The following is a 71,193-nucleotide window of genomic DNA, read 5'->3' on the forward strand; positions in this document are numbered from 1 at the left end:
GGGGCCGTGACCTGCTACAGCAATGGAATACCCAGATTAACATTCCTGTATTTCCAGGAATTCATAATTCTGGGAAGGATATGATGAGGTATTATGGAAAAAGGTCACCAGCCATTCAGGCTGTACAAGAACATACAGCAAATACCAAACCTTTAGAGGTACCAACAGCCCTACCTTTAAAATGGCTAACTGAGAAGCCAATATGGATCAAACAGTGGCCTCTAGCTGAAGATAAACTACAGGCATTGGAACAGCTGGTGCAAGAGCAACTAGATGCTCACCATATTGAAGAATCAACCAGCCCTTGGAATTCTCCTGTGTTTGTTGTAAAAAAAGAAATCTGGTAAATGGAGAATGGTGACAGATCTAAGAGCTGTCAACAAAGTAATTCAACCTATGGGCCCACTACAGTCTGGAATTCCTTTGCCTTCTCTGTTACCAAAAGGATGGCCTCTTATAGTTATTGATTTGAAAGATTGTTTTTTCACTATACCGTTACAAGAAAAGGATAGAGAAAAATTTGCCTTCACAGTGCCTACTTATAATAATTCTCAGCCTAATAAGAGATATCAGTGGACTGTCCTCCCACAGGGTATGCTCAATAGTCCTACACTGTGCCAATATTTTGTAAGCCATTGGAAATAATTCGTAAACAATTCCCCAAGTCCATCATTTATCATTACATGGATGACATCTTGTTATCTGATTCAAATAAAGATACTTTAGAAAGGATGTTTGAAGAAGTAAAGAAAGTCTTGCCTAGGTGGGGATTACAAATTGCCCCTGAAAAGATTCAAAGAGGAAACTCTATTAATTACCTAGGTTACAGAATAGGGTTAGAGAAAATTAAAACGCAAAAGGCACAAATTAGGAGAGACCGCTTAAAGACTCTTAATGACTTCCAAAGATTGTTAGGAGACATTTCCAGTCTACGACCAGCTGTTGGGATAACACCTGATCTAGTAGTTCATTTAAACAAAACCTTAGATGGTGATAAAGATTTGAATAGTCCAAGAGAACTGACAGCTGAAGCAGAAAAGGAACTGACAATGATTGAGGAAAAATTACAGGAGGCACATGTGGATAGGGTGAACCCAAATCTTAGCTGCATCCTAGTCATATTGCCTTCCAGAATTTCTCCTACAGGGATTCTAATGCAGAGGGAAGATATTATTTTAGAGTGGATATTTATACCTAATAAACCAAGTAAAAAATTAAAAACTTATGTGGAAAAAGTCTCTGAATTAATTATAAAAGGTAAGCTGAGACTTCGTCAACTAGCGGGTATAGACCCAGCAGAAATTATAGTGCCTTTTACTACAGAAGAAATTAAAAAGTTATGGGAAGACAATGAACCATGGCAAAGAGCTTGTGCTAATTTTTTGGGAGAAATTAATAGCAACTATCCCAAAAGTGGTAGACTTAACCTCATAAAAAGAACTTCTTGGATTCTTCCTAGAATTGTACGTGATGCTCCAATAACTGGAGCCCGTACTTTCTATACTGATGCAAATAAATCAGGGAAAGCAGGTTACAAGTCAGATGAATTGAGTAAAGTGGAACAAAACCCTTATAATTCTGTCCAGAAGGCAGAATTATATGCCATTCTTATGGTGCTAAGGGATTTTAAAGAACCTCTTAATATAGTTACAGATTCACAATATGCAGAAAGAGTTATCTTGCATATTGAGACAGCTGAATTTATACCAGATGACACAGAGTTGACTTCATTGTTTATCCAGGTACAAGATATAATCAGGAACAGGCTTTGTCCGATGTACATAACACACATCCGGTCCCATACAGGTCTGCCTGGTCCTCTAGCCCAAGGCAATGCTGAGATTGATCAATTATTGATTGGAAGTGTGTTGCAGGCCTCAGAATTTCATAAGAAGCATCATGTCAATAGTAAAGGCCTAAAGAAAGAATTTTCCATTACTTGGCAACAAGCTAAGGACATTATAAAGAGATGTCCTACTTGTTCTTTCTATAATCAAACACCGTTGCCTGCAGGGAGTAACCCAAAGGGTACTAAGAGAAATGAAATCTGGCAGATGGATGTGTTCCACTTTATGGAATTTGGTAAATTAAAATATGTACACCATACCATAGACACATATTCAGGTTTTCAATGGGCTACTGCCCTGAGCTCAGAAAAGGCTGATTCAGTAATCACACATTTATTGGAAGTTATGGCCATCATGGGTATACCTGCACAAATAAAGACAGATAATGGTCCAGCATATGTATCTAAGAAAATGAAATGCTTTTTTGATTATTATAATATAAAACACATTACAGGTATACCAAACAATCCTACAGGTCAGGCAGTAATAGAAAGATCAAATCGTACTATAAAGGATATGCTGAACAAACAGAAAGGGACTGAAAATACCCCCAGAAGTAGATTACATAATGCTTTATTAACCTTGAATTTTCTTAACGCTAATGAGAAAGGAACGACAGCAGCAGAGAGACATTGGATAATGGAAAAGTCTGCTGAACTAAATCAACCGATTTATTTCAAAGATGTGCTGACCTCTCAATGGAAGCCAGGAGATGTGCTACGTTGGGGAAGGGGTTTTGCTCTTGTTTCCACAGGAGAAGAAAAATTGTGGATACCATCAAAATTAATAAAGTTTCGATTTGAAGAGGAGAAACCTCTTGGAAAGGAGAAATGACAACTTATCTACAATGATGATATTCATACAGATGGTAAGAAAAACATATAGAATGGGGGCAGGGTTCTGTTCTTATCTCCACAGGAAAACACTCATCTTTGAAAAATTCAAGGGACCCTGGATATTTGGATACTGACAGATGGAAAAATACCTGCCCAATAGGAAATATCAAGAAAACTGAAAGGGTTGTGTAAGTAATATTAAACCATATTTCTAAATTTATAAAGCTGGTTTTGAAGTTGGACTCTGGCTCAGTCCCTCTCCAATTCCAAGCCTGTTGGTAAGAGAAAAACCCAGAGTTTCTGGAGTTTCTGTCTCATGTCAAGAGCCATGATATGGGACAGAAAGAAATATGAGTTTAGAAAACATCTTTGCTTTTCTTCATATCTATCATACTTTTCATTGAACATATCTATCATGCCTTTCAGTGAATATGTATATATATGTCTATATATGTCTATATGATTAATGTTTAAGTTTTTCACAATGAACAATGAGTTTTTCCTGAAGTGACATTTGAAGTTTCCAGGAAGAAGATGGGGCCCCATAACAACAACTCCACCTGGTTGATATGACGTCATGATACTGATAGCGCTATAACAAGACCTGCTTTGGGTACCAGCTGCACAAGACAGTTCCAACTTGGTTAGCTGAAATAGTGCACATCTTATACAACATTTTGGCCAGACCTGCACAAAATACTCAGAGACTATTGGCAATTTTAAAAGACATTGATCTTGAAATTTAACCATCATTTTACTTTCACAGGATCCCCCAGAAAGAACGTCGCCCCTATGACAGCTGGAAGTAATTTTAGAGGACGACGTCCCCTCTCCCAGTAAAGTTTGCCCTTGGGTTTAGGGACATCATTTAGGGGTTGATTATAATTAGTATACGATTGAGGGTTGGGGGAGGAATTTTATAAGCTCAGGGATCATTTTGAAAAAAAAAAAAAAAGAGGGATGATGGGATAATAGATTTGTAATTGTGAGTTACTGTTGTTAGACAAATATATTGATATAGATTCTTGTATATTGATACAAAGTTAAATTGTATTGACTATTGTATGCATTCATGTTTCTACCTCTGTTTAAAACATTTTTTATGTATTGACATATATTGTATTGATATATATATATTGTATATATTTACCATATTGCAGTGTACATTTTTACCTCTGATTAAGATACTTATATAATGTTTGTGTATTGATATATATTTACCTACTGCAATGTATATTTGTACATTGTTTATATTTGGAGGTCATCGTCCTCATTTGTTTCACAGTCGTTTATTGTCTTAGCCTTTAAGTTAGATAGATATTGAGAATTATATAGACTAATAGTCATCTAAGTTTGTCAGTTATAATTAGACTAATCAGGTTCTTTAGATATATAGAGATTATACTCAGTATAGATAGATAATCTTCAACTTCTTCAAAGAGCTGTAGAAAATGGCCTTTAATCTAACTCAGAGTTTTGTGGTAGTGAGACACAATTGCTCCTGGCAACACCACTCTATTCCCGAGAGAATGTTGAGCACCAAAGACACTCCACCTGGAGCATTTCTTTTTGGCAGAACTGGCCTTGGGGCAAAGAAATGCCCATACCTCAACCACTGACAAAGATACAGAGCATGCATCAATGGATAAAACAGGGCTGTCTTATCCTGCCAAGACAGGGTAAGATAGTTTTGAAAGTTGCTTGCCTTTGAAAATGGTGTGTCAGTTATGTTAGGCCTTAGCCAAAGTTGGTTGCTTCAACGCTGCTAATGTGACTTTGGGTGATTGCCTAGGTAGCTAGTTGTCTCTGTGATTTGATGCATGTTTTGGAAGTTGTTTTACTGAACTTCCTAATTACCCAGGTAACATTATTTCCCTTCTCAGATCTTTGATGGGGTTGAAGACTATATAAATGTAGTTACTTTCTCTCATGACTTGGCCAAGTTATTTATTATACAAGACCTAAGCTAGTTAGAATAGGATATTTGTACTTATTGTATATAATTTTATAGTAGGTTTAGAACTCTCTTATTTAAACAGAAGGGGGAGGTGTTGCGGAAGGTCCTCCCACTCCTCCAACCTATCGCCGCTGAGATACCAGCCCCTTGGGGCGTGGTCTCTCTCCCTTTAAAAAAACGGCCACTTCCCTCTCCTCTCTCTCTTCACTTCCTGCTCCGCTGGCGACTAGACTCCTGGTCGCGTAGAGGGCTGTTGCCTGGGACAGTGATCTGTAAGTTTTTCCCCTTTAAATAAATATCACCCTATTAATCATACTCCCAAATTGGTGTGGCATTGTTTGTGACTTACGCCTTCAGATACTGTAATTTAAATAAGGCTTAAAGGAATGTGGGAACTGCCAGGCTGGGGGTGGGGAAAGCAACAGCCACTTCCTGGTCAAGCAGTCTGTGGAACAATCCACAGGAGCAGCCCTCACCCCAAAGATACCCTAGCCAAGCCAGGCATGGCAACACAGGCAAGATCTTGTCTCAAAAAATGAAAGACAGACAGACATATCAAGACAGGCCTGCCCACAGACAAACACCGTTTCCTCCTGCCTGACAAGTTTTACCACGTGCCTCTTCGACTAACAAAGAGAGAAGTCATGCAGGGCCAACCCTGGTGGCCAGTCTGGATCCACCAGTGCTGAGGTTCAAATGTGGATCATGGGTCCCTCACCCAGCAGCTCAGGTGCCTGTCTGACCCCAGCATGACCTGGTACTCCCAAAGTCGGAAGCTACTGCAGGCAGCACCTTTAGCACCTACCAGTACCAGGAGGTTCCTGGGAAGCCCAGATCTGCCACCAGGGACACAGACAAGGAGCCTACGCCGGGAAACCCTGCACTTACCTGCACCTGCAAGCCTTTTTCGCCATCCCAGTTTGCTGGTGTTAGCACCCAGTGACAACCTGGGCCTAAGGAAGCATTCAGAATGTAAGTGGATCCTAGAGGCAGTTCCTTGGCTGAACAGGCCTCGCAACAACTGGCTGGGGCTCACTTCCTCCCAGCACAGGCCTGCTGTAACCACCAAAGTCAGTACTGTAATAAACACACTGATAAAAGCACAGATTTATATCTTTGCCATTTATTTCTTAAAATCTTATTCAAAATATTAAATAATACAATTTCAAATATGAAAAAAACTACTGCAATAAAACAGTCCAGGTACATTTCACTACGCTGCCCATTCTTCGGACAGTCACCTGTCCTGAAGGGGAGGACAGCGCTGCTGCTTCTGTGCTCACACAGGGAGCGTGGCTGCTGGCTCGCCTGGGCTCTGCAGAGCATACAGTGAAGGCTATGCTTTCTGGAGAGTTGCAGTGAAGCTCGGTAGTCAACCATGGTTCAAATCACACATTTACATTCTGACCAACTCTAAAAGACAGGCTAACATGAAATACATAAAGAATTCCAGTTTGGGGGGGGGGGCAACATAATAAAACACGGCAGGGAGTCTGAATGTCACTGCTATATTCAGATTATCACATTAACTGCAGGATCGAGACAAGGCACCATTTAAGTGATAATGGTCTCTAAAGTCTCTTCAGGTTTACTGTGCAGCAAGAAATAAACTGAAAAAACCCTGACTGGAGTTTTAAACTCTGCTCCTCGCCTGAACCCTTGGAACCTGGGCTGAAATCAAATGCTTGACTGACGTAAATGCTGTTCTCCCAGCTTCCACTGAAGCGCATCCAGCAGCCCTAGCCAATGGCTGATATCACCTATCACCTGGCTGCCTTCACTGGGAACTGCAGGCCATTTTGCAGGGATTCCTAACCAGCTTAATGTGTGGTGAGTGAAGCAGCGGCCACGTCATCTTACACTGTCTCAAGTGCCAAAAAACATTCAAAGTAGGTTTCTTCTTAATAATTACATTTATTTACTGTGTGTGTATAAGCATGTGTGTAGGTGCACGAATGCCATGCACACATGTAGAGGTCAGAGAACAATCTGCAAGAATTCACTCTGTCCTTCTACCATGCAGGTCCTGGGGACTGAACCCGGGCTGTCAGGCTTGGCGGCAGGCGCCCTCACTGACTGAGCCCGCCTTGCCATCCATCTTTCAAAGCAGTTTGGAAAGAGTGGCAAACATGTTGCTGTAAAACAAAGCAATATATCATGATATCCTTGTATAATAAAGTTTGTACCACACACAAACAGAAATATGTTTGAAAATAGGCTATCTGTGGTGGGGCAGCCACACCTGCAGTACCAGCATCTGAGAATCCAACGACCAACTGTTCGAGGCCAGCCTAGGCTGTTCAGTAAGACCCCATCTCAAAATTAGAAATAGAATAATAGAAAGAGGAAAACCAGCATTTGGACAGCAGCGAGTGATGAAAAACAGCAGTGCTGGGCCCCATGAGACTTTAGTTCTGGTTTGGGGTCTTTCAAAGGGAACAGTGCTGCCAGAGGCGCAATAAATGGAAAATAATAACTACTACAAAAAATATACAATAAGGTTTAACTCACACTTCAGATACCTGATTGAATCTAGCTCTAAAGAACCGATTAAAAAATTATATATTCCTCGGGCGGTGGTGGCGCACGCCTTTAATCCCAGCACTCGGGAGGCAGAGGCAGGCGGATCTCTGTGAGTTCGAGACCAGCCTGGTCTACAAGAGCTAGTTCCAGGACAGGCTCCAAAACCACAGAGAAACCCTGTCTCGACAAAAAACCAAAAAAAAAAAAAAAAAGAAATTATATATTCCTTGTTTGTGACATTTAGTTCCCAAAGCACCAAGGCAAAAGAGAGGGCCCCCTCTTGGTTAAGCGCCACCTGCTTGTGGCAGAATTTGCACGACATCATATAAAAGTCAAGCAAATAAAATGACAGAAGAAGCAGACTCTAATCACAGTGCTTTAGAAAATATAATCATTGGTGATCTTCAGAGAAGGCATGGCCTCATTCACATTCTGGTCTAAACGACGGTACTCCACCGTTTTAGAACACAAGCCATCACGCCACTTCCTGCTTTGAACCAGAAGGAAGATCTGAAATAAAACAAAGCAATTAGACATGCCAAAGAGAAAACTTATCTGGTAGTGGTTTTGTAACAAGAGCAGGATCTTGCTTAGGCTTTGGGACACAAAACTAATTATCACAATAATAAAATGACACCTGTTTCCAGCCTGTGAACAAGGCTGCATGATGCTTCTCGGTGGGCATGGGGTGGAGACCAGGAGACTACCTGCCCCCCAAGTGTCAGCACACAGCTCAGGTCAGTTAAGAAGGGACTCCAGGGGTTTGTCTGCTGCTTTCTGTCACTGGGTCACCAACACTCAGAGCTGAAAGACATTCTGAAATTAACTGGTCCATGTTGTAATTTTTCAGGTAAGAAAATTAATGCCTCAACGAGGAAGACAGACAGCTTGAGTCACAAGGCAAGTCACAAGAACCACGCTCTCGAGAGGATCATATATTGAGAAAGCTGTGCCTGAACTCCTCTAGCATTCTGAAAGGCGCATCGCCCCCATTAGCTTATGCCTAGTTTATTAGGTTACTCCTTAACCCAGGAAAGCAATTCTAGCACAGACATGGTCATCATGAACCAAAACTTGGAATCATCTAACTGTCCAATAGGATCAGAGCATAATCAATTATGCAAATATAAAACTATATTTTTAAATAGTATGTTATGGTGCCTAAGTGGACAGGGAAACCTAATGAGACCTCAACCCTACACAAAGAAATACAGGCAACTAAGAAATGTTGAGAAGTGGTAAGAGCACACTAATTGCTTATTCAATACTAAACAGTCAGCTCTGAAAAAATATACAAGTCAGGCAGTGGCATGACTTCAATCCCAGCACTCGGGAGGCAGAGGCAGGCGGACCTCTGTGAGTTCAAGGCCAACCTGCTCTACACAGTGAGTTCCAAGACAGCCAGGGCTACACAGAGAAACCCTGTCTTGAGAAAGAAAAAAAAAAATTACAGCATGCATGTATATGTATATTTGTGGACCAGAAATACACTAAAATGTATTTTAATGCTCTGAGTAGCAGCTTAAATTTTTTTTTCCCCCTAAAGTCTTCAGATTTCTGAATTTTCTACATTAAACATATTGTTCTGGGCATCTGGGGTTTTTTTTTATGGCCAGATCCATTTATTTATTTATCTTACTTAATTACTTATTGCCAGAACCTCTGGAACTGGAGTACAGGTTATGAACCTGTGGGTGGTGGGAATAGAAACCTAGTCCTCTGACCAATGCTCTTAATCACCGAGCCATCTCGCCATCCCTGGTTGTGTGTTTAGTTTGGAGACACACAGTTTTTTTTATTATTATTAATTTATTTATTTATTAAAGATTTCTGTCTCTTCCCCGCCACCGCCTCCCATTTCCCTCCCCCTCCCCCAATTAAGTCTCCCCCAGCCCCAGCCCGAAAAGCAATCCGGGTTCCCTGTCCTGTGGGAAGTCCAAGGAACCCCCACCTCCATCCAGGTCTAGTAAGTTGAGCATCCAAACTGCCTAGGCTCCCACAAAGCCAGTACGTGCAGTAGCACACAGTTTTGCATACTCTAGTTTGACCTTGAACAACAGTGGTCCACCTGCCTCTACCTCTACCTCCCAAGTGTCAAGATGCCAAAATTACAAGCATGTACCTACCACTACACCTGGCTATACATAAAGACCTTTTATTTCCTCCTTTTTTGGTGGAGGGGGGAGCATGAGGGGCATGATCTTAAATATATATCCCAAGCTAGCCTGACCCTCAACATGCAGTCAGAGATGACAATGAATAGCCTTGAATCTCTGATCCTCCTGATTCTCCTGTTACTACAGAAGTGTGCTGTCATCACAGGTTTATGTAGTGCTAGGAAGTGAGCCCAGGGCTTCATGGATGCTAAGAAAGCACTCCTATCAATGGAGCCACATCCTCAGCCCAATCCTCGTACAACCAGAAAATAACATTACTGTCAAATCATTGTCAATACATAATAAATTAAAAGGAGTATTCAATTAGTATTCACGCCCCACAAGTATTCCCATCAAACTATCATTACTAAATTAAGAAATGCAAGACAGATGAGGAGCGCATGCCTTTGACCCCAGGACTTAGAAGGGAGACAGAGACAGGTGGACCTTTGAGTTCAAAGGTCAGCTTGATCAACACAGTGAATACCATATAGCCAGGGCTATATAGTAAGACCCTGTCTGAAAAATAAGTAACTTGCTAGACTTTGGCTTCATTCATTATGGGGGAAAAACAAGTAATTTCCTAGAAGCACATGGAGCATATCCCCATTGTCTAATGTACCAGAGTCGCAGCTTCAATAGAAACGCTACCATTTTATCACCACGGTCAACCCAACTGAAAGGATTTACATAGTATGGCTGAGAAAATGGAGCACCACAGAAGGGGCTAAAATCCCAACTTACCTTCCTTTTGTTGTGGTACGTTACATAAACAACAGCTGCACAGAAGGCAAAAATAAGGAGATGGAAAAAGAAATGGCTATCTTCTCTGTTTGGGGGCGGGAGCTTCACCACCTTCACTGAGTCCTCAAAGCCCCTGAAGTGCCTGTCCTCTCTGCTTATCTCTATGTTTATATTATCATCAGGCTCCTCGTCCCTGGGGTTGGTGGTCCAGTCGTAGTCTGGCTCTCCGTAGTCCCCATTGTCCAGAGTGTCTTTGGCTGTGGACGGGGAACTGTTGAGTGCCAGAAGATCCTCCTCCTCCATGCTGGGATCTTCATTGCTATCAGCCTCGTCCTGGGACACAGAAGGAGCAGTGGAGAGGGTGGGTGCCACAGAGGTGCCTCCATTTTTCTGTGTACTGGCTGGCGAAGAAGTGGTGCTGATCTGGGAAACAGAAGGTTCGGTGCTGTTTCCAGCTGTCAGTGCAGCTGGAGGAGAAGCAGTGGGGCTGTGTGGCATGTTCTCTGCAGTATCTGAAAAACAAAAGCACCCCAACATTGCCAACTTTTTCTCTCTAGTAAGAGAAAACAGCATTTATCAATTTTTTTACTAAGCATTTCTCTTCAGTATAATAAATTCCTGCAGCTTTCTCTTAAGATCCAGTGAAGTCTCAATGACCAGCATTCAATTACATTTTTTCTTGGTCAATTAATCTTAGGTAATAATTGTTTTGCTCAGTAACAAATTGAACAAAGTAAAAAACTCACTGAGGCACAGTCTGCTACTCAAAGAGCAAGCAAACATTTGATTTCAGGTGGGGCAAAGTCAGCACAGACAACCTACTGTTTCCCTTTACCAAAGAATGGATTTCAGCCAGTCTTATCCAGACTCCACTTCACCCCCACAGCAGAAAGAGAGGAGGCTAATCCTAGGTCAAGTGAGTCACAGAAATCACCTACTACACACACACACGTACATACACGTACACACACACGCACACACAAGCTAGAACTAAGCACACTATGAGACAGGTACTTAGAAACTGCTTTTGCTAAAAACTGGCCCCTCAACTGGAGAAAGTGACCACGCTTAAAAGCCTTCATTTCTCTGTGTCCTGCTTCCCTCTGCAGGCAAGATGAGCACTCGAACACATCTGTCTAGTCTGCATCATCCCCTTTCAAGGCTGCAAGCAGAGAAATAAGTTGCTGCCCTAACCCTGCAGGCACTCAAGTCTGCTGAGCAGACCCTCCAAGGGCAGAGCAGTGGCCCACTGGGGAGACGGTGCACCCCGAAACAGAAGTGCATCCCCCAAACCACCATGTCTCCTCAAGCAATAGGATCTTCTGATCACCTTGCAGAACCAAACTAGAGACAAGAATCCCAGACCACACCCTGAACAGGATGCTCAGTTATGCGCTATCTGCCCCCTCCCTGCCCCATGCATAAACTTAAAAGGTTTTAGGATCCCAAAAAGAGGACTTTGGGGTCACTGTGCCCCTTTCTTGGTTTCTACCTCTTCCCAGTATGGCCACATTAATTCTCTGCTTTTCACCAGTCCTTGATCTAACTTGCAAATTGGGGATAGGTGGCAGAGCCTAGTTTGCCAGGGCAGCCAGAGTCCAGGCTTTTACTCTAAAAATTCCTGTTTCGAGCACATAACCAGCACACAAGGCTACAGACTTATTGTTGACAGCATTTCTAAGTCATACTTGAAGATTCTTCAAAAAAAAATAAAAAATAAATAAAATTTTAAAAATTTACAAAACACCAAAATTCTAAGGGATGGGAACCTGAAATTAGAACTCGCAAGCTAAGTTACAGCCTATTTTAAAAATAAAGGCAGCCTCCGGGTGGAAAATGAAGCCAAATGCTTGCACAATCTTCCAGCCTGTGCTAAACTTCCAGAAGGAACTCCACACAGTAGAAAGAACCAATGCGGTCTAGTCCAGAGGACAGCTGTTGAAGCTGAACAGGCCAGTCTCTAGCTGAATGTCGCCTCTGCTGAAGAACTTTGGGGCCACCTTTAATTACTCTTCAAACAAACAAACATATCTTGTTATGTGTGCTCTAAACCTTCAGCCTAGGAAGACAAGTCCCAGGCCTTCACAAATATGCACATGCACAGAAAACAACTGTTCATATGAACACTGCTCTTTTAAGTAACACAGCTGACATCTACTTTGTACACAGAAAAGGGGACTGGGTCTTAATAGGACAGAAGTCTCCCAGAAAAATACTTTCTAACAACAAAAATCCTTTCAAAAGACAGTAGGATTAGGGATGTAGTCTAGTATATGTGGGGCACTAGGTTTGATTCCTAGCACCAGAAAAATAAATATTAAGATAGTAAATTAGAGCCAAGCATAGCAACACACACGAGCGATGCCAGCATGGAGCAGAGGAGGCAAGAGGCTCTGGAGTTAAAGGTCACCTTAGTCTACACAGTTACATTGAGGGTACCCTGGGCTATATGAGACCCTGTCTCCAAAACAAACAAACAAATCAGTCTTCCTGTCTAACTCTTTGGAGAGTCTCTAAAGGACCTGAGCTGGGACGAGCAGGGGTGACTACAGAGAACCCCTCACTGGGCCCTGGGGAATCTCCTCAGGCATCCCTGTTGGTCTAACAGAAACCTGATTCCTTCTAAACACACTGGCCCTGCAGCCCTTCTACTCCACAGCGGGCTTCTCTCCCGCAGCCTTGCAGATTGGAGGAGCGGTGCAGCCCTCTATGCACACCATTTCCCCATTCTTCTCCAGAAAATGGGGCACACATCTCCCTATCACCAACTCCTAGAAGGCCCCTCATTCTAAGACTTTAGCTGCTAATTACAGGTTCCTCACTCAGCCAAAGAGCTCCTATCTGGATTTCAAAATCCACAACCTCTCTTCTGCTGAGTCAGCCCAACCTACCCCACGGCCTCTGGGCCCACCATGACCGGCTCTCCCCCACACCCTCTGCAGCACGCTGCTTCCGGGAATGCTGGTGGCTTTCTCATTCATTCGCTGGTCTTCTCAATCCATTAAGGCTTAAACATCCACCCTCCCTTTTTCAGCACCTGGTGGCCACCACCAAATCTTACCGATAAAATCTCTTCTCCTAACGGTTCAGTGCTGTGGCCAATGCCCAGTTGCCTTCACGCTCACACACTGTCTCACTCATCTGGCAAGGGCGTCTGTCCCCAAGTACTGCCCACGCAGCTGCCCACAGCTTTCATTTCATCTGAAAGTCAATGTGGAAGCTTCTACACTGTACTTAACACTAAGTGCTTATTCTGTAATTTCCTAGTCCATCTCCTTCCTGCTCCCTGAAGTGTCCTCACACTTCCAACACCTTCTCTGGTACTCCCCACCCCACCCCCACCCCTTCACCCGGTGACAACCACTGTCTAACTTCTCTCAGAAAAATGTGGAAGAGAACTTCCACAAACCAGCAGAACGCTGCTCATTCAGGCTCTACAGGTGAGCAGCCTCCTCTGCCACACGTTCCTCCACGCTCCAGCTCACCGCAGGGCAGCAGTGATGCACCAGGCATCCACAGACGGAACCCTCCGAAATAACAGGCACTAACCCTGCCTCCTGTCAAGTCTCCTCAGGTTCTCTACCCCAGCAACAGTAAGGAATGATGGACCCAGCTGTGTGAGACAAGGTCCTGGGTTCAACCCCCAACACTCACAGAAGTTAGGAAGAGCACGTGGGGGAGCTGCTGCTGTTTACGCTGCAAGACCGACAAGATGTGTAAAGTCCACCAGTGTAATCCACACACTATCGAGCCAGAGAAACCCACAGGGAACTTTTACACCTTAAGCAAAAATTAACTAGGCATAAGTCATGCAAAATATAAAAAATTAAAGGATAAAACTAGAAAAAGACAAAGGAGAAAAGTCTTTGATATCTGGAGCTGGGAAAGGAGTTCTTAAATTTCACCCAGAAAGTGAAAGCCCAATGCATTAAAGGGAAAACTGGCAACTGCTAGTCTCCAAAAGACAAAATTCTTGTTCTGTCAGAGTCTCACAAGATAAAAAGACAGCTACTTGCAAGTCCCATACCCAACAAAGTATGTGTTCCTAAAATAAAGAACTCTCAGAATTCAAAAGTGAAGGAAGCAAACTAATCCAACTAGAACAAAAGACATGATGGAAACAGAGAACCCTGAGTTCCTCTGGCCTCCATTCATTCACACTCTGGCACCCCACCCCACCCTACACACACACACACACACACACACACACACACACACACACACACACAAATAAATAAATGCCTATACCTAGCACCAAGCATAAGAGTTGAAGGTTTTCACTTCCATGCAATGGCTAGTCCAAGCCACCATCCTCTCAGCTTTGCAAGTGACCAGCCTATCTCCACTCCAACCCCACTGCCATCCTGTAGAAACTTACACAAGTTTCTACACATTCTTCTACGTAAAACTTCCTTTAGCGGGCTCGAGAGATGGCTCGGAGGTTAAGGTGACACACTGCTTTCCAGAGGAACAGATTTCTGTTCCCAACACCCATACAGGGTGGCTCACAACCACCTGCAACTCAACAACGCTCTGCCCTTGGCTGACACCCACCACACATGTCCATAGACAGCAGGCATGCCTGCAGACTAATAGTACACAATTTTTTTCTAAGCCTTTAAGCTCCCATTTCTTGAAAATGCCAGTCTTAGTAACACAAGATCTGATCGGAGGGACAGAGAAGTGGCTGAGCAAGTAAGGGAGTCTGTACTTTAGAACTCACACAGTGGAAGCAAGAACTCCTCAGTCCTATACACATACAGAGAGAGAGAGAGAGAGAGGAGAGAGAGAGAGAGAGAGAGAGAGAGAGAGAGAGAGAGAGAGAACCAATGAGAGAGAGAGAACCAACAACCTGATCTTCGGAACTTTGGCCACTTCCTAATCTCCCTAACTGCTCCCCATACCATCTTCTGAAAAGGTCACACCACTCAAAGAACAAACACTAACCACACTCACATCCGACCTGATCTCCTCACAATGCACACTACACCCTAAATAGCATCTCTACACCACTGTGCCTCCTCAAAGGCTCTTCCCTCAATCCGTCAGGCGGGCTCCCTCCTCATTGGTGAATGCCTACACCTACGCACCCAGGAAGCCAGGACATACAATGTGGAAGAAACACCCCAGTAGAGCGCAGGAAAACAAGCCAAGGTTTTACCTTGTCCACCTGATGCAAAGATGAGTCGATCTAGTCAGATAAAGAGAACTCAGGACCAGGGAAGTCAGACAGCTCCGACTTCACGGACTTCATGTCTGAGCTTCACAAACACAGGTATCACTGAGAGTCGGCTAAATGTCCCTTCTGGACCCCATCCAAATTGGTACTGCCCCTAGTTTAAAGGCAACAGGTGTAGGCATGTGTGAGAGACATACACACACAAGCTTAGGAGTGAGGGGTGGTATGTGTGCCACACACCTAGGTGCAACCCACAGAGGCCAGGGGCGTCAGATCCCTCCTGGAGCTGCCGTTAGATGATTAAATAATCAAAGCAATTACGTCTGCATCCACCGGGAAATCCTCATTATATTCTACAACGATAGAAGAGCCCTGGAAAGGCCAGTCCTTCCCCACAAACTCCAAAATCCTCCTGGTAGGACAGTCGGTTACCTGTCTTCAGTGTTGCTGAGGAAACTGTGTAAGCAACCTAGCACTGAAATAAAGGAATCAGTGACTGGCTGGACCGTTCCCCTTGGCAAAGAAAACTATCCCTGGTCATGCTATTTTTCATCTGAAGAAAAAAACAAAAAACTCAACAAGGATTTGGGGAGAGAAGGATGGCAGCTTGGGCCGAATGAAAAACATAACTACTCAAATGTTGCTTAACTATTAAGTTCTCAACAGTAGGGTTTTCCCACTAAATCTCTGCCAGAGTTTACAGATTTCCTTTTCAATAAAGGCTTTAATATCCTGATTTATGGTGTAACATCTGCAAAAACTTCTGTCTCAAATACTACAGATCCATTAGAATGAGGCAAAGGTGTTCTAGTTAAATCTCAAGGCCAGGAGGTATCACTACTGACAAAGACTGTCCTTTGTTTCTAAACTCCGCTCCTCCTCCCAAGACCCTCAGCAGTCCAGAGCCTCTGGACTCCGCCTCTGTCAACAGCCCCAGAACCACCCAGAGATGGAACCCACAAATAGTTGCCCCCTCTTCCATTCTGAAATAATCAGTTCAGTCCCGGCACTGGGTCACTGACGCTATCTTATCTCTGACCTCACCTTTTCCAGGAGAAAACAAAATAAAACAAAAACTTGCCTAGCCTTGCTTGTCCCCCAACCTCAATCCTCTCTCTAGACGACATAGCTCTCCCCAACCCCGGCCATCACTTCAGGCTGTCTCCCAACCAATCCGCAAGACCTCCGAACGCCCCATTCTCAAGCACAGTGGGGACCTCCCGCCCCCACCCCGAGCGCTCTTCCTCCAAGGAGCGTACTCTTAGCTACTCTGTCCACGCCACGGCCACCTCCCGTCCCCGCCCACCCACTCGGGTCCCGGAATCTCACGACCCCACTTATCGGGCCTGGGGAGACCGCACTGGGAGCGCTCCAGACGCCCGGGCCCAGCTCCGGCCGCGGGAACTCGGCGGGTGAGAAGCGCCGTGAGTCGGCAGCGCTCGGTCCCCACTGAACCCGGCCCGCAACCCTCGCCGCCACCCCGCGTCCATTACCAGAGCACAGGACGGGCGCGAGCAGCAACGCCAGCACCAGCGACCGCACCAGCGCTCCGAGGCCCCGGGTGCCCGGCCCGGGAAGCATCTTCTCTCGCGCAGCCCGGCTCATCCTGCCCAGGGCGGCGGCAGCCATAACGGACTCGGCCCCGAGCCTGCGCTGTTGCTAGGTTCTGCGTGGTGACGTCATGTACACGTCTGAAGGCGCGCGCCCGAAGCAGCTACGTCCCTACGTGATGACGCCGCATCCCTGAAGCTGGAGAGGACAAGAAGGTTAACCCAGGAGGATTGCAGAGGGGAGCTGAGAAAGATGGTTTATTTTCAACTGCTTCTTGTTGTTGCCATCATCGTCTTTGAGATTTATTTTAGGGGCTGGAGAGGTGGCTCCTCTGTTAAGAGAGCTAACTGATCCTCCAGAGGACTTGGGTTCTATTCCCAGCACCCATGCAGCTGGTGCAGAGACACACAGGCAAAACACCCAGACACATAGTTAAATAGGTTTTTTTTTAAGATTGTATGTATGGGCCTGAGAGATGGTTCAGCTGTTGACAGCACTTGCTACTCTTGCAGAGAACTGGGTTCCCAGCACCCAGGTTAGGCAGTTCACAACTGCCCCCAATGCCAAGGGATCTGACCCCCTTCTTCTGGCCTCCCCAACGCAGCCTCCTCCTACGCACTTCACGCCTAAACTAAAAATAAATCTTACTTTGCTTTTTCAAAACAGGGTTTCTCTGTATTAGGACCGCTAATGAGTTTCCTCGTTTTTTCACGCTCCATCTGTTATGAATGTTAGGTGTCAATACACGGTCTTGTCCATATCGAATGAAGCGATCTCACTGGTGGAAACCATGCAGGCTAATCTTAAATAATAATATAAAAAACTGTATAATTGCACAAACCCATTACAGTTACATTGTGTTTTGGTCATTCAAATAGTCTTCATCTTCAAGTTCCTGACGCTTTTAGAAATGCCCTTTCTCGGCCGGCAGTGGTGGTGCACGCCTTTAATCCCTGCACTCAGAGGCAGGTGGATCTCTGTGAGTTCCAGGCCAGCCTGGTCTACAAGAGCTAGTTCCAGGACAGGCTCCAAAGCTACAGAGAGACCCTGTCTCGAAAAATAAAAAAAGAAAGAAAGAAAGAAAGAAAGAAAGAAAGAAAGAGAAACGCCCTTTCTCAGAAAAAGAAAGAAAAACAACTGATGTACTTCCAGAAGTATTTAACAATAATTTATCAGATATTCCCAGTGATATCGAAGATGTGAATAGCTGGTTTGACGATTCTACTGACAGTGAAAATATTAGACCTGTAAGGAAGGGCAAGGTGGCAGTGCTTCCAAAAGATCCCTACACAGATGAAGCCACTGATAATTGTTGGTCAGGAACTGACACACCGCCACACTCACAGAGGTGTGAAGATCGTGCTGGGGTCACTACATTTCGGTCTCAGTGTTACTCTGTACTCTCTGTGACCAATTTCTTTTTTGGTGGTGAATTGTTTGAGATGCTGTACAAAGAGCCGTTCAACTATCAGGTTCAAACTGCAATGAACACAAAACACCATCTAAAACGCTCAAGTGGTTTCCAGTTACACAGAAGAACATCAGGAAATTCCTTGGCCTAATCTGATGGATCAAACAAGAAAAGATAGTTTGAAAGACTAGGTTAATAGAGAGTCATCTTTAATAGTCAAGCTTGTAGTCAGGTTAGTTAGATTTTCTAGATTTATAGAGATATATTTCAGTTAGATAGGTATTCTTCAAGTCTTTCAGAATATGGCATTTAAATGTTTTAATAACTTAGGACAATGAGACGCATCTGCTCCTGGCAGCACCAGCTACTTTAAGAGGAAGATGGGCATCGAAGAGACTCCTTATGGAGTTTGCTAGCCATTTGTGCAAGAAACCTCTTTTGCCTGGACTGCTTCACTGGACATGCAGGACCTGTAGAGAAATGACTACTGAACTTGCCTAAAGGTGAGATGGTCTTTCGGGGTTCCTACTTCATAAGAGTCTGTGAGACATTCTGCAGGATACAGAAGAAAGTGACTGAACTGTCTTTGAATTTTCCTACTTCATGGAAAAGTCTGCTGGATACTTTGGGCCTGTAGGCTGAAGATGGATGCCCCAATGGTATAGAAGAACTTCAGGTAACTGTTCAGGCAGTGAGATGTCTCTGTCATTTCTAGAGTTTTGGAAGTTGCTTACAATGCACTTTCTGTTTACTTGGGTAATATTATATCCTTCTGGAGTCTTTGATGGAGTTAAAGAATTTATGGTTATAGTTTTCCTTAGTTATGATAAAAGATAAAGTAGATATAAATATTGTAACTGTAATTCTTGCTTGATAACTGTTTTGTTATATGTAATTTTACTATGTTAAAGTTAAAGCCTTCCTTTGTGTTTAAACAGAAAAGGGGAAATGGTGTAGCAGTTCCTTCTGTTTGTGTGTCACTTTCATTGGTTAATAAAGAAACTGCCTTGGCCTAGTTGATAGGGTGGAACTTAGGTAGGCAGAGAAGACAGAACTGAATGCTGGGAAGAAGGGCAGAGTGAGAGAAGCCTGAGACAGACACTGGTTAGAATCTTGCCAGTAAGCCACAGTCATGTGGCGATACACGGATTAATAGAAATGGGTTAAATTAAAATGTAAGAATTAGCCAATAAGAAACTAGAACTAGGGCTGGAGAGATGGCTCAGAGGTTAAGAGCATTGCCTGCTCTTCCAAAGGTCTGAGTTCAATTCCCAGCAACCACATGGTGGCTCACAACCATCTGTAATGGGGTCTGGTGCCCTCTTCTGGCCTTCAGGCATATACACAGACAGAATACTGTATACATAATAAATAAATATTAAAAAAAAAAAAGAAACTAGAGCTAATGGGCCAAGCAATGTTTTAATGAATACAGTTTCTGTGTGGTTATTTTGGGTGTAAGCTAGCCGAGCGGCAGAATAAACTAGCTGCCCCTCCTTACAACACGTTGCCCAGGGAAAAAGAAGTGATTCTAGATGCTTACATAAACTGTTAAGATGGGCATGGTGGTGCACATCTCTAATCCCAGCACTCGGGAGGCAGAAGCAGGCGAATCTCTGTGAGTTCGAGACCAGCCTGATCTACGGCGAAGCATGTTCCAGGACAGCCAAATATAGAGTAACCCTGTCTCAAAAAAAATTTTTTTTGTTTGGTCCCTCTTCATAGAGGAAAATGTTTTACGGAGTACCATACGTTAAAAAAAATACTAGTAACTTCAATTGTTTAGTTAATTGTTTTTGTAAGTAAAAATATTATAATTATTGAAAAACAACACCTAAAGTGCACTATGATCTGTAATTATGATGATTTAAATCATGTGCAATTTGCCCAAAAATGTACCATCCCTGGTGTATGTCTTAGCTATTTCTATATGGCACTCAATGTGTCAAAGGCATGCGCCACCATGCCCAGAAAAAACTGAATGTTAAAATTGTGTGTAAGAGGCCGGAGACATGGCTCAGAGGTTAGGAGCACTGGCCACTCTTCCAGAGGTCCTGAGTTCAAGTCCCAACAACCACATGGTGGCTCACAACCATTTATAAGATCTGGTACCCTCTTCTGGCCTGCAGGAATACATGCAGGCAGAACATTGTATGCATAATTAATAAATACAATCTAAAAAAATTGTGTGTAAGTGCAGGTGCCTTCAGATGCCAGAAGAGGGCGTGAGACCCCCTGAAAGGGGTGTTAGATGAGCCATGAGTGTGAACCACCCCATGTGGATGCTGAAAACCACTCCAGTGTTCTTTTTTTTTTTTATTTTCGAGACAGGGTTTCTCTGTAGTTTTTGGTGCCTGTCCTGGAACTAGCTCTTGTAGACCAGGCTGGCCTCGAACTCACAGAGATCTGCCTGCTTCTGCCTCCCAAGTGTTGGGATTAAAGGCATGAACCACTACCGCCCGGCTCACTCCAGTGTTCTTAACTGCTAAATAATTTCTCCAGTACCCTTTTGTACTGGGTACAAAAAAACAAGATCTCATGTAGCCCAGGCTGGCCTCCAAATCCCTTTGTACCCAAGGATGACTTTGAATTCCTGCACCTCCACCTCCCAGGTGCTGAAATTTCAGGTATAAACCACTATCCCGGTTTATCCTTTAGTGTTTCCTCAAATATTTAACATTTCTCCATACTTAAGGGTGCATCAATAAACAAAGCAAACTCAAGCCAGCCTTTGCAGGCCTTGCTTCCCCATGAGGCACATTGTAGAATGTATAGTATGTAACGGTGCGATAGTGTTACGAAAGAAAAGCAAAAACATTGGCCAGAAGTCAGAATGAAAGACTGCCATTGAGAATAGCCTCAAATTTTCCAAAAATATATTACTATCCCCTTTTTTACATTTTGTAAAACAAAGCCCTCAGTATATAAAAATGTAAATTTAGAAAGTTTGCCTAGGGCCTTGGTACAGAGTGTGTCTGTGGGTACATTGTGTGACTGTCTCCTAAACAAACAGCTATAGGTTTCAATTCGTCTGTTCCACTTTATTAATTTTCAGGAAAATCGGTGTAGCATAAAGCTGTTATTTACACATAAATTCCATCTCTTCGCTTTCCAAAGAGAGTGGAGCTGCCTTGCAGGATAGAGAAGGGCTTGTGTTCTCCCAAATCTGATATATTTGGCCCCAGGACAGCTCAAAAACAGACTCAGTGTTAGAACTAAGAAGTCAGTCCTCCCAACTCAGTCTACCCAAGTCCGTGTGCAAGGAATGGTACCCAAACCTTCCAGGTCAGCACGCAAAGGTCCTGTCCTTCCAAATGCCCCAAGCTTTGCTTTCTGCTGGTCCAGAAAATACCGGTGTTCAGAGAATAACCTCAGCCCTGCATTCTGCCTGTTTAGAGGTAGTTTTCAGATGAGTGACTTCTATGACACCCTCCGTCCTCCTCCCAAATCTACTGTGTTCTTTTCTCCTCAGTGACAGATTAGTGAAATTCATTTTTTTGTTGTTATCTTAGTTTGGTTTGGTTTTCTTCCTGACAGGGTTTCTTTGTGTAGCCCTGGCTGTCCTGGAACCACCTTCCTCTGCCTCCCAAGTGCTAGGACTAAAGGCGTGTGCCACCACCACCCAGCTTCAGATTTATTTTTAAGTATGAGTATGTGTCCTGTGGGATTTCTACACGTGAGTACAGGATCATCAGAGACTGAATGAAAAGGAAAGGACCCGATTGCTCCTGGGTACAGTGGAGGAGAACGTTTAGATAAAAGGAAGAAAGAAAAGCGTAGCCAGAGGCAGAGACATCTGGGAGAGTCCAGAGTGCTGGCGACCAGACTGAGCTGGGCCATATGGGGAGAGGGGGAGGGGAGAGGAGAAAGGAGAGAGGGAGACCAGGTGCAGCGGGTACGAGGGCAAAGGTACAAAAGGAGCAGATAACCACAATGTCTAGATTATACAGGGAAGAGCCTCTGGGGAAAAAGCAGTCCAACCCTGCACTGGAGGGGGGGGGGGGTAAGGGGCTGTACCAGCCATACCCTGTAACAGGTAAGGACGGAGGGATGTTGGGAGAACCTGGCCAGGTCCACTTGATTTGTTAAACATGCACCACAGCCATTTGTCCCATGGTGGCATCACATCCCCTGGAACTGGAATTACAGTTGTGAGCCACCGTGCAGGTGCTGGGAACCAATCACGGGTCCTCTGCAAGAACAGTCAGTGTTCTAACTGCTGAGCCACCCAGCTCATCTAAATTCTTTTAATTAATTGAGTTATTATGAACTGAAGGCATTTTACAGTGATATTTCATATAACACACTGCATACTGCAGGCAGGCATTCAATAAGTAAGTAGTGAATTAAATCCCCCTCTACTCGGGGACTTTAATACACTGCACAGCATTTAATACTATGCCTGGCCCTTAACTACATGGACCTGGTCCACAGAATGAGTTCCAGGACAGCCAGGGCTGTCTCGAAAAACCAAAAATAAAAATAAGCTTGTTTTTTAGATCTGATGTAAGCTGCAAAACTTGAAAATGTTTTTCAACCTACACTAAACTTTCACCCTCATTCACACATCTGTCCTTAGGCTTTCTAGCAATGTATAACAGCTGACTCTCATCCCTGGGAACATCTTTTTGGTTTTGTTTTGTTTTTTTTAAGACAGGGTTTCTCTGTAGCTTTGGAGCCTGTCCTGGAACTAGCTCTTGTAGACCAGGCTGGCCTCAACTCACAGCCGACTCTCATCCCTGGGAACATCTTTTTTGTTTTGTTTTGTTTTTTCAAAACAGGGTTTCTCTGTAGCTTTGGAGCCTGTCCTGGAACTAGCTCTTGTAGACCAGGCTGGCCTCAACTCACAGCCGACTCTCATCCCTAGGAACATCTTTTTTTGTTTTGTTTTGTTTTTTCAAAACAGGTTTTCTCTGTAGCTTTGGAGCCTGTCCTGGAACTAGCTCTTATAGACCATGCTGCCTCTGCGAGTGCTGGGATTAAAGGCGTGTGCCACCATGGCCCAGCTCCTGGGAACACCTTATCTCTATATAAAAAGGACCTCAAGAGGCCAGCATGGGCCGCTCTCTCTCAAGTCCTGACTTAGGGTGAGACAGTCATCTGGCCAGTCCTGGGTGCACCCCAAAATATAACTTGATTTAATTGGACAATCATGAATTTTGTCTTTTCTCCTCGTGATTCTCAGGTCTAAAAGTCTCACTATATGTCTTTTTATCTTTTTGTCTCAGTCTTGAAGGTGCTGGGATACCCAACCATAAGTGTTTTTTCAAAGATTTACTTTTATTTATGTCTGTGTGTCACGTGTGTGGTACCTAGAGACACAGAAGAGGGAGTCAGATACCCCAAATTCAGAGCTACAGGTAGTTGTGAGCAGCCTCAGATCAGCCACAGGAACAGGAAGCACTGAGGAAGTGCCCTGAGCCACCTCTCCAGCCTCCAGAGTGCTCTATATGCGATCAGGTCAGTGATGATTTGTGAGACACCAATATGAGCAAAACATATCAATGCACAGAATGCAAAGGAGCAAAGTTCAAATCTAAACCAGTGCCCTGGCCAGACAGGCTGTCCTGGAACTCGCTCTGTAGACCAGGCTGGCCACAGACTCACAGAGATCCACCTGCCTCTGCCTCCCGAGTGCTGGGATTAAAGGCATGTGCCATCACTGCCCAGCCCATATTTTTCTTAACAAAAGTAACAAGAGGATGAGGTTTCAATATTTTATTCAAGTTTTATTTTAAGTGATGTTAATTACAGCATTTGAAGGGGAGGAGCTAATTCCACACAAAATGGAAGACTCTCTAATGTACCCATTAAACTGCTAAAAAAAAGAGTGGTGTGGCTTTAACAGGTCACTTTAGATCCCTAGTGTTGTCATAGTGACCACAATCACCTGCCCAGCTTAAAGCTGTCTCATACTCTAGTGCAATGGTGAGAGGGAGAGAGAGAGAGGGAGGGAGAGGGAGAGAGAGAGAGAGAGAGAGAGAGAGAGAGAGAGAGAGAGAAGAAAAAAAGAAGAGAGAAAAGAAAAAAACCACGCCACAACACAAGGAAGAATGAAGTCCTAAGTGACGGCTCCATCGGCCCACTCTCTCCACCCTAAAATGGCACAAAGGAATAGCTAACCAGAAGAGTGCTTTTGGTGTAAAACAGGTAACTGGGCAAGGATGGGAAGAGGCCACGGAGATCCGTCTAGGAAAGGCCCTTTCACACAGGTGTGTGTGCACATGCTTCTCAGCAGTTAGGATAGAGATGCCAAGGTTGCTCAGGAAGTCACAATTTCACCTGTGGACTCGATACAGATTTACAAAGGGCCCGCATATTCCGAGCTTCCACATGTGGCCTGGCATCTCTAGAGGTCCCCGGCCCACGTCTACAGCTAAAAGGACCCTTTCAGGAATGGGGTGTCTGCTGTACCTCTGAAATGGTAAACACCGGAAAGCCGAGTCATCCTTAACCTGGAGATCTAACGTGGTATTTATCGATTCTCGCATCCCCCAACATACAACATTAAAAGGTTCACTAAATTCTGAAGGTAGCTATACTGCAAAATAGTTTAAAATTAACGATTGTACAATATTCATTTATGCTTGAAATTCTAGTCCTAGACCAAGCTTGTGGCCACCAGCATTGACGTTCTTGCCATCCAGCAGAGCTGACAGCGTCAGCTTGATACCTGGGGGGGGGGGGGGTGAGAAAGGCGTGGGTGTGGGGAGGGAGGGGTGACAGTTGGAGGAAGGAGGAGGAAGAAGGGGGAAGAGACAAAGGAAAGAAAAAAAAAGTTAACACCAAAGTCCAAATTTGTTCCAGCTACAATCAGCAGTGGCCAAACAGCCAAACAAAGTAACCCTTCAGAGCAGAAACCCTGCTGAAACGCCCACTTTCCTGTCCCCCCCCCCCTTACAATGAGCATTTGACCTCTGGTACCACACAGTAAACAGCTTGAGCAATGCTGCCTTGGAGGGAAACCCTGTCCTGTATCAGCCTTACGTTCATCTTGGTAACATGTACGCACCCACACTTGCGCACACACACAATAAACTCCTCTTCCTGGGACTTACTTGTAATTTTAGATGGAACGGGCTGATGTTCCCAGGAGGAACTTGACTCTCAAGTCACATAATCAGCTTTGAGGGCTCAAAAATGGGATTAGCCCCTGGAGCCCTCTCACATCAGTGAGTGGCTGGGACAGCTACGCAGAGAAGAGGCGCTAACCACCATTTCTACACCCGTGTCTTTCTATAGTGAGGATGACTGACAGGCTAAACCTGCCAGCAGCCTGGAGACAACAAGTATCAGACCCCAGGAAAAGGATGGAAGGAAACGACCAGGACGTAACATCATATACATGGTATTTACCGGAAATAACCAGGATGTTACGTCTTATACATGGTATTTACCGGTGTTTCCCTTCTGGCTTGCTATGTCTCATCCACCTTTTTTCTTTTGACAATGATCCAACTCCTTTATAAACATTCAACTACAAATGCTTATATACATTCATTTACAACGCCCCACATATTGTATGTGCAAAATGTAACCATTACTTTTTTCGTAAGACAGAGAACTAACTAGCTTCACACCAGCGATACATACCTGGCATGAGGGTCTGAGTGTATCCTAAGCCGATCAGGCTAGAGTTGTTCACTTTGGCCTGAAAGGAAAAAGAGAAGCCCAATGAAAAGAGTGTCCCACAACCGTGAAAAACAGCGCCCCACGTGTCTGCCTCCAACTGGGGGTGAGGGCTTCTTCTCAGGTCCCAGCCGTTAGACACAAACTGTGCTCACGGCCATCTCCAAAGACTCAATGCAGGCGTGCGTGCCTTCCTGCCCCTGGGACCTCCCAAGCACAGACAGAGCGAGGAGAGTAAGGGCTCTTGGCAGGCCATGCCCCTCGAACCATTTCTTTAGGCTCCTAACAAGGAGGCCCCTGTCCTTTGGTTTTACTGGCATGGCTGATGCTGAGGGAGCCAAATCCTGTTCCCAGGTCAGGATAATTAAAACAGACTGTGAGTTACACCAACCAGCAGGAAATTTCTACATGATACTTCCTCATTCCACCCCAAAAAGGTGGCTTCCTATAGGGTAACAACAGAAGCCAGTTCAACAGGGTTTACCACAAAACATGTGCAGCTTGGGGCCTCTGGCCACTGAGTGCCACAGGGTAGGCAAGACAAGATGCCCACCGACCAACGAACTGGCTTTGTCTTTTTAGAGATGCGCTCTCCTGATGTAGTTCAGGGTTATCACAGCCAAGAAAGGCCTTGAACTTCTGATTCTTCTGCCAGATGTTTCTGTTGTGCTGGGGATCAAGCACCAGGCTTCCCGCATCCTAAGCAAGCAAGCACTCTCCCAACTGAGCTACAGCCCTGGCCTTGTTTTGGTTTGCCCCCCCCCCCCCCCCAGTAACATGACTTAAGCCCAAACCCCTGCACATGCTGCTAGGCAAAGGCTCTGCCATTGGAATACATCATCCTGAACACTGAGACTTTAATGTGGACCATAGGGACTGAGAACAAAATGAAAACAAGGGCAAAAATAAAACATTTAAGGGATCCCTCCTTACAGTTTTCATGATGGGACAGGACAGGTTAGAGAAAGAGGCTCAATAGCACAGCAGTCTATTCAAAGCCAGGTCTAGGAACGTACTTTCTCTGCGCTGGGTGCCTTTAAGGAAGGTTACCTGATCAACGTCCACAAGTACTCAGCTCCTCCAAAATAAAAACGCTAATGATTTAAAATCCATGCAGGTGCCAGGCATGGTGGTGCACGCCTTTAATCCCAGCACTCAGGAGGCAGAGGCAGGTGGATCTCTGAGTTCAAGGCCAGCCTGGTATACAGAGACAGTCAGGGCTACACAGAAAAACCCTGTCTCCAAAAAGTAAAAAAGCCACCAGTTGTGGTGGCACATGACTTTAACCCCAGCACTGGTGAGGCAGAGGTGCATGGATCTTTGTGAAGTCTATATAGTGAGTTCCTGACCAGACAAGACCACACAGTGAAACGGTGTTCCCCTTCTGTGCACCTCTTCCCCCCCCCCGCCAAAAAAAAAAAGAAAGAAAAAAGATTTTTTTTGAGGTATCTGTTTCAAGTGGGATTAAGCACAAGAATGGTCTTGGCCCAATGAGAACCTTTAAGCTGGAGCACAGAATGCTCTCAATCATGAGCCATGTGATTCATGAGTACCCACCGAAAAGCAGGCGTCAGGGTCGACCTGGTACTTGGCTGCTATCCCAAAGCGAGTGTTACTGTTCCCCGCTGTCCAGGCAAGATTGACAGCGGTCTCCAACTTCTTGTTCACCTTCTGGTAGATGGAACCACCAAACTCCGTTCCATCATTCCTGCAAGGAAGCACAGCAATAGATGTCCAGCTGCCCGGGAACACAGTCTGAAATGTCACCAGCACCAATAGGAGAACTGGGGTGCCACAAACAGACTGAACAGAGTTCTCACCAACTTCTTTTATAAGCTGCTTTGGCCATGGCATTTTGTCACAGTACTAGAAAAGTGACTGAGACAACCCCCCATACACACACTTACACATTAGTATGAAGCTGGAATTCATCCGTCTTGTAGCCAACTGCAAAGTTGCTCTGGGTCACTCGGGACTTGGAGGTCTCAAAATTCATTTGGTAGCCAGCTAGCCAGCCCTCATAGCCAAGTACCAGGGCACCCCGGATCGAGGGCCCAGCGATGTCAAAGTCCACATCACAGCCCAGGTTGATATGCTCCCTCTTGTACCCTGTCTTGATTTTAGCATTTTTTTTCCTAAAAGAAAAAGAAAAAAAATGTATTAAAAAAGCGAAGCTAACTTACATTGACACAATCATGGTGAGAACTATGCAAACACGTTGTCTGGTCTCAGGAGGTGGTAGGGAATAGAAGCAAGGCCGGTGGCCAGTTAACCCTAAACAGCTGCTGAGCCACAAGCAAGATGCAGCTTCTCCTGAGCTCACATCTTGTCTGCAAAAGACTCCATCAACACTGTGCTGTGCACACCATGGGAAGTGAGCGCCAACCACGCTCCTCTTCCAGCCTCTCCCTACGCTCAACACAACACCCTATCCTGGCATCTATTAGGCATGTTTGTTGTCTGCCAGACCCACAGAAGAGCCACATATCACAAAGTTACCCAAGCAGCAATTTGAGGGAGATGGCCACCTTTGCGGCTCACCCAGTAGGCAACAAAAAAAGAAATAGCAGATCCCTGGGGCTGGAGAAGAGGCTCGGAAATTAAAAAGTGCTTGTGCAGAAGATTGGGATTCGGTTTCTAACACCCACACTGGCAGCTCACAGCTGCCTGCAACTCCAGTTCCTGGGAATCTAACACGTTTTCAAGCCTCTGCAGGTACCTGCCTCTATGTGGTGAGCATGCACACACACACACACAAATAATAAATCTTTCCCCTGCTTACTGAGTGCAGTAGAAAAACTTTCACTGCCATGGTTGTGAGACCCCACTTGAGTTCACAGCAGAGAGTTCTGGATACTGATGAGGAACCTGAGTCCCTCAGTGATGGGGGCTGGAAGTCCTGATCTCAGGCCCAGTGATGCCAGATTTCTCAAGACCCAGTGTCCCTCAGCAAGGGTAGGTGAGTCATAATTTTTATCCAACCAAAGTCCGGAGAATAAGAGAGTATCTACTGGGCTGAGTACATGGCTCAGTGGATAAAGTACTTACCAGACAAGCCGAAAGACCCAAGTTCAAATCACCAGAGCCCAGCAAATGCTGTATGCATAGCAAAAGTATCTGCAATTCCAGTAAATCTCTCTAGGGAGATGGGATGGCTCGCTGAAGCTCAAGAACCAGCTAGCCTGGCTATACAGCAATGAACAAAAGAAATTCCGGAGAGATGGCTCAGTGGTTAAGAGCACTGACTGCTCTTCCAGAGGACCTGGGTTCAATTCCTAGCACCCACATGGTAACCCATACCTGCCTATAACTGTGGTTCCAGGGGATACAACACCCTCACAGAGACACACATGCAGGCAACACACCAATGCACATAAAATAAAAATAAATAAATCATTAAAAAAAATAAAGAAATCCTGCCCCAAGAAGGTGAAAGAGAAGAGCAACCCTGAAGCCACCCTCTGACCCCGACAAGTGCACTGTGGGGGGTGCACACATGCCATGCACACACAAAGACATTAAAATAATTTTTTTCTGGAGATCAAACCTATCAAATAAAATTGAAACTATATCACACGATTGCAAAAAAGATGATTCCCTGGCCAATGGCTTTCTCAGCCCAGCAAACAGAAACCAGGTCTGGACAGAGTGCCGAGGACCACACAGACTTGCCTGCTCCTGGCCCTATTCACAGCGAGATTAAAGCATGCAGACTATAGGCTCTAAAAGCATTCCCTCCCCAGAGGCCCTGCTGTTTTGTGGGAAGTAGCCAGTTACAGATTCGGGGCAGGAGACATACAAAGGAAGCCTGGGGCTGCTCTCCAAGCTACCAGAGACTAACCAGGAACTGGGCAAATGGATCTGACTGTTAGAATAAGAAGGTTCCCACCCAGGAGCTTCAAAGATGGGAAAATGTGAGCACTGGTAAGAACAGTATTGCCAATAGACCAAAATATAGCAGATGTTTAGTTTAGTGCTGGTAATACGGCTTAGGGTAGTGGTGTTTGCTGCCAAAGCTAACGACCTCAGTTGGGTCCCCAGAACCCACAAGATAAAAGAAGAGATCTCCCAAGGCTGAGGCAAGATGATCATAGCTTGGAGGCCAGCCTGAGCTACATAGTCAGATCCTCTCTGAACAAAACACGCACCTGGACGCGGAGGCAGGAGGATTAGAGTTCAAGGCCAGCCTCAGTTACTCAGAAACTCAAGTCCAGCCGGGTGGTGGTGGCACACGCCTTTAATCCCAGCACTCAGGAGGCAGAGGCAGGTGGATCTCTGTGAGTTCAAGGCCAGCCTGGTCTACTAGAGCTAGCTCCAGGACAGGTTCCAAAGTTACAGAGAAACCCTGTCTCGAAAAACCAAGAAAGAAAGAAAGAAAGAAAGAAAGAAAGAAAGAAAGAAGGAAGGAAGGAAGGAAGGAAGGAAGGAAGGAAGGAAGGAAGGAAGGAAGGAAGGAAACTAACTCAAATCCAGACTGGGCTACTTGAGACCTTCTCTCAAAAGACAAAACCAGTGAAAAGCAGTATTAACCAAAGCGTAGTGCCTGTAGCAGAATCTCTGCCCAGCCACAGGCACCACCCACACAGATTCGTACAATGCCTCCACTCACTGTCTCATGGGATTCTAGCCAGGAGTCCATGCATCCAAAGAAAAAGGACAGAGACAGAGCTAGGGTGACTCAGCCATCCCCAGGTCTCTGCTCCTCGTGAAGCTAGGGAAGCTCTCCTTTCTCAAATGTCACTGGGATTTTTTTTAAGCTACTTAAGCGGGGGTGCTAATTTGACAAGCACTCAAAAGAGACATGACACACAGTGATGGTTAGCAACAGGCTTTATCTGTGGAAGGCAACACTTGTGGGGGTGCTAATCCCTCAGTAGGATCTGAAGTCCCGCCTAGCTGTGGCCCACATTTGGCTAAGGGTGGCCAGTGTTTTCCAGGCATCACCAGAGCTTCAGGAAGCCAGTGTTCATTTCCATTCTGTCGAGAGCCATCAAAGCTCCACTACCCAGCACACCTCGTGCCTAAAGCTCTACCCTATAAACAGTCTACCCAAGGCTCCTAGGAGGAATGGCCGGCAGCAGGACTAGGGAACAAAGCCTTCAGACGAAGCTCTTCTAAAACAAGAAATACAGATGAGCTCAAAGGGAGATGAGCTCCCCAGAAGCCCAGACATATCAACCTGACAGAGCTCCAAACTGTCACAACTGAGACGTGAGCCACAGCACGCATGATGTAATAGAACACAACTCACAGAATAAACGTCCATGAATCTATCCTAACATAAAAACTGATCAGGGACTGGCAAGGTGGCTCAGCAGGTAGAGGTGGTTGCAGCCAAACCTGAGCCGAATCCCTGGGATTAGCATGGAGAAAAGTGAAAAACAAACCCAGCAAGTTGTTCCAGTCCCAGGGCATCCAATGCTCTCTCCTAATCTCAATAGGCACCAGGCACACACACGATGCACACACATACATACCTGTAGACAAAACACTCACACACATAAAGATAAATACATTAGCCATTCTTCAAAAATGTCCAGGTCACAAGAGAAAAAGACGCAGAGTGTGTCCCAGGAAGAGACTGCAAGGGAGACCTGGGCGCTCAATGCAATGGAAGAGCCAGAACTGGATCCCAAGCCAGAACGAGAACATTAGCAGGGCAACGGTTTAACAGTGCGGTACCAACGTTCGCTTGCTGGCACTCATCTTCGCCACAGTTGCTCTACGACAGGGACACAGTCTGCAAACTGCATCGCTGGGCCATTTGGTCCTTAAGCAAACATCATGGGGTGCACTTACAGAAACCCCAGATGGCCATGGTTAATCACTCAATCATGGTCTCCTGGTGCACCCAAGGGACAGAGCACACGTAAGATGCCCAAGGCAGGCAAAGGAACCCAGCACAGGCGTTCACAGGAAACATTTTATAAGGAACACACTAATGGGAAAACGCACAGTGAGTACGTGAGCCATTCACACACTCAGTCTGTATCACCACCAAACACCGTGACATGTGCATATCTGTACACAATAGACTTTTACAGAGAGGTGGCGGAGTGGGTGCTGTTTATGTCAGTTATTGTACACTCAGGAAATACACTCTGCCTCTGAGCTGTTATCATCTCAAGTTCCCATAGGTGTGCAACTGAAATACTATGTAGCAAGTGGCTGTATATTCTTTTTTTGTTTTTTTTTTTAATATTTATTTATTATGTACACAATATTCTGTTTATATGTATGCCTGCAGGCCAGAAGAGGGCACCAGACCTCATTACAGATGGTTGTGAGCCACCATGTGGTTGCTGAGAGTTGAACTCAGGACCTTTGGAAGAGCAGGCAATGCTCTTAACCACTGAGCCATCTCTCCAGCCCCCTGTTTTGTTTTGTTTTTCCAGACAGGGTTTCTCTGTGTCTTTGGAGCCTATCCTGGAACTAGCTCCCGTAGGCCAGGCTGGCCTTGAACTCACAGAGATCCACCTGCCTCTGCCTTCTGAGTGCTGGCTGGGATTAAAGGCATGCGCCACCACCGCCTGGCTTAAATGGCTGTATATTCCATATACATTATGAGCTGTGTTATAATGTGATGGTAAACAGAAGATTTCAACATTAGAAGGAGCTAGGGGAGAAAAAGAAGAGAATTCTACATGTTACTTTTATCACAATTTTCTATATAAAAACTGTAAAGTTATTTCAAAATAAAAGGTTAACCTGAGGGGGCTGGAGAAATGACTCAACAGTTGAGAGCACTGGCTGCTCTCGCGGAGGACCCAGGTTCAGTTCCCAGCACCCACACAGCTCACACCTTTAATCCCAGCACTAGGGAGGCATAGACAGGCAATCAAAAAAAGAAGAAAAAAAAATCCCAGAATCACAAAAAATAAAAGCACATGCCATGAACAGTGAATATTAAAGATGATGCAAATGGTAAATTTTATACATGTCTTGCCAAACCAAAAGCCTGCCAAACCAAAAACCTACTAAACCAAAAAACGAAGACATGAGATTTAGTAAAAGCCTAGACTCGATCATCAGTGGGCAAAACAAGCTTCCCTTGATTTAGGAGAATCACCACTCTGAGCACAAAATCACAAGAGTGTAGACTATTCTAGAAGGGAAACGTTCTGTCTGGTCCTGTACAGCCTCAGGAGCTAAGGAAGGCCAGCTTGCTCTCTTTGCCCTCTGATGTGTCAACAACCAACAGGCCTAATCTGTTTCTGGCAGAGATCTCAGTGTCTCAGAAAACTGGGAGGAGGGACCTCCACACCTACAAAACAGGCAACAGTGACCGGAAGCCCCTGCTTCCAAATGCCACTTCTGCCCTTCAGCCTTGGCCACTTTTGTTACTGGCAGCTTTAACTAAAACACATCGACAGGACAGAAAGCTGCTGCCTACAGCCAGACATACAATGGGCATCGTGGGATCCAAACACTGGTCTGAGTCCTCCGCTACCAAGGACAATCCTCAGCCCTGGGGACACAGCTCAGTGGGTGGAGTGCTTACCTGGGAGCACGAACCCCGGCTTTGACCCTTACACCCCCAGAAACTGGATCACATACCCGTGATCCCAGTACTTGGGAGGTGGAAGCAGGAGGATCAGAAGTTCAAGGTTGTCCCTGCCTACTTAATAAGTTCAAGGCCAGCTTGGGCTACTGAAGACCCAGTGTCAAAAGGAAAAGGGAAGCTCCTTGGGGCAAACAGCATCCTGACCCAGGCAACCTCGGTCCCCGAATGTGCAGAGGAACACACAAAACCATGCGTTAGATAAATGTATTTTCTAATGCTTGCTACAGCACAGCCCATTAACAGATGGGTATCTGTGTCCTGGCCCAAACACCACTACAGAACTCACAGAATATACAGAGCTCGGACCAAGGCAGCCCTACTGTTGTGTCATTAGTTTCTGTTCTTTGATACAGAATCTCACTATAGCCCTGCCTGGCCCTGACCCCTCCCCACCCCCCAGTCTCCCGGTTTGGAGGCTACCTTTAATATGATGTCACCCTTAACACCAAAGTCCTTTGTCATGAAGGACTTTTCCAAGGCCCACAACATCCTAAAATGTCCTCGTGGGACAAAGGCGAGATCCTTACCCAGTGTTAGGTGAGAAGGATGAGTCGAAGGTCAGCTTCAGCCCACGCGCGAGCTGCACAGAAGAGAGAGGTGGTACAGGTTAGCTGAGGGCTGGGCCGCGGACGCTGTGATGGGAATGGGTGGAGCCAGGATGGGAATGGGTGGAGCCAGCACTTCTGGCGGGGAGGCCTTACCTGGTCTTCCACGGTGATCTCGGTACCCAGGGTGTTGTCTGTGTTCCACTTTTCTGTAAACGTCAGGCCGTACTCAGTCCATCGATACTTGGTTTCCAGACTGCCGTTCACTTTGGTGGTCTCTGTGTTGGCGGAGCCTGAGCTGGTAAATTCCTTAAAGGAAAGAGAGTCTCAGCCCACAGTCCAGCCTGCCCTCAGTGCCTCCCAGGACCTTATGCAACAGAGAGTCCCCAGCATATCCAACTAGAATTATTTCTACAGTTCAGTTAGATACTGAAAATACAAAGGACTGAAAGATCCTGCTACCAAAAGGAAGCTTCTGGGGAGTTCTTTGGAAGACAGCTTCCTTCTTCCCCTAACGGCCCTTAAAGTCTTCATAAGAAGCCACCCAGCCTCCAGCTGCCTCCAGCCTCAGACAGAGTCATTGAGCGAAAGCTGACACAGCAGAATTCTAAACCCACACTCTTCCTTCCAACAATCTAAAAACAAGAATGTTCTCTAAATAATAATGAAACATTAAAACCATAGGTGGCACACATCTTTAATCCCAGCACTTGGGAGGCAGAGACAGGCGGATCTCGGTGAGTTCGAGGCCAGCCTGGTCTACAAATCGAGTTTCAGAACACCCAGGACTGTTACACAAAGAAACCCTGTCTCAAACGCCCCCACATACAAAAATATAGGTAGAACATGCCTTTAATCCAGTCTACACAATGAGTTCTAGGTCATCCAGGGTCATGTCTCAAAAAACAAAACTAGCCGGGTGGTGGTGGCGCACGCCTTTAATCCCAGTATTCGGGAGGCAGAGGGAGGTGGATCTCTGTGAGTTAGAGGCCAGCATGGTCTACAAGAGCTAGTTCCAGGACAGGAACCAAAAAGCTACGGAGAAACCCTGTCTTGAAAATAAAAAATAAACCAAAATGAAATAAATAAATAAAAATACATGTCAACAGAGCTGAAGACAGCTCAGCAGTAAAGAGCACTTACTGCTCTTGTAGAAGATATGGGTTTTAATCCCAGCACCTACAATACAGTTCACAGTGACCTGTAAAAGTAACCCCAGTTCCAGGGGATGCAATACCCTCTTTTGGCCTCCCCAGGTTCCTTCATACATATGGTACATACAAACTCATGCAGGCACAAACACACGCACACATATGCACACACACACAAATAACTCTATAAAAAGAAAAAAGCAGCTGAGCAGTGGTGGCACACGCCTTTAGTCCCAGGACAGCCTGGTCCACAGAATGAGTTCCAGGACATCCAGAACTACAGAGAAACTCTGTCTCAAAAAACTAAAAAAAAAAAAAAGAAGAAGAAGAAGAAGAAGAAGAAGAAGAAGGAAGGAAGGAAGGAGGGGAGGGAGAGAGAGAGAAAAAAAAGAGAGAGGAAGGAAGAAAGGAAGGAAGGAAGGAAGGAGGCTGGAGAGATGGCTCAGTGGTTAAGAGCACTGGCTGCTCTTCCAAAGGAACCAACTTCAGTTCCCAGCACCCACATGGCAGCTCACAACTGTAACTCCAGTTCTAGGGGATCCAAAACCTTCATACCAATGCACATAAAATAAAGTTAAATAAATTATTTTAAAAAAAAAGAGAAGAGAAAAAGAAAGGCCAATTTTAAAGTAGGAAACATCAAGGAGTAACCAGGCTAGAGGTTTAGGTCAATGGTAGAGCATATGTGTACAGTGTGTTAGGGTCAGAGTTTGATTTCCTTCCAACACCACAAAATAACTTGTAAAAAAGCAACAAACATAAGGGCACTTTACCAGAGGCCACTCTCATTTTCCTATGAATACCAGCAGCTACTACAGTCCCAGACCACCTATCATAAAGATGACGGACAAGCACAAAGGGCACAATCCAAATAGGCAACTGCTTCCGGCTCAGCCAGTCTGGACACAGCACCCCCTACTGGCCAGAAACAAATATACTGTCCCGTGCAAGCGGAACAACTTACCAATCCATTCTCCGACTTCGTTTTCAAATCAAGTTTTATTAAGCCAAAGCCTAAAAAAGAAAAAAGAAAAACAACCATAAACAGGTTAACTAACCAAGCCAGAGGGGTTGGAGCTGCAGCTTAGTGGTAGAACGATTGCTAGCAAGCTCAAGGCCCTAGGTTGGATCCCCAGCACTAGAAAAATAAAAACTTGGAGCTAGAACACCTCTGCCTTCCTCCTGGCCAACTGGAGATGCTTACAGAAACTCACTACAGCCCTAAGCGCTGGGGGCACCTGACGCCTGCTGCTGCTTATGGGAAGCCTATGCAACAGGGGCACACTGAGAACGCAGGCTCCACCTGTGCCCATGCAGGGCCGGGGAGAAGGGAGTGGGGGAGATTCCCAGCAGCTGGCAGAGACACAGTCATCAGGGCTGGTAGGCCCGTCAGGCTAAATTTAAAATGTCATTCTTCTACTGGGGCAGACGCAGCGTCAGCTACTTGTCCTGCAATGCCTGAGCCTCGCCACTGGGTGGCGCACAGCCGCAGGAAGCTCATCTTTTTGACTGCACAGCTGGGAACTGACCACCAAGTGTCTCAAACACCGTTTGTAGGTAAAAGGCCCTCCTTCATCCCTCCCGACTCCCTCCCTCCAACACTCACCATAGCCCTTGGTGAAGACATCCCTGGCAGACTTGCCAAGATCAGCATATGTGGGAGGCACAGCCATCTTCTGCCACAATAAAAGAAGCACCAATATGAATGAATGCATCGGTAATTATGGAAATTAGTTTACCACCAGTAAAAGTTATTTGATATAATTTAACAACCAATAAAAACCACCCAGCTCTAAAAGTCCCAGGCATCTTTCCCTGCCGGGTGTGGGTGTGACATGAGCCGTCTCGCCCTTCCTCTGAGGCCAGACGTGCAGGAACTTAGTGATCGACCTGACTTTAGCAGCCCCAGGCCTAAGCACAGACCAGAGCACAGGGAGCGTCAGTCAATATTTGACGATGAATGAACTTTGAAAGACACGTTCCCAGGAGCCAGCGACATTGCTGAACCGCAGAACTCTCGCCAATACAGCATATCTTCTTACAAAGGCCGGCTGTTTCAGCCGGTGACTGCGCAGAGGGGAACCAGAGTTCCCCACAGCGATCGATGTATTCCACACAGGGCTCTGATTTCATTCTCTGGACTGGTATCAATGAGTACGTTCACGTGCCTCCTCCAGGCCAGCTTTTCACATCATCTTCACATTCGGGGACCACTTTTTACAGTATGACAAGCTAGGTAACTCCTCACATGAAAAGAAACCCAATCACATGCTACAAAAGGGAATCCAGGGCCCACGGGATGGCTCAGTAGCTCTTTAGCCTTTCCCTACCAAGCCTGGCTACCTGAGTTCAGTCCTTGGGACTCACAGGGCAGAGCTCCCCCAGGAAGTTGACCTCTGCACCCACTACACACACACACACACACACATACATAAAACAACTAAATATAATTTTTAAAAAATTGTAAAAAAATAAAGTTTTTTTTGTTTGTTTTTTGAGGTCCTGTCTTTCTTGGAATTCACCCTGTAGACCAGGCTGACCTCAAACCCAGAGATCCGCCTCTGTCTCCTGGAGTACTGGGATTGAAGACGGGCACCAGCAACACCTGGCAATTATTTTCATTAGTATTTTTTTAATTAATGAAAACAGTATTAACTGCGAACACCCTTGACTAAATCCTGCTCACATTTAAATATAAGGCACCAAGAACAATGTCTAGACCATGCAGAAGAGAGAAAATCGCAATTTACAATTGCCCGATATTATTTTATCCCATGCGTATAACTGTTCCTGCCACTGAGAGACTAGAGCAGCAAGTAAACGGGAAGCATTTTTTTTTTTTGCAAAAATCTCATATAGCATAGGTTACCCCGGAACTCACTGTCTCACTGTGATGGTTGATATTGTCAGGCTTGCCAGAATCTAGCATTACCTTGGAAACGGACCTCACTGCACCATTCCCTAGACTGAGCTCCCAGGCTGTCTAAACCGAGGAATGGAGCAGAGAACATCACTCAGCAGCTCCCTGCTTGCTTCCTGGCTGTGACCCGCTGCCAAGACCCTGCTGCCTTGACCTCCCGCCCCGCACATGGCACACACACACACACACACACACACACACACACACACACACACCTGCATATGGCATCTCCTGCCCCTTGTACAGTACCCTTGAACACTGAGCCAGGACAAACTGCCTCAAGTAGCTTTGGTCAGAGTATTTTCTCACGGCCTCAGGAAACTAAGTAGCCCAGGATGACCTTGAACTCCCAACCCTCCAGCCTCTGGGATAACAGGAATGTGCTGTTACACCAAGCAAAGCTTTAAGCATTTATTGTACTCCAGTGTGGCTTTTAAAAGTTTATTCATTTTTATTTTATGCGTTTACCTGCATGTATGTAAATGCACAACACTCCTGCCTGGTGCCTGAGGAGGCCAAAAGGGGGAAAGTCGGTAACCATCTGGAACTCCTTAGAAGTGGAGCTACAGATAGTTGCATCTCCGTGGAAGATGGGACTTCTGTAAGAGCAGCAAGTACTTCCTGAGCCACTTCTAGCCCCACTGGGCCTTTATTTTTAAAAGCAACTATCAGCCAGGCAGTGGTACTGCACACCTTTAATCCAGCATTTGGGAGGCAGAGGCAGGAGGGTCTCTGAGTTTGAGGCCAGCCTGGCTTACAGAGGGAGTTCTAGAACAGCCAGGGCTACACACTGAGAAACCCTGTCTTGAAAACAAAACAAAACAAAAGCCACTATCAAAGTATTATCTGGGGAGCTGAGCCTAGAGCCCAGGGGTAGCACACCCACTAAGCATACACACTAAGGCCCTGGGTTCCATCAATAGTATCACCAAATTAAAAACTCTTCCTTTTAGCTTTTCTTTTCGTTAATGTGTCTGTCTATGGGTGAGTACGCACACATGGGTGTGGGTACCCTAGGAAGCCAGAAGAGGGCGCTGGTTGTTACACATGTCTGAGTCAAATATTTATTCAGCATCTCAGTGGTCAGGGAAAGAGTAACTATGATGGTCTCTGCTGTAAGGATGACATTATATTCCTGGAAGGTTTTGTATTGACAAGCTGTATAGAAAAAATTTAAATCCTACTCTGGGACAGCGCACACTGTGACGTCTGTCCTAGAAGAGAAGGCACCATGAATGAAAGTCCCATCTCAGCACCATTAACTTCACTAACCTAAAGAGTGGTTCCACTTTTTTCCCTCTTCCTGAGGCAGGGTCTCATGTAGTTCAGGTCCGCCTGGAACTTTCTATTGTAGCAAAGGATAAGCTTGCATTTCTAATCCTCTACCCCTGAACTGCTGAGATTACAGGCACACATCACCACGCCTCCTTTGTACTTTGCTGGGGTTAAACTTAGGGTTTTGTGTACACTGGCAGGCACTTTGCCGACTGAGCTAAATTCCCAGCCTGGTTCCTTTCACTTCTAAGATCTCGTACACCTAAATTATCAAACTGAATCTGCATATATGCCGCGACACACGTATGCCTGGTGTGACACACGTAGGCCTGGTGAGACACATGTACACCTGGTGAGACACATGTATGCACACACAAACAGGAATATTCTTGTATGTTCTCAGCAACTGGGAACCCCCTGGGAAAGACTTCAGGTGATCCCAGGAAACAATGAATCAACTGACCAAAGTCTTCCCTTCAGAGACCACAGAGAACCCAAAGCAGAGCCAGCAAGATAACCCAGCAGGAAAAGGCACCTGCTGCCACACCCGACAATCTCAGTGGGCTCCTTGAAACAAGCAGGGTGGAAGGCAGAACCAACTCCCAAAAGTTACCTTGTGACCTCCACATAATAAATCAACCTATCAATAAACAAATAATTGTCATTAAAAAAATTAAAAGACAGCCCACAACCATATAGTATGCAGTGCATACTATAGTACACCCAACCATGGGCTCCAGTGCTGTCTGCAGTCCGGGCTGGACTTCACATGTTCAGAGGCTCTGCTCATCCTGCCTTGCTTTCAGCTCTTCTAGAACTGGGGACTCTCCTCTTCCCACCAGCCCCTTCCAGCAGGCACACATACCCCAGTGGCAGGCAGCAGACTTCACACCCAGGCCTTGGAAAATGGCACACACACCTCAGGCCAGATGGGCCTGACCCTAAGAAAAGTCAGCAGCATTCAGCCCTGGGCTGGAAGGTAACGCAGCCCAGCAGACCTGCAGAGCATCTCAGTGGAGAGCCCAGAACATTCCCCATCTCTGCCTGAGCTAAGAACTATCTGTGAAAACACAAACACAGGGATATGAAGAGATGGCTCCTTGTTTAAGAGCACTTTGCTGCTCTTGCAGGGGACCCAGGTTCAATTCCCAGCACCCACATGGTGGCTCACAATTGTCCATAACTCCAGTTCTGGGGGGATCTAACGCACATAGTGCACACACACATGCAGAAAAAACATTTATACATATAAAATAAAAGATTTAAGAAATGAACAAAATAAAGCGAACAAAAAGAGCCACCTGTAGACAGAGCTGTCTCTCCCCAACAGGCAGGAACAGAGGGACCAGGCCCATCTGAAGGATCCAAGGTCGCTAAAACCCACACTCTGACCGATTTTTAGAATTTCATTTTATATTTGTGTATACCTGTGTGTGTGAATACGTGTGTGTGACGTATGTGCCGCATGTGCTGAGCTGCCTGCAGAGTCCAGAAGACACCCGATCTCTTGGAGCTAGACTTACAGGTGACTGTGAACTACCCAAAGTGGGAGGTGGGAACCAAACTCAGGTCCAGTGTTAAAACACACCCTTATTCCCAGCACTCAGGAAGCCAACGTGGACTGCAAGTGAGTTCCAGTACAACCAGGGTCACAGAGAAACCGTATTTCAAAATAAATAAAAAGTAAAACATCAGAGCTCTTAACCCCTGAGCCATCTTGATAGTGTGCCTTCCCACATATGTGCCTGATTTTCAGTTTTTAGTTTTTTATTTTTCTTTTGAGATAGGATCTTATACAGCCCAGGCTGGCCTCAAACACACTACATGGACAGGGATGTCCTTGAACTTCTGATCTTCCTATCTCTATCTGAGAGTGTTAGCAGACCAACCATTTGGGATGCGTGCAGTGTTGGGGCTCTGCATGCTAGGCAAAGCCTCCGCCAATGGGGCTGTGTCTCCAGTCTGTCGTCTGTCAGAGGCCAGCTCCTTCCCACTACTCTTCCCTGACCTCCAGAAAAGTCTGCCCCCAGGACCCACCCTGCAGACAGGCATCTCTGCATCTAGACCAGATCCCACCTTGAGTAAACGGCAGAGCGTTCACTATTTAGTGTTCCCCAAATGCGTCTTTAGACACTAATCCCAAGCCCAGCATGGAAAGCCACCTGCTAAAAAAGAAAAAAAAAACCCACAGCAAACATCAGCTACATTATCAGCACTAAGGAGATTAGTGTCCAGGACAAGAGATGGGACGCCAGCGCTCAGAGCGCGCGGGGGGGGGGGGGGGGGGGGGCAGGCTCTATGGGTCCCCTCTGACTATTCTACCATGCTGCCTTTATTTGGCACCTGCTGCATGTAAGTGAACTTGCAGCACACAAAAACAGGCCTAGCTGCCAACGTTTTACGTCAGCCACTGAGGATACCAGCTTCCCCACTTGCAAGTTAACACCCTTTCCTAAGTCCCATGAACAGAGAGGGGAACATAATGTCCCCAAGTCCAGGCCGTTAAGACAAGGTGACAGGCTTGTCCACATCCAACCTGGAAGGTGTGCCCTCCACCTTTTGGGGGAAGGGGAATATGTACAGGAGAGTCAAATTTTCTCTTGGGCCAGAGGCAACACCCCTCTGAGCGTGATCAAATGCCCCCTGCTGCTAGGTTTCAGTGGCTTTCCCTTCTGCCCCCCAGGCACCCATGCCCCATCCTGTGATGTGTTTATCCAGCAGGATTAAGGGCAGCCTGAGGCAAGAGGAGGGTTCTGCCTCTCCAGAGCAGCGCAATCTCCCGACAAAAATAAACAGCACCCATAAGACACTCATTTCCTAGCATCTCAGAACTCACTCAGAAATGCCTCCCTGGTGGGAACAAAGCTCAGGCTCCTCAGCCGGAGAGTGAGGGCTAAAAAGGGATGCATCCTCTCACTTTCTTTTCTTTTTAAATATTTATTTATTTATTTATTATGTATACAATATTCTGTCTGTGTGTATGTCTGCAGGCCTGAAGAGAGCACCAGACCCCATTACAGATGGTTGTGAGCCACCATGTGGTTGCTGGGAATTGAACTCAGGACCTTTGGAAGAGCAGGCAGTGCTATTAACCTCTGAGCCATCTCTCCAGCCCCTCCTCTCACTTTCTTAACCCTGCCTGGAGGTAGAAGCCAGCCCAGGCCCCTCCGAGGCCTTCCTCCCACCAGAAGGCCAGTCATCAGGCACTGTGGATACACAGCAGCATCACCCACACCCCTTCAGAAGCCAGCACTGAGCATGAAGCGGAGCAGCCCAACACAGGCCAGGCAGCCAGCCCCGCATACAGTCAGTCAACCCCGCACACAGTCAGGCAGCCAGCCCCACAGTCAGTCAACCCCGCACACAGTCAGACAGTCAGCCCTGCACACAATCAGACAGTCAATCCCACACAGTCAGGCAGCCAGCCCCGCACACAGTCAGAAGGCAGCCTGAAAAGACTACACAGCTCTGCCTGGATGTTGGAACCGAAGCACAGCCTGGGGGCTTCATGCCAGTAAGAGGTAAGAACACAGGAGGATGGGTAGGGCACGTCAAAGCAGACCAGCTCTGAAGAGGACCAGCAAGTCACAAGCGGCAGAGCTCCCTGCCTCCCCTCCAGTCAGCCAGCCTACCAACCCAAGTCTTCCCTGGCCGACCTTGAACAAATGGAGCCAACCCCTCCAGCCTAAGGAATGGATACCCAGCCATACTGGAAGCTCTGAGGGAAAGGATTGTATATCACCTAGCAGTCTACACAACACACTTACATAACCCCCATCGTGGGGCCTGGAGGGTGGGGTGGGGGGAAAGGCAACATCTTCCTGACTCATCAACTACACACAAGTGACAGCTGCTCAGTCACCACGCTCCCACCCTCCCCTCCTCCTCCCACACCCTGAACTCAAGGCTCCTCAGAGCCTCAAGCATATGTTTGTCCAAATGTATCTACAGATGTCAAGGCCTGGCATATAATGGGCATTTGTGAGCAAACACGCAATGGGTGGTGCATGTCATATTTTTAATTACATGTATTTAGTGAGCCTGTGTGTGCCATGGTGCACCTGTGGCGGTCAGAGGGCAGCTTGCAGTTCTAAATTCTCACCTTCCACCATGTAAGTTCTGGGAACCAAACTCGGGTCTTCAGACCTGGCAGCAAAAGCCTTTACCTTTAGTGAGCCGTCTCATCAGCCCTACCAAAGTGGTATTGCAAGATGAGTTTTCGGAGTGTTTTTTGCCGCAGCAGCTTCAGAGAGCTTCAGAGGGGTGGGATGAGACTCAGCTGGGAAGGTGTTTGCCTAGCATTAGCACAAGGCCCCCAGCACTACCTAAACCAGGCTTGGTAGCACAGGACTATAATCCCAGCCCTCGGGAGGTAGAGTCAGAAGGAACGGAAGAGATTCAAGGTCAGCGTTGGTCACAGAGTGAGTTCAAAACCAGCCTAAACCACTTAAGACTCTGTTTCAAAAATGGAGGGGAGGAGAGGCTGGAGAGATGGTTCAGAGGTTTTAAAAGTACTCGCTCGCTGGTCTTGCAGAGGACCTGGATTTGAGCCCCAACTCCCACACGGGGCTCACAGCTATCTACAATGCTAGACTTCTTCTAGACTTCTGTGGACACATGATACACACACATGCGCAAAAGCAAAGCACTCGCACACAGAAAATTTAAGGGAAGGAAGAAGGGCAGAGAATAAAAGGGGCGGGGAGGGAGCGGGTGGGGAGCTCGGGATGAACCAGGGCTATTAGGCCCACGGTGCTTAGTAAAGAGTATCATTGTAACAAAAGGAGGAAAGTAGAAACTCTGTCTGACAATAGGAACAAGAAAATTACAATGTAACCAGGAAGTAGGCACTTCCCACACAAGGCTGTCTTCCCACGCAAGGCAGCTGAGAAGCCAGAGTAGACTAGACCCGGAGACCCCCAGAGCAGGAACCTCTCTAAGGAAGAGGGGAGCCCCGGCTGAGGGACCCAGCACCCTCGGAGTTTACTGTTTCAGGTCTCAACACCAGGCACGGGTTTCATTCCTGGAGCCACTGCAGAGTGACAACCCCAAGACTGGCAAAATGCCAATGCTGAGATCCAGGAAACAGGGTGTGGATACAGTCCCTTCGGAGGGCAATAAAGGGACAATGAACTCAGCCTTAATCTTACTCCTAGGAACACACCCCACTGTAGTGATCTGGGCACCCAAAAACTATGCTCACTGCCTAACCACACCAAACCTAGAGGTGAAGTTACCAACATGCTCGTCATTAGGAAATGAACCAAGAGCAGGGTACTAACAGACTAAGAACTACCAAATAGTCATTGTAACAATGAGGTGGGTGGATGTGGAGGCAGAAGCCTGGAATTCCAGCGCTGGACACAAAGCAGAGGGATCAAAAGTTCAAGGTCATCCTTGACCGCGTGGGGAACTTGAGAAATCTGAGTTAGGAGACTGTCTCAAAACAAGAAAAATAGTGGTAGATTTGTTGTTTTTTTTTTTTTTTTTTTTTTTTTTTTTTTTTTGCTTTTCGAGACAGGGTTTCTCTGTGGCTTTGGAGCCTGTCCTGGAACTAGCTCTGTAGACCAGGCTGGTCTCGAACTCACAGAGATCCACCTGCCTCTGCCTCCCGAGTGCTGGGATTAAAGGCGTGCGCCACCACCGCCCGGCTAATAGTGGTAGATTTGTATGTGAGAATTTAGAACACTATGTACAGCTGATTGAAAGAAGAAATTCAAGCTGTGTGGTGGCACACGCCTTTAAATCCCAGCTCTTCAAAGGCAGCTGCAAGCAGAACTCTGTGAGTTCAAGGGCAGCCTAGTCGACCTAGTGAGAGCACAGTGAGACGTTATCTCAAATAAATAAATAAATAAATAAATAAAAAGAGGGGCTGGAGAGATGGCTCAGTGGTTAAGAGCACTGCCTGCTCTTCCAAAGGTCCTGAGTTCAATTCCCGGCAACCACATGGTGGCTCACAACCATCTGTAATGAGGTCTGGTGTCCTCTTCCGGCCTGCAGACATACACACAGAAAGAATATTGTATACATAATAAATAAATATTAAAAAAAAATAAATAAGTAAAAAAATAGTGCACCACAGGAAATTTCTAACTCCTCGTCATTAATGTAAGGTCCTTTTACATGCGCCTCTTTGCACAATTGCCAACTTGTGAGTAAGCCGGAGGGAACAGGAAAGATGGGTCCCATGAACAGGATGGCTGCCTCAGGGAGGAACAGGGAGTCAGGAAGGTAGATATGAGGGTCAGATGTGGTTTCCATTTTTCATTCTACTTCATTATTTACATGTCGTGAAGAGCGGAAGATACCGGAAGTCAGCAATGTTCCAACATGTCACGACAGTCAAGACGCCAGAAGGCTAGAGGAAAGGCAGAGAGGCCAAAAGCACTGACTGCTCTTCACAGGACCTGGGCTGGGTTTCCAGCACCCACATGGTGGCTTACAACCATCAATACAACCAGCTCCAGGGCTTCCAGGCCCTCTTCTGGCTTCTTGGGCACTGCACACACATTGTGCACATATAGAATATAAAATAAAAAATAAATCTTTGTGTATGTGTTGAGACAGGGTTTGTCTGTAGCTTTGGAGCCCATCCTGGAACTTGCTCTGCAGACCAGGCTGGCCTTGAACTCACAGAGATCTGCTTATCTCTGCCTGTTTCTGCCTCCCGAGTGCTGGGATTAAAGGCATGAACCACCACCACTTGGCTTTTTTTTTTGTCTTAAGAGACTGGAGAGATGCTGGTTGGTTAAAAGCAATGGCCGCTTTTCCAGAGGACCTGGGTTCAATTCCCAGCACCCACATCGTAGCTTACAACTGTCTGTAACTCCAATTCCAAGAGATCCAATGCCCTTTGAGGACACCAGGTACACAAATGGTGCACATACATACATACATACATACATCATACACACATGCAGTCAAAACACCCATTGATATAAAATAAAGTTTTAAGATGCCGGGAGGAAAAGAGATATACAGATAGTGTCCATATCAGTTCTAAGAACCAACTAAAACTTGAGACAGTAGCCCTATCACTGGGCAAGGCCTATAGGGGCACATTCCATTGCCAAGGGACCACCAACATCTGAGCCACTCTGCCCAGGAGGCAAGAGCAGGGCAGAACTCCTTAACTCCAGTGTATGTGAGAATTGCCAGGGCAAACTGCCTGGGAGCAGGCAGCAATGCTCTACAAAAAAGACCAGGCTCATTCTTCACTATGTACCCACCAGAACCCCAAAACTGACATAGACTCTGCCTGTGGGTGTCACAGGCATCGGGGTGGCTATGGATCTCACACCAGTCAGGAAATAAAGTCTCCTGAACGCTGATAACACCCGCAGAGAGCTCAGACCCCCACCTCCAAAAGCCAGGGGGAAACAGGACAACTTCCCAAAGAACAGGAGCCACCCTGCTACAGCATCTCCCAGACCATCCAGGTAGCTATAGTTGATTGTGGAAGGACATCAGGAAGGCAGAGGAGCCCCCAGGTATGAAAAGACCCACAGCCACACCCTTTCTCAGGTACCCTAAATCCCAGTCCCATTTTTGCAAATGACTTCACTATACGCAGAGATAACCAGACAATGGTGTGCTAGATACTGTCAGGAGCCAAACCAACACAGTGACCAAACTCCCCCATCACCATCCAGGAGTCCTCTCTGAAGGAGAGAATCATGGGACAACTTTTGGCTCTGCTGTTTCTCCAACAGTTTTGGGTGGTTTGCCAGAGCAGAAATGGACCCAAGCGGTATCAGGGGATGGAGAGATGGTTCGGCAGTTAAGTGCACTGGCTGCTTTTGCAGAGGGCCACAGTTTGGTTCTCAGCACCCACGTAGAGGTTCACAACCACCTGTAACTCCAGTTTAAGGGTATCCAATGCTCTCTTCCGGACCCAGATGAATGTGGTGTGCTAACATATGTTCAGGGAGAACACTCACACACACACAATGAAAATAAAAGAGGCCAGGTTCAATTACAGCAAAATCAGCCACTTATCCCCAGCCATTGGGGCCGAGGTGGGGAGTAGGGGGACGGAGAATCAACCTCCCAGAGGAAGGCAGGCTCAGCTCAGGAGTCCCCACACATACAACAGACAGACATAAACATAAACACACACACACACACCAGCACAGCACTGTCTTTGCAGCAAAGACAGTTCGGGGAACAGTCACCGGTCACTGGATCCAGAGCTGGCAAGGCACTGGCCCTTGCTCTGGAAGCAAGCTATGTTCCCAAAGCAGCTGCCCTCCCTCCCCCCTCCACAGAGTCTCACAGGGGGCAGCCTGGCTTTCCAGGCGTTGCTTCTATTTTAAAACACTCTGGAAGCTGGGACACCAGCAGCAGCACAGTCTTCCAAAAGGCTTGGGAGAATACAGCTGACTCAGGGCAGCCTGCCTACTCACTCACCCACCCATGAAGAGGGGAAGGCTAATGCAGGCAGCCAGCACTTTAGGGTCGAAGGTCTAGCCACAGGCACCTCAAGAGCCCTCACAGGAGCATGGGGGTTGACACAGACAGTTCTTTAAGCACTCAGCCTTGGGAATCAATAGCATCTGGACCCACATCCTTCTCCCCTTTCTAGGTAAAAGACCCCAGGTTAGTCAGTCTCTCTGAACCCATTTTTCTTTTCTTTTTTTTTTTAAAGTTATTTAACTTTATTTCATGCACGTTGGTATAACAATGTCAGATTCTCTTGAACTGGAGCTACAGACAGCTGCGAGCTGCCATGTGGGTGCTGGGAATTGAACCCGGGTCCTCTGGAGGAGCAGTCAGTGCTCTTAACCACTGAGCCATCTCTCCAGCCCCTCTGACCCCATTTTTCATCAATATAAAGCATTTAATACTGTGGCTAGTACACACAGCAGGCACGAAACAAACACAACTAGAATTCTATCAAGATGATAGATGACAGATCAAATTATTGGTTAATGAGCAGATGGATAGTATTTTTGTTTGTTTGTTTGGTTGGTTGGTTGGTTGCTTTTGGTTTTTCTGTGCAGCCCTGGCAGTCCTGGAACTCACTCTGTAGATCAGGCTAGCCTCGAATTCACAGAGACCTGCCTGCCTCTGTCTCCCAATCTGCCTCTGTCTCTGCCTTTAATCCCAAGTGATGGGATTAAAGTTGTAAACCATCACTGCCCAGTTTATTTTTGTTGGAGACAAGGTATAAAGTAGCCCATCAGTGAGTCTCAAACTCGTTAGGTCACCAAGAATAACCTTGAACTTGATCCTTCTGCCTCCACCTCTACCAGAGTGTACGCCCCATCAGACTGACTTTCTACAGTGCTGGAGATGGGACCCAAGGCTTCCTGCATGCCGGACAAGTATTCTACTGTGCTCCATGCCAACCCAATAGCTTCTGTTGCCCTACCTGTGGCCAGGGATCTCACCAAGCCCTTGTTTTGCACATTCACTATTATAATAATGGTTTCTGAGCATCTTGTCAAAGACTCACCCTGACCCATAGGGTCCAGAGTCCACTTTGTCCATAAAGAGGAATTGTTCAGCTGGATGCTGTCTGGCCAGGCCCTAGAAGAACACCTCCCATGTCATCCCAGGGAAAACCAGCCCTTCTAAGACTCAGCTCTAAGGTCCTTGCTGGAAACAGGACTGATTCATCTGGGCACTGTCCACTGCAGACGGCCAACACCAGCTATGTATCTCTCCCCCTGTTCCCGACCAGACGGTGATTTCTACTTTACAAACTCATACCTACCAGCTCCTCACAGCACAGCAGCAGTGCAGCGTAAGGGTAAGAGCAGAGAACTACCCTGTGCCAGCCGCCAAGGATACACAGTGGGGTCACAGAATGACCAACAGCGACAATCACACTTCTACAGCGGGCCCCGGTGTGATGGAACACAGCTACAATCCCAAAACTCAGGCGGAGACAGGAAGATCGGAAAGGTGTCCTCCGGCCTCCACATGGGCTGCCACCTCCAAACAAATAACTTTTTTAAAAACAAAAGCAGAAAAAAGAAAAGAAAAAAACCACAACGAAACAACTAAACAAGCAAATAAAAAAAAACAAACCCTCTATAACAGAAAAAACTAAGACATAGGAAAGTTACTTAACCTGAGCTAGACCCTGTGCCTCTTGTCAGTCCAGTCAGTGTTGAGAGCCCAGGCTGCCCTCTGGAGTTTTTTTCTTTCTCAGCTCTAGGTAAAGTTCTTAGATCCCGTGACTAACAGTAAAATGGAGGTCTGTGCCCAGGCACAGCTGAGCATGCTCCCAACCTCCTTTCTTGATGACTACCACGGGAACCTGGGGAAAGCACAGAACTACAGACCACAACCTTTCTGGAATCCTGTGGGGGGTTGACCTCCTGGCTTTGGCAGTTCTCGGCCAGTGTCCCTCGGTCACTACCACCGGAGGTGGCCCTCATACCGTGGGAAATTTCTTTAAGAGTAAAGGGCCTCAGATCACCTTGATGATGGGGAGTGGGGAGGGGACAGGGTTACCCTTACCACCACCATCTCAAGAGTCCAGAGTCTACACCTGCCTCTGGTCCAGCATGAGTATTCTGTGGTCCCAAACAGCTCATCTAAAGCCTCATTCTAGAGATCAGAAAAAAAACAATCACCTGGGAGTACCCACTGCTACAGCGGGGGGGAAGGGGTGGGCACCTTACTCGAAGCCACAGGATAGTGGGCACCACCCCACACAGACACCTGTCAGAAAGGGAAAGTGCATCAGGCCTAAGACCTTGGCCAGAATCCCATTCACCCGCGTCACTCTAGCTCCAAGCCCAGAAACACCCGTTTGACAAGTCCCCACAAGAGCTGGGAAGTTGTGGAACGTTAGAGGAGTTGGTTCTCATCTCTCATGGCTACTGCTGTAGGTGAATATGTGCCCTATAGCTCTTTAAACGTCGGTGACTCTGCGAGGCCAGGATAGCTTCCGGAAGTGAGTGAGATTCCCTGTCTGCTAATGGGTGTTCAAGAGTCCACAGTTGAATGTGGACCTACCATGTGCCACTTGCTGGGGTAGTGAAGTGTGGCACATGGTAGGTCCACATTCTTTTTTTTTTTTTTTTTTTTTTTTTTTTTTGGATTTTCAAGACAGGGTTTCTCTGTGGTTTTGGAGCCTGTCCTGGAACTAGCTCTTGTAGACCAGGCTGGTCTCGAACTCACAGAGATCAGCCTGCCTCTGCCTCCCAAGTGCTGGGATTAAAGGCGTGCGCCACCACCGCCCGGCTTTTTTTTTTTTTTTTTGAACATTCATTTTTTTTAGTGAAAAAAAAAATGGAGAGATGGCTCGGGGGTTAAGAGTGCATACTGCTCTTGCCGAGGTCCCAGGTTTGATTCCCAGACCCACATCAGGCGGTTCACAACTGCCTATAACTCCGATTCAGGAAATCCAATACCCTCTTCCTGAACTCTGAGGGCCCCTGCATGCATACACACAAATTCACATAGGCACAGACACGTACATTTAAATAGACAATTTTAAAAATGAAATTTAGTCCCACAGACCTTTCTTACCCACCTACTGTGGGCCAAGTGGTTCCACCCAAGATCCTGAAGACAAAGCTGCCTGGGTAAAGAAGCCCTTCACCCATCTCTCTGGTCAAGGGGAGGGGGCTTTAGAAGGCACAGGACTGGGCTAAGCCCAGATCCTTCCTGCAAGCCAGCTGGGTCTGCAGGCTGACCTGATGCTCTCTACCTGACAACTGACAGTGTTTCATAAATTATCCTCCAGTTACTCAATACCTGGCAGTGCACAAATGCTTGTTACTAACATTGTATCAATGGCATTAAAATAACAGAACTAGACTTGAGTTCCTTCCAGGACACATGTGAAACAAATGGTCTGGTGGGCAGGGGGATGCCGGGGAGAATTCAGTCCTCCTCAAAAAGCTCCTAAGGTAAGTGTCAAAGTTTCTAAGGTGTCCTTCTGCATGCCTAAAGGCTTCTTGTTAATCGGATCATTTTATTCTTTCCCCTAAACTCAGTGAAGTATATATAATTGTTCCTAATTCGCAGATGAAAAAAAAAAAACCTGAAGTTTGAAATCTTCCTACCAGTGTGACCTTGGACAAACCACGCAGAGTTGTGGGCCTCCAATCAGATGTCAGGCCCTGAAAACAGTTTCCCAAAAGCACAGTCGCATTTGACGACCCAGAACAAGGAATCCATCCCTAAGGCCAAGGAGGCCAAGGCATACGGCTCCCCTTGGGGTCTTGCCTCCAGTCTAGGCCCAGGTGCTAGTCCCTGAGGCCTAAGTCCACCCAGGACTGCCAGTTCCTTCTGGGAAGGCAGTGACCTGCGCGGGAGGGACCCAGCGCCACCTACACCGGGTGTGGGCCGACCAGGGTGTGTAGGGGCCAGGGGCACCAGGGTATGGCCATGCCTGGAGTTCGTCCTCTTGGCGGAGGAAGCTGGGTCTGCACAGACTCTAGGGGCTGGCGGGGAAGAGTTTGGGCTGAGGAAGGGTCTCTCTTCCAGATCCACGCCGAAAGATCTAGAGCCAGAGGGCGCAGCCGGGGAAGGTCACCTACACCCGCGGCCCGCCGGGCCTGCACGCGGCTGCCCTTGCCCTTCCGCCCGTCTGTCCAGATCGCCCCTCTCTCCCAAGTGTAGATGTTTTGCATGCTCTGACTCGAATCTCTCCCTCCGGAGATCCGCTCGGCGCCCGCCCTCCAGGCCTCCTCTATCCGCCCGCTGACCCTCCAGGCCCGCGATGATCCTCCCTGGTTCACCCTTCCCTGGGCCCTTCTCCTAGGCCCTGCGCCCTCGCCCGATCGTCCCTCGATCGCCTCCCTCGAGATTCCCCAGGAGCGCTGCCCGAGGCCCCCAGGGACTCAGGCATTGCCCGGGCCCTCTCTGCTGCGCCTACCTCGGAGGTGGTGACGGCGGGAGCAGCGACAGCTACGGCGGGGGCTGCGGCGAGGAGGCTGCGAGCGCAGGGAGCGGGCCGAGGGAGGAGCGGCGCGGATCACGGCGGCGCGGACACGCCCCAGCTCTGCGCGCCCGGCCCCGAAGCTCCACCCCTGGCTCCACCTCGGACAGCGCCCAGATCTGTCCCGGGGTCTTTCTCCCACCCCTCGCGCAGTGCTCTGACCCTCAGTGGCTCTGTGACCGTGTGCGACAGCGCGTAAAGGCCTGCGTGCACCCGGGCACGGAGCGATAGGGAAGCGTGGGGCTGACGTGCGTGAGGTGTGTGCGTGCGCGGGGACACGCGGGTCACTGCTAGAGCCTCCAGGCTACTGGAAGCATTTGGGAAGACGGGGGAGGGGAGCTTCCGGTACACTGAGCGGTGGCCTGGGGACCTCAGCGGATAGGGGCGCCGGAGTCTTGTGGCTCCTTGCGCAGCCTCGAGACTGCGAGTCATCCCGAGGCCCATTGGGACCACTGGGGGCTCCGGAGGTGGCACTGCATAGGGCAGAACGGCTACTGTCTTGCGTTCCGACCTCGCTACACCAGGTTTCCGGAGCCTGCGACACGCCCGCGTGCGTCAACGAGTGATTTGCGAATTAAACTCCCCTGACAGTCGGCTATGCACTGCAAATTTGCGTGCTATTTTCCCTCGTGGCGAAGCCGCTAGCCGCCATTTCCCAAGCAATTGAGAAACTAGAAAAGGCAAAGTGAGTTTGGGGGGACTCCCTGCCGAATCTCACTGCGTGGAGAGGTCACGCAGGTTCTGGATGTCTGCCCTCCTGCAGTGTGGCGCGGACCGTCACTTTCTCCCAGCCGGGCATCAGCACATGGTCTCCTTCCCTAGAGTGGCTCTCAGCGTCCCGTGCCAAACCAAATCAAAACAAGCTTGGAGAATCTGTGTAATCGCGGGTGAATGAGGATCTCACACCCTTTTCCTGCAACTAGCAGACGTCCTAGGAGAATCCAGGCATTTGGGGTCCCGCGAAGAAAGCGCCAGTTGGTTGGTTGCTCACAGCCAGTTGTGGCTGAATAAGGCAGCTGGGACACTGGCGGCCGCTCTGGGTTTAAAATGCTGTTCCAGTGGGCTGAAAGAAGGGAACTGATGTGTGTGTGTGTGTGTGTGTGTGTGTGTGTGTGTGTGTGTGTGTGTGTGTGCGCGCGCGCGCGCGCTTGGGGACAGACAGACATAGAGTTCAGTGGTACAGAGCTTGGAAGAACCCGAGTTCAAGCCACAGTTTTTCTATAACTTCCCAAGTCTGCAGATCTACCTGAGAACAAAGACCAACCCACTCCCAGAGTAAGGCAAGCCTAGGTAAGCTGCTGAGTCACCGGGGAGCGAGCAAGGTGAGACAGAGTCCGAAGAACAAGACAGAGAGACAGAGAAGACTTGTCTCCAAGAGTCTTACATTTGACCCTGGGCTCTGATGCCCAGTTGTGGGGCAAAAAGCCAATGCTCAAGGTCCTCCTCACCCTCCAAGTATCAGCCCAGCATCCCTTTCAGGTCCCCAGCCTGGAGAGCTCTAGGTGGCCTCCCCTGTCCTCCCCAGCTGCCCCAGGTAGAGTTTGAAATCACCAAGACAGCTTCCAGGCAGCTTTGGGCTGTGTGGCCATGGGCACAAAGTCTGGCTGCTCAGAGCCTCAACTTGGGAATGTTGGTGTTAGCTTAAAATGAAATGCGTGGGGCAGGGGATGAGGCAGACTAAGACTCAGTGAGCGGTTTGTTTCGCTTTTCCTGGAGAGGATTAACAGCTACTCACTGATGGCCGACTAAAGCGTTCCACTCAGAGTCTCAAGGAAGGTGTGAAGGCTTTTACAAGATGACTCAAGGTAGCTGAGAAACCCAGCCCATCATAGCTCCCAGCCCCCAAAACTGCATGCATCCCTGGAGCAGTGCACAGCTAGCCGTCTGTTCAACCCGAGTCTTCAGCGACTGTTGGCTATCTAGATAGGGACCCCACGAGTCTGAAAACTGAACTTCCCAAGCCTTGGATCTTTCAACAGCTTCCTGGTTTTTTATTTTACTTTCTGGTGCTGGGGAGGGAACCTAGGACCTGGAGCTTGCTAGGCTGCTTCCTGCCCTTTATGTATCTCTTTCCTTCCAGAAGGGAATGTTTCTATCCCAAGGAATTAGCTGCACACGAAAGGTAAAGAAAATCAGTTAGGATAGGGAGTGAGCCCTTGGGGTTGGGTTCTAACCGCACTGGAAGGGTGACTCATTGATCCTTCCCAGTCACAACCTTTAGGGGGAGGTAGCAGCAGGTCCCCTCCTCTCCCAGCCTGCCTAAGCTGATTGGGCAGGGACAGAAAACCTGACCAAACCCCGACCAGTAGGATTCTTCCTTGCAAATTTGAACTAAGAAAAAATCAGCGTCAGAGAGAAACAAGGGGAATGGTCCTGGAGTCGGCAAACTCCTCTGCACGCTTTGCCTCTCTGTCCGCCCTGAAAAGTAAGCAAAGCACTGTGGGATTGCAAGAAGCTTCGGACTCATTTCCTCATGTACCCACCCCCAGAGCTAGTCAATTCCGTGTGAATCCAGAGAGGTCTTGCTGACTTGTGGGGACATGCCAGCCCTACCATAGTTTCTCTGGGGATAAACGACCCAGTATCACTTCCAGAGTGTGTGCTTCTTTGGAGGAGGCAGTGTCACGTGACAGAGCCCTGCTCTCCCCTGGCTCCGAGGAGGAACCGGTGAGACCCTGGAGGAGTTCTCTAGCTGTGGAAATAGACGTTCCCTAAAATCCAAGCCGGGCAGAGGTCAGCTGTGGCTAGAGTATGCTGCCACTAGCCTCCCCTGCCGCTTCCCAGCTGAGACAGTAGGTTCCCAGCTGTGTGTGTGCCTAGTTTGTTTACATTGGATTTTTTTTTTTTTTGGTACTAAACCTGGTTGCTGCCTTCCTTCACACAGAACAAAGTAAACCATCTAGGGAGGGATTTAGGGAGTTATGAGTGTAAGACTATTTTACTCTATAACTTTAGAGGCTAGATCAGTTCAGTGTATCCTTGGTCACATAGTGAGCTCAAAGTCAGCCTAGGTTACATGAAACCCTGTCTCAAAAATAAAATAATATATTCTTTCTTATACTAGATATTTATTTGTAATTATATTTTCAATTTTTATTTATGTATGCACAGATTATGGACAGCTCGCAGGGGTCCCCATTCTTTGATTTCTCCATCTGGGTCCTGGGGATTGATGAGCCCTCAGACCTGTCCCACCCCATCATCTGCAGCCTGTTAAAGTGTTCCAGAGATTTCTGTGGGGAAATCCTCATTCATAATTGTTAATGGGAACAATCATAATGCTGTCTGCATTATTGTGACATTACAGACTACAGGCAGGTTATGGCAAGCCAGACAATGGCAAGAGATTCCCATCCTAGTTATAGGGCCCTGTGAGTATATTCCTTAAGGCAGGGTCTTTCTATATCTGAAGCAGACCTTTAACTCATGGTGATCCTCCTGCTCAGCCTCCTAACTGTTGGGGTCACAGGTACGTACCACCATACCACCATATCCAGCAATTATGCTTTTTTTTTAAAGATCCATATATTTTACTTTTTGTATGTTACCTGTCTATATGTCTACGTGCCACATGCATGCCTGGTGCCCCCAGAGATCAGAAGGTAGTGTCGGGTCCCTGGTGTTCTGGATGGTTGTAAACCATAATGTGGATACTAAGAATTACAAACCACCAAGTTCGTGCTAAGGATTGAACCCAGGTCCTTTGCAAGAGCAATCAGTGCTCTTAACTACTAAGGCTTATCTCTACCCACCAGCAAGGATATTTTTGTTTTGTTTGTTTGTTTGGTTTTGGTTTTTGTTTTTTGTTTTTGTTTTTGTTTTTTGTTTTGTTTTGTTTTGTTTTTGAGACAGGATCTCTCTATGTAGTCCTGGTTACCTGGAGTTCACCATGTAAACCAAGCTGGTCTCAACTCACAGAAACCCTCCTGTCTCTGCCCCCTGAGTCCTGAGATTAAAGGCGTACACTACCATGTAAAAAGGATCCTTTTTAAAACCTATTTTCCTGGGACTGGAGATGTCTCAGGGGTTAAGAGCACTTCCTGCTCATCCAGAAGACTTGAGTTCAGTTCCCAGCACCCACATCAGGAAGCTCACAACCACTTGTAACTCCAGCTACAGAGGTTCTGATGCCCTCTTCTGGCCTCTGCAGGTATCTGCACTCATGTGACACACATTCACAAACGCGCACATTTACATATATATATAAATGAAACCAGAAAAATTGAAAAGAACTTTCCTGAAGTGTGGCTGGCATATATAAAAACTATACATGCTTAATACATAGAATTCCCACCTTTCAGCTGTATTTGGTGGCACACATCTTTAATTCCAGCATTCAGGAGGCAGAGGCAGGTGAATCTCTGTGAGTTCGAGGCCAGCCTGGTCTAAAGAGTGAATCCCAGGACAGCCAGAGCTACTCCGAGAAACCCTGTCTTGGAAATAAAAAGAAGAGAAAAGAAAAGAAAAAACAAAAACAACAACAACAAAAACAACAAAAAATGTTCCCATGACTTTAGATACAAACATCCAGGAAGCCATCACCATCAACAACCTGTACAGATATCCATCACATCCCTACGTTTTCCTGTGATTGCCCTTTTTAGAGACATGAGAGATGGCTCAGCCATTAAGAACACTGATTGTCCTTACAGAGGGCCCAGGTCCCATTCCCAGCCTTATTTATGGTGGCTCATAAATGTCTATGATTTCAGTCCCATGCAATCTGGCCTCCGTGGACACCAGGCAATTGTGTGGTAGTGCATCAACATACATCCAGGCAAGCGCTCATACACATAACATTAAACTAAAGAAATCTGGGGCTGGAGAGAGGGTTCAGGGTTTAAGAGCACTGACCGCTCTTCCAAAGGACCTGGGTTCACTTCCCAGCACCCATGTGGTGACTCACAGTCACCTGTACCTCCAGTCAGTCCTAGAGGACCCAACACCCTCCTCTGTGAGTACTGCACAAACATGATGCAGTCATACAGGCAGGCAAAAAATCCATACATATGAAAATATAATTATTATTTATTAATTAGTAATTATTAATGATTATATTTATTTTTATAATAAATATAAGAAAAAACTAAAGAAATCTTTTGAAAAAGAACTATTTGCTATTTATCATTAGGAGGTGTGGGGCGCATGAAGAATGTGCGTGAGTGTGAGAAGACGATGTGTAATCAGCTCTCTTCTGTACACAGATTAAATACAGGTAGGCCGGCTTGCACACCAGACATCTCTACCCGCTCACCCATCTCACCTGCCTTTTGTTTTGCTGCCTTTGCTGCATCAAAAAGATTCTGAGTTGGAGTGAGTGAGGCCACTCACTATTTCCGCTATTGGGAAGCAAACCCAGGCCTCCATCTGCCCGCCCTGGTAGCTGTGAGGTTCTTGGATTGGGGTCTGAGTGTGGAAAGTAGAATCAGTTGATGGAGGCTGCATTCCTACCAGAGACCTTTGGGCTAAGGACACCACTGAGCCGAGAAAAAAGCCAGCGTTTCTCCTTTCCTCAGCACATTCTGGCCAGAGTGTGTGTGTGTGTGTGTGTGTGTCTAAGATTCCATAGTACAGCAAGGACAGCATTGTCTTCTCAGGCTACACAATGACTAGAGAGATGGGGTCTGCCCCAGAGACGAAGCTGCACCTGCCTCTGTCACTTAACTTAGTGACACAAGTCTTTGAAGAACCTGACCAAGTCACCTGGTACCGTGGCCTCTGCTAACAGGTGCAACTTCATGTTTGTGTTGTTGTTGTTTTGCTGTTTGTTGTCCTGTGGTTATTGTTATTAGGCAGAGTCTCACTATGTAGTGCTGGCTGCCCTGAAACTAAGTAAGCTTGGCCTTAAACTCAAAGCGATCTGTCTGCCTCTGCTTTTCAAACGCTGGGAACAAAAGTGTGTGCCACTCCACAGCTGTTTGTTTGTTTTTTTCCTTGAGACATGGTCTCATGTAGCCCAGGCTGGCCTCAAATTCACTATTAAGTAGTGAACTCCTGATCCTCTTGCCTGCACTCTTAATGCTGGGATTATAGGCATGAGCTACCACACACAGTTTGTGCAGTGGTGTGGCCTGACCCCTGGGGCTGCCGGCATGCTAGATGCTGAGCTCAACCCCTTCCCTGAGCTACATCCTTGGCCCAGTGGTCACTTCCTCCGCTCCTAGCCAAAGGCAGGTTCTTTCTCTTGTGTTTCTTCATTCATCTCTTTGCTTCCTTCACGGAACTACAGACTAATCCAGTTTTGCTAACTTCCTTATTGGGATGAATGCCATCCAGGGGTCAGGGATGGCTTTGACTTGTCTCCCTCGTCTTTTTTTCAGAACAGTGTCATGTGACTGGTGTCCGACACACCACCAGTGGATGATGGGTGACCCTCAGCATGAAAGCAGGTGACCAGCCCACTGGGCTCCTGTGTCCTGCATTCTACTGTAGCTGTGGACAGCTGAAGACCATGCCCTGGGGGGGGGTCAGTCTTCCCATAAGATTGGACTCTGCAGCCTGATGCAGGCTGGGGGTTGAACTTATCCACATACGAGTGAAGAATTCAACCCTGTTCAGAGGGAGGTCTGGACTTTGCCCCAGCTCCAGAAAGCACTGCCCAAGGGGAGGATCTTCATTTAGAGAGAGTTGTCCACACAGGATAAATCAACAATGTGGTTATGGGCTTTGACCCAACATATGCAGCTGGACCGTGGAAGGTCTGGAGGACTGGGGTTGGCCTCACAGGCAGCGAGTACGGAACCCCAATACACATTCTAGGTAGCAAGGCAAGGGATGGTGCTCTGTGTGAGCTGGCACACGGGGAGAGTGGTGGAGGCCAGCTGGGGCTCCATCTGCAGAAGACAGCAGACAGCTCCTTAGGGATCCTTCTGGCCTTGCCCACCCTACTCTTTTCTGGGTTGGCTTTACCTGAGACTGTGAGGAAGGCAGAGTTCTCAATGAGTTCTGAAATATGAGCCTTGGGGATCCCTAGATTTGCAGTTGGTGTCAGCACAGAGGGGGTGTGGGTGTGGCCTAATAGACCGTTTCCTATGTTAAGAGCAGTGTCTGTATTACCTCCATTATCTCCATTGTGGTAATGCCGTACCTCCATGCATATCAGATACACACACACACACACACACGCACACACGCACACATACACACACGCACGCACATACATACACACACACACACACACACACACACACACATACATACCCACACAGATTGAGATCAGATGTCAAACTAGGCACTATGGCACTATGCTGCCTGAAAAGTCTGGACGCCCTCAGGCATCCTCAGCAGAGGGGTTCATTGTTGCCCAGTGGCCCCTCCTACAATGCCCCCCTCTCTGTCCCTCCAGGGAGAGGGACTTTTCTTTCTGATCTTGGCAAAGACTAGTAGGCAGAGAGTAAGTCAGCAGCCACATTTGTTGGCTTTCTGGGTGCTCTAGAAGAAAGAGGCAGGAGACTGAGCTTCAGGGCTCGCTGGGACTCACCCTAACTTCTTCCCCCCAAACCCATAGGCCCATCCTCTCTCTTAAAGCCACCATTTTCCAGGTGCAGGGCACACACTGTGGAGCCCAGAACACAGCCCTTCTTGCCAGAGCCACCAGCCTCGCATGCCTTTCCAGGATTATAAGTTTCAGGTTCTAGTCTAAAGTTAGCAGCTCTGCTGCCTGGGCTCACAAAACAAGTTGGTTTGTGACTCTTACATAAACAGGTCAGACCTTTGCTCCTCCTCGGCCCCCCAGCTCCTCCTCCCTGAAGCTTTCCTGCTCACTATGCCAAAGCTGCCTCTATCAGGGACACCTCCCCTTCTCTCCACAGGCGAAGTCCCAATCACACACTTTATAATTCTATCTGCCAGAGGAGAGAGAGAGAGGGGGGAGAGAGCAAGTGCTGGGTCTTGGGGTGGCTGCCAAGAGTGATCCTGCAGGACTAGAGGAGACGGAACCCCCTGCCCAGCCTGTAAAGGGAAACAAAGAAGATTGATTGTTTCCAAAGCCTTCTATGGAAATCAAACCACAAAGATCCTAAGAGATACAAAGTCCCTGTGGTGGCTCCAATGAGAATGGTCCCCATAGGCTCATGTGTGTTGTGGACTATTATTTTAAGGCAATAAATGTGTTACTGTTGCTTATACTGTGGAAGGTGTTGCTTTCTTTTATGCTTCATTTGTTTAACTCTGTGAAGCAGTATTTGCCTATCTAAAACACCTGATTAGTCTAATAAAGAGCTGAACGGCCAATAGCCAGGCAGGAGAAAGGATAGGTGGGGCTGGCAGGCAGAGAGAATAATGAGGAGGAGATTGAGGAATGAGAAAAGTAGATCAAAGAGCAAGAAAAGAAGAAGCCAGCCATCCAGCCACACAGCAATCAACAGAGAAAGAAGAAAGGCATACAGAACTAGAGAAAGATAAAAGCCCAGAGGCAAAAGGTAGATGGGATAATGGGATAATTTCCAGTTAAGAAAAACTGGCTAGAAAAAAGCCAAGCTAAGGCCTGGCATTCATAAGTAAGAATAAGACTCAGTATGCATTTATTTGGAAGCTGGGTGGCTGCCTTCCCCCAAGAGTAAAGAGTAATAAAAAAACCAACACCCAACTACACATATGTTTGAATCTTGGTCCCCTGTTTGGGAAGGATTAGGAGATGCATCTTTTATAAGACTTGCCTTTGTCCTAATGTCTCTTCACAGCAATGGAACAATAACTAAAGCAGTACCCTAGAGGAAAAGCCAGTTGAAGAAAAATCCCAATTTGAAGCCAGGCATGGTAGTTCATGCCTATAATCCCAGCTCTTGGGGGAGCAGGCAGGAAGCTTGCAGAGAATTTTAAAACAGCCTGGGCTACATAGTGAGTTCCAGACTACAGAATGAGATGCTGTCTTATAGATAAACAAACTGAGCCATGTCTACAATCCCAGCACTTGGGAGGTACAGGTAAAAGAATCAGGGACCCAAGGTTATCCTCAGCCAATGCAGCATCCCAGGCCATCCTGGGCACCCTGTCTCAAAAAAGAAAAAATCCCAATTTCAATTTTGTGCTTTGTTATTGATGATGTTTTGGTTTGGGTTATTTATTTGTTTGTTTGTTTGTTTGTTTGAGACAGGATCTCACTATGTATCCTGGCTGGCTTAGAACTCACAGGATGACTTTGAACTCACAGAGATCCATTTTTGCCTCCCGGATATTGAGGCTAAAGGAGATTGTCACTGTGCCCTGAATAAGTTCCAGCTTGGTGGAGAGAAATGGAGAGAAGTAGGTTCTGAAAAGGTTGCACACCCAGGAGTCCTGGAAGGAAGGCTGGGAATGCTGCTCGTGGACTTCACCGCACCTCAAGGGTTTCCGCCTCTCTTTGGGGAGTGTGGCTGTCACTCAGGTTCCCCCCAGGGACCTTAAGGCACCTGAGAGCTGCCGGCCTGGAGAGTGTGCGCCCTTAGCAAGAGGAAAGAAATCCAGAGCGGGGCTGTGTTCAGAACATGGCTGCTGTTCCTCTGTACCACATTCTCTGTTTCCTCTGGTGGCTTAGCCCGTTGAAGCCTGTGCCCTGTGGCTCAGGTTGGCCTCGAACTTGTGGCAATTCTTCTGCCTCAAATCCTGAAGTGCTAGGACTACAAGCAGGCACTATCACACTCAACCTGTCTTTAAAATAATCCAGAACTTTTTTTTTATCCTTTATTTTCTTTGGAAATAAGAATCCTTCTGTATTCTAGAGTGGCTTAGAAATTGTCCTGCCTCAGCATCTCAAATGTTGTGATTACAGGCATACACTACCATTCTAAGAACTTTAGGACATTAAAAAAAAATTTTCCCAGGAGTGATGGTGCACATCTTTAATTCCATCACTTGGGAGACAGAGGCAGAGACAGGTGAATCTCGGTGTCTCAAATAAGAAAAACCCACTTAAAAAAAAAATGCGGCCATAGAGATGACTCAGCAGTTAAAAGTACTTGCTATTCTTGCAGAAGGCCCAAGTTCTGTTTCTAGCACCCACATGGTGGCTCACAACCATCTACACCAAGGGATGTGGTGCCCTTGTCTGGCCTCTTTGGGCACTAGGTGTGCACATTTATGTATATGCAGGCAAAATACTTGTACATATAAAATAAAAATAAATAAATATTTTTAAATATTGTGTGTGTGTGTGTGTGTGTGCAAGCGCATGTGAGCCACAGAGTAGAGACAGAGATAACTTGCTGAAGTTGGCTCTGTGCTCTTTCCATTTCGTGGGTTCCAGGGATTGAACTCAGGGTGTCAGGCTTGGAAGCAGGTGGTTTCACCCTCCGAGCCATCTCACTGGCCCAGAATGTTTTTCTGGGTTTTTGTTTTGCATTTTAAAACTCATGTGTCTTTGTGTGTCTGTGTGTATATACACATGAAGTCAGGTACCTGCCATGGCCAGAAGAGGGCACGAGCTTCCTTGGAGCTGGAGTTACAGATGGTTGCGGGCTGCCTAGAGTGAGGGCTACAAACCAAACTCGGGGCCTCTGCAAGAGCAGAGCTCCGTCTTAACTGCTGAACCATCTTTCCTGCGTTTAGTTTGTTAGTACTGCTATCACTGACTGGGTAGGTTATGATAAAGAGAAACAGATGGCTCACAGCTGTAGAAACTGGCAAGCGTCATACCAGACCTAGTAGGAGCTTCTCCGTGCATCTTCCCGCAGCGGGGGACATCACATCACATGATGGCGGGGTGAAGGTTGGGTGAGCAAGAGAATACAGCTCCTGCTACACTGGCATAAATCATCGCATGAGGTCAGAGTTCTCGAGATTTAATGACTCCTGTAGTCACCTTAGCAGTTAAGTTTCAACCTAACTTTTGGAAAGGACAAACAGTGAACTTTAACCCTTGTCTTAGTTACTTTTCTGTTGCTGTAAAGAGACACCATCCCAAGGCATCTTATAAAAGGAGTTTGCTTACTGTTTCAGTCCATGATCATCACGGCAGGGAGCGCAGCATCAGGCAGGCATATCACTGGAGGAGTAGCTGAAGGCTTACATCCTGAACCATAAACACATGGCAGAGAGGGGGGGGGAGGGAGGGAGGGAGGGAGGAAGGAAGGAAGGGAGGTAGAGAGAGAGAGTGGACCTGGCCTTGGGCTTTTGAAACCTCAAAGCCCACCCCCAGTGACACACCTCCTCCACCTAGGCCTACTCTTCCCCCTCAAAAGTTTACCAACTAAGGACCAAGCTTTCAAATATATAAGCCAAAGCCAGGCAGTGATAGCACATGTCTTTAATCCCAGCATTCAGGAGGCAGAGGCAAGTAGATCTCTGAGTTTGAGGCCAGCCTTATTGTGAAATATTTGTTTAACTATGCAAAGATGTGTTGCATTTGTTTAACTATGTAAAGATGTGTTGCTGTTTCCCCTTGCCTGTCTAAGGCACCTGATTGGTCTAATAAAAAGCTGAATGGCCAATAATGAGGGAGGATGTATATAGGTGGGATCTCAGGCAGGGAGAGTAAATAGGAGGAGGAATTTAGGCTCAGAGAAGAATGAAGGGAAAAAGAAAAGGAGACACCAGGGAGATGCCCAGAGACAGACAGACAGACATGGAACAACCAGGAAAGTAGGACATACAGAATAAAAGAAAGGTAAAAAGCCCAGAGGCAAAATGTAAATGAGGAAAAACAGGTAAATTAAGTTAAAAGAGCCAGCGGGACAAGTCTGCCCTAAGGCTAAGCATTCATAATTAATAATTATTCTCCATGTCTTTATTTGGGAGCTGGTTGGCAGCCCAGAGAAAATTCCATATACAAGCCTGGTCTACAGAGTGAGTTCCAGGACAGCCAGAGCTACACAGAGAAACCCTGTCTCGAACACATACACATACATAAAGATATGGGGGCCATTCTCATTCAAACCATCACAGCCCTGCGTCTTCTTCAGGGTCGGGAACCCGCATGCTAGGAGGAGGCAGCCTGGGCCTGGATGCCTTTTTGTCTCTCAGCTTCTGTGCTGTCCCTCCCTCTCAGAGGTCCTTCACTCACCTAGGTTTTTTTTGTTTTTGTTTTTGTTTTTTAAGAAAGCAGGAAATTCCCTTGCAAAGTACATGTCTTTTTTTTTTTTTTTTTGATTTTTCGAGACAGGGTTTCTCTGTAGCTTTTTGGTTCCTGTCCTGTAACTAGCTCTTGTAGACCAGGCTGGCCTTGAACTCACAGAGATCTGCCTGCCTCTGCCTCCCAAGTGCTGGGATTAAAGGCGTGTGCCACCACCGCCCTGCTTACATGTCTTTTTTTAAAGATTTATTTATTTATTTATTTATTTATTTATTATGCATACAGTATTCTGCCTGCATGTGTCCCTGCAAACCAGAAAAGGGTGCCAGATCTCATTACAGATGGTTGTGAGCCACCATGTGTTCATGGGAACTGAACTCATGACCTCTGGAAGAGCAGCCAGCGCTCTTAACCTTTGAGCCATCTCTCCAGCCCCTCACCTAGTTTTTGATCCACGTCTTTTTTAAAAAACATATTTATTTATTTATTATGTATACAATGTTCTATCTGTGTGTATGCTTGCAGGCCAGAAGAGGGCACCAGACCTCATTACAGATGGTTGTGAGCCACCATGTGGTTGCTGGGAATTGAACTCAAGACCTTTGGAAGAACAGGCAATGATCTTAACCACTGAGCCATCTCTCCAGCCCCTCACCTAGTTTTTGATCCACGTCTTGCTCCCCCCAACATTAAGAACTGAGTCAGAACAGGATGCGGGAGAAGCAGACACTGTCACTTCCCTCGCAGACCTCAGTAAAGGATTAGACGGACTTTGCTCAAAATGCCACACAAATGACATGTAAAGATTGGTCATGGTGTCATGGGCCTGTAATCCAATTGTTCTGGAGTACAGGAAGGATGGTCAAGAGTTCAAGGTCATCTTGGTCTACACAGAAAGGTTAAGGCCTGGACTACGTGAAATCTTATCTTTAACAAAAAAATGGGGGCTAGTTGGGCATAGTGGCACCCACCTGTGTTGTGGGATGTCCTTCTGTATGCTGTGAATATGTGTTGCTTTTATTGGTTGATGAATAAAGCTGCTTTAGCCTATGGCAGGGCAGAATATAGCTAGACAGGAAAGCCAAACTGAATACAGGAAGAAGGAGGGGTCAAGAGAGACTCCGGCAGCTGCCAGAGAGTGAGATGCCAGAGCATTACCGGTAAGCCATGGGCCACGTGTCAATACACAGATTAACAGAAATGAGTTCATTTCAATGTAAGAGCTAGCTAGTAACAAGCCTGAGCTAATACTTCAAACAGCTTGTAATTAATATTAAGCCTCAGAATGGTTATTTGGGAACTGGCGAGCAAGAGAGAAACCTCCAGTTACACACCTGAATCCCAGAACTTGAGAGGCAGAAAGAGGTGGATCTATGAGTTTGAGGCTAGACTGGCCTATGTAGCAAGTTCTAGCCTAGTCAGTGTTATACAGTTAGACCCTGTTTCAAGAGAAAAAAAAAAGAAGAAGCTACAGAAAGGACCCCAGCAGCCTCCTCATATCATTTTCCCCAAACAGGGATGCTACAAGGAACGTAATCTATAGCAGCACCATGGAAGATTCTAGGACTAGCAAAATCCCCGGCTGAATGCAGCCCCATGCATACTGCAGTTGGCATCATGGGAGACAAAAGTATAGTCCTGGAGAAGCCTCTGGCTGAAGAGGAGAGTGGTCTGAAGATGAAGGCGGCAGTTGATGAAGCAGAGGTCATGGGCTTCACGGACTAGAGCTGCTTCTAACTATCGTACACGCACATTGGGCCGGAAGGGCTGGAGGACAGGTGGGTTACAGGGAAGACGGCAGGAATGGCCATTGGCTGTGCCATCCTCCTGATCTCCACTGAGGCCAGTTCTGGGGAGAAGCTGGAATATCCACCAGTCTAACCAAGGGCTGCTATTGCTAGGCAATAGCTGGACATCGATACTGGGTCCTTTCCCAGACACAAACACACAGAGACAGTCAGTGACTCTAACGAAGGCGGGTGTGGTGATATTTTGTTTGTGTTTTAACAAATAAAGCTAGCCTGAAGATCAGAGAGCGGAGATAAACCACTAGAGGCCAGGCAGTGGTGGCACACAGCTTTAATCCCAGGAGACACGTAGATGGATCTCTGTTAGTTCAAGGCCACCCTGGTCTACACGAAATTGATCCAGTCTGTAAGAGAAACAGAGCTTACACAAAGGTGATCCCAGCACTTGGGAGTCAGCACTAGGGAGGTGAAGACAGAAAGGGATATGGCTGGGCGGAGAGAGAAATATAAGGCGGGAGGAGACAGGAGCTCAGGTGCAGTCTGAGGACGCAGTCTGGAGAGGCAGGATCAACCCTTTGATCTGAGCATTGGTAGAGGTAAGAACTCTAGTGGCTAGCTGCTCTGATCCTCTGATCTCCGGGCAAGCTTTACATGTTAGATTACAAACAAAATATCATTACAGGAGGGTCATAGTGAGTAACCACAGGAAGAAGAGAATTGAACGGAGCCCAGGTTTCTTTTCAACGTCACTGTTTAAGCAAACATGATGTAAAATGCCCCGTTTCTTCTCGCTCCTCTGCTCTCCACACGCTCTGCCCTGCCTTCCTTGGGGCTCCCTGACTGAGTCTTAGAGAGATCCTGGGCTGGTCATCGAAAAATGCACTTCCAACCACTCACCAACAGGTGGCAGCACCCCCACAGATTGCTCGCTTGGAAGCTTATGCAATCCCTTGAAAAGTAAACTCATTTCCTTTCAGAGGATAGGCACTGGTCAATAGCTCATGATGAGGAAAGTCGGGCTGGGGAAAAAACGATTCTTAGCTGCAGCCCATCTTCATCTGGAGGTCTCAGCCCCACTGGAGTGTCTGATGGTTCCCTGGCCCAGTCCTAAAGGAAATTCAATCCTTGCATCTGGGGAGCTTCCTGCAACCTCTGGAGGTATTTCTGATCCTCACAGGTTGGAAGTAGGAGGATGTCATAGTTAATCTTCACTGTCAACGTGCCTGGGTTTGGAATCACCTAGGAAACAGCCGAGTGTGCCTGTGAGGGCAGTTGCAGGGAAGACTAGCAGAGGAGGGAAGCCCCTGGACGTGGGTGGTACCATCCCACGGCTGGAGTCCAAAACAAACTGAATAAAAGGGGGCGGAGGAGAAAGCCAGCTGATCACCAGCGTCCCTGTCCATCTTCTGCCTGCAGACGCAATGTGACCGGCCTCCTCACACCCCTGCCTCCAAGTTTCCCCACCCCCACGGATGTACCCTCAAATCATTAGCCAGAATAAACCTTACCTTCCTTGAGTCATTCGTTAGGATAAGTAACTACCCTGCCCAGCGATGCCGCTACACAGAACAGGCTTCCGCAACAAAGAATTGTCTATCCCACAGTGGCACTGTGATAAGACAGAGACATTGTTAATCAGACTCAAGAGCAATGGACTGTGAAGAGGCAGAAAAGGTCTTCCACAGTCTCCCTCGCCCTCAGCATCCCCACATCCTCTCCCCAGAGGAATCAAAGGATAACACTGAGCAGGAGGCACGGGTGGGCCTCTGTGCGGGACCCTGGAGGCTCCAGACATGCAGGAGTCCTGCCTTCCTTCCAGGAGATGGGTTACAGGGAGAAGTGGTGTCTTCGTAAGGTGAAAAGTACGAGAGTGGGGACAACTGAGAGACCAAGGCAGCATGACACAGAAGGGACCCACTTTAGCAAGGACGATGGGTGTGGGCAGGGGACGTGGGTGCTGGGGACCAAACTCTGATTCTCTACAGGAGTGGCAAGCACTCCCAACTGTCAAGTCAGCTCCTCAGCCCCCTATATGTTCTATTTTTACATTACTAGCAGTGCAGTGGGTGTGTTTGCATTAGCATCACCATGGATACAGGACTGATGTGTTACATGTGATTGACCACCTGGAGGCAATAGAATTTTTTTTTTTTTGGCTTTTTGAGTCAGGTTATCACTGTGCAGCCCTGACAGTCCTGGAACCTGCTCTGTAGACCAGGCTGGCCTCAAACTCAGAGATCTGCCAGCCTCTGCCTCTTGAGTTCTGGGATTAAAGGCATGGGCCATTGCCGCCCAGCAGCAATAGGAATTTTTCATCTTGTTTTCTTGTGGGACCACTGTCATGAGTCTGCACACAGGGAGACAGGAGAGCCTACTCAGAAGAAGCTCCTGTGACAAGAGAAGATGCCACCTGCTGGCTTAGGAGGAGGAAGCCACGTGCACAGCAGGAATACAGCTCTCAGGTTGGAAAAGACCAGCATATGGATGTCCCCAAGAACCAGGGAGGAAGCTTGCCCAACAGTACCTTAGCTCCCACCCAGGGAAGCCATTTCAGGTCTAGCTGCTAGCCCTTAAATATTGCTTGGTTTTGTTGAGACAGGGTCTCATTCTGTAGCTGTGGCTGGCCTCATACTCAGCATGTAGGCCTTGGTGATTCTCTTGTTTGGTTTCACAAGTATGGAGATTTATATGTTTGTACCAACACTTCTGACTCAAACCAGTGTTTCTTTGACTCACTAAATTTATGATAATTCAGAGCAGCATAAAAAAAAACACAAATGTAGAGCCAGGCAGTGGTGGTGCACGCCTTAATCCCAGCACTCAGGAGGCAGAAGCAGGTGGAGCTCTGTGAGTTCAAGGCCAGACTGGTCTACAGAGTGAGTTCCAGGACAGCCAGGGCTATGACATTGACAGAAAAACCCTTGTAACATGAAGGGCCTGCTTGTTGGGGTTTCTGTCCTGCCCAGTTCCCACAGCAGGTAAGCCCCAAAGAAAATCACACAGAGGTCTCCATAAGTTATAAACTGATTGGCCCATTAGCTTGGGCTTCTTATTAACTCTTATAACTTATATACTCCACTATTAGCCCGCTATTATTATCTGTGTTAGCCACATGGCTCAGTACCTTTTTCAGCAGGGTAGGTCACTTCTTCGGTGTCTGGACAGGACTGCAGAAAGAGCTTCCATCTTCCCAGGATACTCCTGTTCTCATTGCCCCGTCTCTACTTCCTGTCTGGTTGTCCTGCCTATACTTCCTGCCTGGTTACTGGCTACTGGCCAATCAGCATTTAAAACATAATTGACAGAATACAGAATTGTCCCGCACCAAACCCTGTCTCCAGGGGGAAAAAAGGCTTCTGCTTATTATTTCAGCATTCAAAAGGCTAAGAAGATCATCAGTTACAGGCTAGCCTGGGCTACAAAATAAGAGACACCCCCTCTATCACAGGCTAGCCTGGGCTACAAAATAAGAGACTCTCTCTCTCTCTCTCTCTCTCTCTCTCTCTCTCACACACACACACACACACACACACACACACACACACACATACACACACACACACACACACAAACTCAAAGGGCATTAGGCTTAAAATACACAAAAAGTGGACAACTGGGCCTCAGTGAAACACTACAGGCACTGACGTGAGGGTCAGTTATGAGCTCAGTGGGCTGTCTGCACCATACTCCATCCTGGTGGTCAGTGCCTGTTCCTCTGCAGGCCTCTGAGTCCTTAGGCAGTAAAGGTCAATTCCACACCAGGGAAGCCCCCAGGCTGTCTCCCCTCCAGCCCACTCTCCCTTCCTTGCTGTTTTTCAGAGAAACAGAAAGCCAACAGACAGGTATCTTAGTGACTCTGCAGCCCTGGCTCATGCTGGTATCATCTGGGAAGTGCTACTGATGCTGGCCTTCACTCTAAAGACCATTTTCCCTTGCTGTGATTAGCTGCATTTGTTGAAGCTCCCTCTGGCCAAGTCTATTGGAAGCTCAGTTGCTATTTAGAGATTTAGCCACCAGATGGCGCTAGAAGATGACCAGAGAGAAGGGATCCCTTCCTGGTCCCCAAATGGTAAGAAAGAATGAGGTGGGAGTCCTCAGATTAAAGGAGCAAGCACTTGAGGTGGTTTGTTTAGCTTTTTGAGAGAGAGAGAGAGAGAGAGAGAGAGAGAGAGAGAGAGAGAGAGAGAGAGAGAGAGAGAGAGAGAGAGAGAGAGAGAGAGAGAGAGAGAGAGAGAGAAGAACATATGAGGACATATGAAGTGGGCAGGGAGGACTTTCTGGAGTCCGGTTCAGTTTTCTCCTCCCAGCTTTATGTGGCATCTGGGGATTGAACACTCAGGTCACCAGGCTTGTGGACCAAACCCCTGTTGAACCATCTCACCATCCTTATTTGGCTTTTGTGAAGCCGAAACTGACTTTGAACTCCTGGTCCCCCTGCCTCCACCTCCCGAATGCTAGGGTCCTAGGTGTGTTCCACCACCCCCAGCCCACTGGTGATTTTATGTGAGAGGTCCACCTAGGAGTGTTTTCTAGACTACTCTGTGGAGTCTCAGTGGGGTGGGTGGATTGCAGAGCCCTCACTACCCAAAGCACCTTCCCATTCACCTCTGATGGCCAGTGAAAAAGCAAACGGCACCTACCAGCAGAGCCCTTCCGGGGACAGGAGACCCACAAAACAGAGCCCAGAGGTGGGGTCCCCACAAAGCCCACCTCATCTTTTGATATTCCCTGGCAGCAACATTGCATTTGCTGGGTCATCTCTGAAGTGAGAAACAGGCCCACAGGCGGCTTCGGCTTGCTTTTTTCTAACTGGCCAAGCACTAAGCCTAGGAAGCCTGGGAGATCTCTACATAATATGCAAAATTAGGCTTGTACATCTTGTGCCAACAAAAGGGGCGGTGGCTTTCATTAAATGGAGTAAGGACCCAGAAAAGGCCAAAGCACACAGACTTGAGTTCAGCAGGAACCATTGAGGTAGACTTAAGCCTAACACTGCAGAGGCGGAGGCAAGAGGATCAGCATGAGTTCAAGGCCACCCTGGGCTGTGTGGAAAGACCTGTGTCAAAACAAATGGCTGGGCTGCATATGCAGCTAAGCTGGTGGAGAGTTTGCCTAGCAGGCACAAAGCTCTGAGTTTGAACCCCAGCACTGCTTAAACTGGGTGTGCTGATGCCAGCCTGTGTTGCTAGCACTTGGGTGGTAGAAGTCAAGGATCAGATGTCTGAGTTCGTCTCTGGCTACAGGGGGAGCTTCAGATCAGTCCTGGT

The 71,193-nt window shown here is 47.1% G+C and overlaps 2 protein-coding genes and 1 non-coding gene across 5 annotated transcripts; all 3 read right to left on the reverse strand.

The window, feature by feature from the left end:
- Positions 1-5,743: 5,743 nt before the first annotated feature.
- C11H5orf15 (chromosome 11 C5orf15 homolog) lies at positions 5,744-16,916 on the reverse strand. The gene is made up of 3 exons (XM_075992674.1): positions 16,736-16,916; positions 10,064-10,575; positions 5,744-7,673 (listed from the first exon to the last, which is right to left on the reverse strand). The coding sequence occupies exons 1-3, from the start codon at positions 16,869-16,871 to the stop codon at positions 7,542-7,544; spliced, it is 780 nt and encodes a 259-aa protein (XP_075848789.1). The 5' UTR covers positions 16,872-16,916; the 3' UTR covers positions 5,744-7,541.
- Positions 16,917-23,907: 6,991 nt separating this feature from the next.
- Vdac1 (voltage dependent anion channel 1) lies at positions 23,908-52,437 on the reverse strand. Of its 3 annotated transcripts, none has more exons than XM_075992676.1 (9): positions 52,130-52,437; positions 36,700-36,766; positions 36,058-36,107; positions 34,099-34,251; positions 33,925-33,977; positions 27,741-27,968; positions 27,391-27,541; positions 25,798-25,855; positions 23,908-24,877 (listed from the first exon to the last, which is right to left on the reverse strand). In XM_075992676.1, exons 2-9 carry the CDS (start codon positions 36,764-36,766, stop codon positions 24,786-24,788), a joined length of 852 nt encoding a protein of 283 aa, XP_075848791.1. In that variant the 5' UTR covers positions 52,130-52,437; the 3' UTR covers positions 23,908-24,785. The 3 variants fall into 3 exon arrangements, with proteins under 3 accessions (XP_075848791.1, XP_075848790.1, XP_075848793.1); XM_075992675.1 differs by having other exon boundaries at positions 36,700-36,769; positions 52,130-52,436; XM_075992678.1 differs by lacking the exon at positions 52,130-52,437 and adding an exon at positions 49,007-49,027 and having other exon boundaries at positions 36,700-36,769.
- LOC142832051 (small nucleolar RNA SNORA20) lies at positions 37,803-37,921 on the reverse strand. The gene has a single exon (XR_012907144.1). It is a non-coding gene; the product is annotated as a small nucleolar RNA SNORA20 (small nucleolar RNA).
- Positions 52,438-71,193: the final 18,756 nt, after the last annotated feature.

The sequence above is a fragment of the Microtus pennsylvanicus genome, chromosome 11, assembly GCF_037038515.1.
Source record: "Microtus pennsylvanicus isolate mMicPen1 chromosome 11, mMicPen1.hap1, whole genome shotgun sequence".
Classification (NCBI taxonomy): domain Eukaryota; kingdom Metazoa; phylum Chordata; class Mammalia; order Rodentia; family Cricetidae; genus Microtus; species Microtus pennsylvanicus.

Coding starts and splice junctions, on each gene's coding strand:
- C11H5orf15 (XM_075992674.1), bottom strand. CDS start 16,871: ATGGCTGCCGCCGCCCTGGGCAGGATGAGCCGGGCTGCGCGAGAGAAG. Junction 10,576..16,735: donor CGCGCCCGTCCTGTGCTCTG/GTAATGGACGCG, acceptor TTTGTTTTTCAG/ATACTGCAGAGAACATGCCA. Junction 7,674..10,063: donor CGTACCACAACAAAAGGAAG/GTAAGTTGGGAT, acceptor GTTTTATTTCAG/ATCTTCCTTCTGGTTCAAAG.
- Vdac1 (XM_075992676.1), bottom strand. CDS start 36,766: ATGGCTGTGCCTCCCACATATGCTGATCTTGGCAAGTCTGCCAGGGAT. Junction 25,856..27,390: donor ACCCTGACGCCTGCTTTTCG/GTGGGTACTCAT, acceptor TTTTCCTTTCAG/GCCAAAGTGAACAACTCTAG. Junction 24,878..25,797: donor CACTCAGACCCTCATGCCAG/GTATGTATCGCT, acceptor CCCCCCCCCCAG/GTATCAAGCTGACGCTGTCA.